Source organism: Diabrotica virgifera, chromosome 3, assembly GCF_917563875.1.
Source record: "Diabrotica virgifera virgifera chromosome 3, PGI_DIABVI_V3a".
Lineage (NCBI taxonomy): Eukaryota > Metazoa > Arthropoda > Insecta > Coleoptera > Chrysomelidae > Diabrotica > Diabrotica virgifera.
Window position 1 is genome coordinate 19,688,636 of NC_065445.1, and position 72,089 is coordinate 19,760,724.

The 72,089-nt window shown below is 32.9% G+C and overlaps 1 protein-coding gene across 1 annotated transcript; it reads right to left on the reverse strand.

The window, feature by feature from the left end:
- Positions 1 to 27,136: 27,136 nt before the first annotated feature.
- LOC114328468 (uncharacterized) lies at positions 27,137 to 48,938 on the reverse strand. The gene is made up of 4 exons (XM_028277328.2): positions 48,829 to 48,938; positions 38,325 to 39,972; positions 32,745 to 32,796; positions 27,137 to 27,427 (listed from the first exon to the last, which is right to left on the reverse strand). The coding sequence occupies exons 2-4, from the start codon at positions 39,970 to 39,972 to the stop codon at positions 27,301 to 27,303; spliced, it is 1,827 nt and encodes a 608-aa protein (XP_028133129.2). The 5' UTR covers positions 48,829 to 48,938; the 3' UTR covers positions 27,137 to 27,300.
- Positions 48,939 to 72,089: the final 23,151 nt, after the last annotated feature.

Sequence of the window (72,089 nt, forward strand, 5' to 3'; positions counted from 1 at the left end):
AAAAATTGCGAGGTGAAAAGCTTCGGTTCCTGGACTACTATTTTTTGTTTATTTAAAAATGTATTATCTTGCAGTCTCTTTTTCAAAACTTAATTAACTCAAATATCTTCCCGTTTCCCATTTTTGTATCACGACCTGGGAATGTTTTCATTTCCATTGATAAACTCGCACTCGTACACTCGGCCAGTAATAGAATTTTAAATTTAAGATATAGTTATACTAGATTCAAAAGGAAAATATTCATGAAAACTCCCTTCAATATTTAGGAGTTGCATCTGTGCAAACATATTTGATGCTCCAAATCGCATACTTATATTTTATTTATGTGACAAACTACATTTTTCGCTGAAGAATAGCACCAGAAATTTTACATCTCTATAGTTTATTTTTTAACCAGGAGGAGTAAACTAAAAAGATAGATTCACACCCAAAAAGTCACTAGAATAATAACCAAATACATCTTCTTTTTTGGTTGATCTAGTCGGCCCTCAACGGTAATCCATAAATATTATATTAAATTAATACGTCGCTAAAGAGTTCCAAAAACAACTGCTTTTTATATAAAAGCAGACTAACAATCTAAAAATTAAAGGAATAACACAGAAAATACAAAAATCGCCGATATAACTTAATTAACCTATGAAATGTCACTAGTGTCAAAATTTGATAAATGTCATTAGTGTCAAAATTTTATAACAGTAGAGTAAACTTGCCTGCGGTTGGACCAATTACAAACAAGCAATACAGCGCGGTAAATTTAAATCACTCCTCTTGGTTAAAAAACAAACCATAGTAATACGGGAGCCGTTTCAGCTACTTTTCACTCCCGACGATAAAAATGGGATTTAATTTATGTTCCATTTTCCAACAAAGAAATATATTGATGGAGTTATTTTTAACTTCGCATTTTATATGTAAAATTCAGGAATGAACGCAGTACATTCTTAGATTTCTTCTTCTTACAACCCATTACACTACCATTATTATGTTAAGTAGGCTTTTTTTGAAGTTATACTTCTTTACCGGCGATATGAGGGTGAATTTTTATATGTTAAAACCTATGATCCCGGCGCATGCGCATTATAACTTTGTTCTGATTGGATGTTCAAATGACATGTCAAAAATTGTTCAATATGGCGGCTGTGGTACAGTTGTAGTTTGATTATTTATGGTTGTTGCGTTTTAAAATTTGTGTGAAAAGAAACAACAAACAAAAGTTAGTTAATAGTTATACTACCTTTTTAAATAGTTATCATATACCTATATTTTTGGACTTTTGGACTATTTTGGACAAGGAAAACTCATTCTAATTTGGTAAGTAGTTTTTATTATAATCATATTGTAATTATACATTTGGATTAGGTTGAAATACAGTAGAGCGCTGATTATCCGAACTAATTGGGGGACATAGGTGTTCGGAAAACCGATTTGTTCGGATAATCGAACTACAATATATTGATACATATTTATAGTCATACATATTTATCCACAAGTGAATAAAAGTCATATTTATATACCTACATATTTATTTATATCTTGATAATGACAACTAGCAACTAAACAAAAAAGTACAGTCTTTGCAACAACATAATTATTTTTGGATACAATATTGAAGAAAATTGAAGATATTTTAAGCATCAATTACTAACGCTTGCTCGGTATTCGAGTGAGGGACGCGGGAGTCGATAGTTCGAATAAGCGGTCGTTCGGTTGATCGACTTTCGGATAATCGAGGCTCTACTGTACATTTATTTTCTCAAGAATGGGGATTTTAGAGAGAAATCCCAAATTAGGTCCGATTTTTATTTTTAAATATGATTTTTTGGCGTAGATTTATTTATCTAGTAGGTATGTAATGCTTTGATTTACATACTTAATTTGATTACCAACAAAAGTTATACCAATCTTCATCTAATATATTGTTTTCTTACTGTTTTGTTATATTTTAATATTTTCTTCCACAAAATTTAAACTACATAATTAAATTATATTCAAAAAACTGTCAAACAGTAAAACGTTCAGTTACCCTATTTTTCCACATGACAAATAATGTGGAATTGGACGAGTGAGTCTAGGCTTCGATTACGAATCAAAGCGCCCCGAAATTCACGGGTTCGATTCCCGATGCAAGTTTTTATTTTTTTATGCATTTTATGATTGTAAGTATATTTGTTATATAATTTTTTTTTCAGAAAATGCGTATTTAAAAGTTTTGCCAACAATTATTATCGTTCAGAAATCATTTTTTCTTTGTGGCATTTTTCAATGTGTTTGTGTGCGTTTTATTCTTTTATTTTTTAAATTTTTGGTATTGTCTTATAAATCACATAATATGTAGTAGAAGTATAACTTCTTACGTGCGTACAAAGTACACACACATTCTTTTTTTTTATAAATGAAGTAGTTTTGGTTACCCAATGGAACAATGCTGATATTGTTTTATTGCACAAGACAGGTGACATATCAGGTCTAAAAAACTACCGTCCTATCAGTCTGCTGTCACACATATATAAACTTTTCACAAAAATTATCAAAAAGAGACTGGAGGCTAAGTTAGACCTCTAGCAGCCTAGAGAACAAGCTGGGTTTAGATCCGGATATAGCACTAACGACCATTTACTGGTAATAAAAAACTTGATAGAGAAGTCGGCGGAATACAACAAACCATTGGCATTGATATTCGTGGACTACGAGAAAGCGTTCTATGGGCCATCGCTACACTAACATGATAAAACATATCTACCACAATGCAACGGCTAGCGTAAGACTCTCTGATCTGATCAACAAACTAATAAATTCTGTATGCAGCGAGGAGTACGGCAAGGAGACACCATCTCACCAAAGCTGTTCACAATCCTTTTAGAATACACTTTTAAGAAGACAGATCTGAATGAATATGGTATCAATATAAATGAAGAGAAGCTCAGTTATTTGAGATTCGCAGATGACATCGTCCTTATAGCCGATCGTATGGATGATGCAATAATAATGTTGAACAAGTTATATCAGGCAGAGGTCGGACTAAAGATTAATATCAACAAGACGCAAATAATGACTAATCTGGTGCTAAATCGTAATATTCAGCCCTATTCTGTAACTTTTAACAAATCGAATAGAAATGACCAAGTCGAATCGTAATTACCCAAAATCGGAATGTTTGATATCTATCGCGTCATTTTTGTGTTTGGATTGGTATTCTGTAACTCATATCGTAATCGAAACCTCTGACTTCTATTTCACGCGATTCTGAGGTGGTGGCAACCCCGCATTAACCAGAGAAATTATTGTTCTGTGACTGGATCTAAATTTAAAATTTGACACCGTTGCCATATCCTCAATGTTTTCATGCTTTCTTCATACTATCCTCAAGTTTTGAAAAGTAAATAAAGTATTAGTGTAAATACTGGATGCAAAAAGCTCAAAAGAGGATAAATGGTTTTAAATTAAAGTTAATTAAAATTGATATAAAAAAGATAAACTGATAAATAAAAAAGATAAGTGAAGATAAGAAGTATAAATGGTTTCAAATCAAAGATATTTAAATTGATGTTATTAATTCATTATTATCAATCTATAATTTAAAATCGATATTACTAATAATATGCAATCTTTAAGATTCGATTAGAGCTGAAATAACTGCTAAACAACTTTTCCCAAAAATGGCATCTTTTCTATAATTTGTTCAGACTATGAGCGTTGACTGATAAATATACAAGTATACTAGTCCAGGGTAATAAGGTTTTTCCCATGACACTCGAGCAGCCAGGGTACTGACTGAAGCGTTTTTTCGACAGGTAATACTTATAAGAGCAAATTGTAACTATTTCCTGCGTAGTATCTGGCGGCCATTTTTATTTATAAACAATTAAGTGTCAAAAAATGGCATTTTCCCTTTTTTTTCAAATCAATGGAAAACAGTGAAACATATGGTTTTTTTAGCACAAATATCTTTGAGATTATGAAAAAAGCTTTAAAATGACGTATTACAAAGTTTGATATACTCATTTGTTGTTAATATAATTGCGAAAAACGGTCGGAATTGCAAAAAAAATTAATTTCGCAATATCTATTGTAAAAATTAGTGTACAGCTTTGAAATTTTTGTCATATAAGGGTTCTTTGGTGCTTAATATGTGATAAAAATTTCAAAGCGATGCATTCCATTGTTTAAATTTTATTAAATTTGTTTATCCTAGAGAGCATTTCTTTTGCAATAACATAAGTCAGAAAAACATGACGTTAGAACCATTCCACATGTGTCAAATGAAAGAGCATGAGCTATATTTTCAACTTGATTTAAAAAAAGCGAATAAAAAATGCATTTATTAGTAATAAATAATTATGCAAAAGTATCGTAAATCTTTCCTTATAAACTATTTATTTTGTTATACAAGAAATTATATATATTTATTACAATTTTTTTATAAATTATGATATAAATAACATTACTTGGTAGTTGTGCACCTAAAACAGGGTAAAAAAGTTAATTTTTTTTGGAAAAAGTTATCCAAAAAGTTTATAAGGGAAGATTTACGATACTTTTGCATAATTATTTATTACTAGTAAATGCATTTTTATTCGCTTTTTTTAAACCAGGTTGAAAATATAGCTCATTCTCTTCCATTTGACACCTGTGGAATGGTTCTAACGTCATTTTTTTCTGACTTATGTTATTGCAAAAAAATGCTCTCTGAGATAAACAATTCGAATAAAATTTAAACAATTAAATGAATCGCTTTGAAATTTTTATCACATATTAAGCACCAAAGAACCCTCATTTGACAAAAATTTCAAACCTGTACACTAATTCTTACAATAGTTAATGCGAAAATATTTTTTTTGCAATTTCGACTTTTTTCGCAATTATATTAACAATAAATGAGTATATCAAACTTTGTAATATGTCATTTTAAAGCTTTTTCCATAATCTCAAAGACATTTGTACTAAAAAAATCACAAGTTTCACTGTTTTCCATTGATTTGAAAAAAAAGGGAAAAATGCCATTTTTTGACAGTTAATTGTTTATAAATAAAAATGGCCGCCAGATCCTACGCAGGAAATAGTTACAATTTGTTCCTATAGGTATTACTTGTCGAGAAAACGCTTCAGTAGCCTGGCTGCTGAAGTGTCACGAACAGGGTATATTTTTGTCTTACTACCCTGGCCTATACTGGCATTGTTTAAGAAAGGAGTCTAGTTATACAATGATACTGGTATAATATATTTATCCATCAACGCATCAGAAGTTTATCGTATGCTATTCTTGTACGTTATACCGTTGATTGAAATTGTACAAGAAATAACTAACAAAATTATGGCAACACTGCGAGGGGCAAACGTTCATTCATGTGCCAAAGCCAAATATTAAACAAATAAGGTTAGGTCCAAGGTCCAATTCATACTCGTACAACATGTCTAAATTAAATATATAATTACAAATAATACCACAGACTAAAAATTACGCAAGCTAAAAAAGGTACAAACACTTTAAATAATTATAAAATAAGTAGTAATCAATTATTTTTATATATAAAATATAAACGTCAAAACAAAACAAAATGCGCTTGCGTCCACCACAATTCCGATAATCGAAATCTCATTTCGACAGGGTAAATGCTGTTGAAGTGATTTCTATTCACTATTACGATTGTAGAGATTCCGAAGTAGTTATGGAATACGGATTTGGACTATTTCTATTCGACTTGGCCACTTCTATTCGATTTTACTGACTTCTATCATCGAAATGAGTTACAGAATAGGCGTGATTGTTGTTGATGAAATTGATATTGAGCAGACTGTATCTTATAAGTACTTGGGACATGAAATTCGGTTGGGAAGAGATAACCAGACGTGCGAGCTCCCACATCTCATAGGATTATCCTGGGCATCGTTTGGTAAACTGAGCTATGTATTTAAATCGGACTTACCCATATGCCTGAAAAGGAAAATCTTTGACCAGTTTGTATTGCCTGTACTCACTTATGGAGCGGAAACATTAACACTCTCAAAAAAGATAGTGAACAAGATTCGCATAACTCAGAGGGCTATGGAGCGCCAGATGTTGGGTGTCTCCCTGAGGGATCGAATCCCAAACGAATAAATACGTCGTAGAACAAAAACAACGGACGCTGTCGAAAGAATCGCGTCGCTCAAGTGGAATTGGGCAGGTCACGTCCCCAGATTGTCAGACAACCGATGGACAAAACGTATTTCCGAGTAGAGACCACGAGAAGAAGCACTACGGAGCAGAGGACGACCACCAACCAGATGGGCTGACGTTATGAAGCGTATTATCGGCAACTGGATGTAAGCCGCACAAAACAGAGAAAGATGGAAAGAGCTGAGGGAGACCTATGTCCAGCAGTGGACGAGTACAAATTGATAATAATGATGAGTTTTGGTTACAAATATATCGGGAACTAGCTGACGCGACAACTTCTCCCGAGCATCTGACCAAGCAGGGATGCTGAAATGACGTCATAACACTCTATCGATACCGATTCAAACGAGAGGTGTATGAACATCCTTGCGTTTATCTATGTCACTCCTCTTTTCTCCAATATCTTTCGGATTACTTTATTCCATGTCTTTCTTGGTCATCCTTTTTTTTTCAATATTTTTGCTTCCCACACTCTACAAATTGGTATGATATATTTCACCCGATGTAAATATCCCCACCAACTCGTCTCTCTCTATTCTATAAACTACAACGTCGATTGTATTTTTATTTCGTTTCTTATATCTGGATCTGTGTTCCTTATTCTGTATGTTGCGCCTTTGTTAGTACCCATGATTCGCTTTGAAAAGTTAGAACAAGTCTATAAACCTTTGAAAACTGCTTTGTTTTTGTACTCCATGATATTATTTCTTTTCTGCAGTTACATTGTCTGTTTATTGTATGATACAGTTGTAGCCATTTAGACAGGTCAATAAATTTAAGTACCTGGATTGATGGATAGACAGCAGCCTAAATTCTGATCTAAAAATAATATCGAGAATAGAACAGTGCAGAAAATATTGAATCTCGAAAAAATCAAAACACTGCTATGTGACTCTCGAAAAAAAAACTAAAAATTAGACTTTTATCAAAATTCTAAGTCTGATCGACTCTTCTTTATGCAGTTAAAACGCGGACCTTTAAAACATCAACAAATAAATTGGATGCCTTTGAAATTCAGATCTACCGGAAAATCCTCAAAAAATCATGGACATCGCATACCTTAAACAAAGAAGAAGTCCTGCATAGAATAGACAAGAAACGAAAACTTTTCAACCCAGTGAAAGTTATTTAAAAAACACGATACCTAGGTCACACACTGAGAGATAATAGGGAGTTTTTGTTGCTACGTAACGTACGCATCTCCGTATACGTAAAGCAACTAACGTGTCGTAGAGGATGAATGTTAAAATAGGTAGTTTTTGTAACTGCCTTAACGTAACGTAAAGCAAATCGTAAAGTCACTTTTAAATTCCGTTGACATTCAAAAAAATAAAACAATGTTCACACAATATACAATTAGTATACAAATGTAAAAAAAGATAAATGAATGATGAAATTGTATGGTTTTAATTGCTTCTATTTAAATATAAAAATATTATTTTTCCTTAGGTTAAAATTTTTTTATTTTTGTTCATACCTACTTTTTAGTTGTAAATTATTGTATATCTATATCAGAATTCCAGTAGGTATAGTGTAAATAGTGTGGTAATTTTTATTTGAAAATTTTACTGAAACTAGGTCATTTGTTTATCTAGTTATTAATTTTAGTGATCACTGTATTTCTTAAATTAATACAAAATATGTTTGTTTTGCTTTATTAATAGACAACTTAAAAACAATAAAATTTTAAATCTATTATGAAGTTCCAATTTCCAATTACAAACAGAATAATTTTACTCAAATAGACTAAACCAATAACCAATATAACCTTAAAATGTTTATAAACGGGTAGTACGCTGATGAAATGTTCATTTGGTAGGTAATCGGGCAAGATCCTCGTGTGCATTCGGTGACTTTCGGCTCGATAGGGATGCGTATGAACCTAACGTATCAGCCCGTAACCTTAGGTAATACGTATCGCGATACGGGAGTTCAACCATTAATAGGGAGTTTTTGTGCACACAAATACGTAAACGTAAAGCATCTTTTTGACATATACGCTTGCGCATTAATGGTTGAACTCCCGTATCGCGATACGTATTACCTAAGGTTACGGGCTGGTACGTTAGGTTCATACGCATCCCTATCGAGCCGAAAGTCACCGAATGCACACGAGGATCTTGCCGGATTACCTACCAAATGAACATTTCATCAGCGTACTACCCGTTTATAAACATTTTAAGGTTATATTGGTTATTGGTTTAGTCTATTTGAGTAAAATTATTCTGTTTGTAATTGGAAATTGGAACTTCATAATAGATTTAAAATTTTATTGTTTTTAAGTTGTCTATTAATAAAGCAAAACAAACAAATCTTGTATTAAAACTTTAAAAGGGTAAACCCTGTAGTTGGCTGTATACCTTTGTTAAGACAACGTAGAATGAAGTAAACACTTCTGTTGTATGTAGGTATATAATTTATTAAAAAATTCTTAAAATTTATCCACAAGGGAGTGGAAGTACAACAAAACGTTTTCGGTCAAACTGACCATCCTCAGTGTAAACGTCCAGTGTACAAGTAATTGAAACTAGCCACTTGAATAGGTGTAAAACATCAAAGTAACATTATTGCTACATTATGAGCTGTGTAGTAATCGACAATAAGTCGATGTCTTAAGATTAAAAATATATCACATGTGGATGTATGTCATCCTTGCTCGGAATTTACACAAGGTTGTGATCAGGTGAGAGGTTGGTTGTTAACTTAACACATTAATTGTGGTGATCACGGTTACAGTGTCATGGTTACAGAATGGGTAACAAAGAAATCCAAATATTATGTTATGCAGACGACGCCGCATTAATCGCCGAGACAGAAGACGATCTCTAAAGATTAACACCAAATTGTTGTGGTGCAGCCTATTTTCAACTTCCTTTTCAAAAGCGTCAAGGAGTGGGAAAAACGGTAGCTTTTAGGTGCTCTTTACCCATATAGCACACAACGTCCGATGTACGTCCATATAACGTACATTTAAAGTCCAAACGTCCATGGACCAAAACTGGACGTACTATGTACGTACATTACGGGACGTCCATTGGACGTTTGATTTCAACGTACATTGGACATCCATTTGTGGTCCATGGATATTTTACACAAAACGCGACTATTATATTAAGTCCCAATACAAACTAAATGAGAATCTTCTTGACAACGTTGTCGCTCTTCGGGCTATCGGTCGTGAAAGGTAGTATTAGGGTATTAGGCAGGTACTTTTAGGGGATTATCGCTGTTAATTGTTGTGGAATACTGAAGGATGGTTTATTTATGATAATTCACAGAATGGCAAACGCGCTTGTAATATACAACAACGGTACTGACTCTAAAAATAGTTTGGAACAGAAACAGAACAGAGATTAAACCTCTTTTAATGTGCATGCTTCCTAGGGCGTCATTATCTGAATCTCGTCTTTATGAAAATACATCCTGTGATATATTTGTGTTTTCTGTTTATCGTGCAAGTGCAGTCGTGCATTAATGAAGTTCCTAGTTCTTATAATAAAGTATATATTATAATGAAGTTATAGTAAAGAGTAATAAAAAAGGTCTTTTGTGTAATATTTTTAAGTATAAGTTTAGTATTATAAGGAACTATTTCCTATAAAGGCTTTTTGCTATGTATTCACAAAATTATGGATACTAGATTGCTTTCTGAAAAGTGCCCTACAAATGTCCATAAGACGTACATTGAATGTACATAAGGTGTACACTGAAAGCTCCAATACAACGTACAATGTACGTTTGTAGCGGACGTTCTATGGACGTCCAATTTTGTGAACTCTGGACATTCGTTGGACGTCCATCGGATGTCCATTGTACCTTAGCGGGACGTCCATTGGACGTTCCAATGTACACAGATGTACGTCCATTGGATGTCCATAAAACGTACTTGTGCTATCTGGGTAACCGTTTTAAAATGGAGCTTTAGAGCCTCCGCCAAGTTTAGCTGGGATTTTTCCTCTCCTTGGGAGCTCCGCTGGACGAAACCCACATTTTTCTGTAATTTTGTCAGAATTAGGAGGGTACAAAACTTTGGTGTGGCAGCTGCTACCCCTTGCCACTCCCGAATTACGCCTATGGCTAATGCTAATGATTTTAATGATGATAACATTCATGTTCTTCTCGTTTCTCTAATGTTGCCCACTACTAGTATTTCGTTCTTGGTAATCTTTTTGATATTCTCCATTGGTATAGCTTTATATTGTGTGAATTCTGAAGTTAGATCTTAGTTAAATTTTCGTTTGGGTCAGCGTCAGAGTCGTGAACTTGCCAGATCTTTTTCTCACTGAAATATTAAATAATACGAAGCTGTGATCACTTTTTTATGCCTAGTTCACTTATTTTGCAACAAATGCTTTTGATGAGTGTATTCTATTTTGTAACCAAATATAAGATATAAAAATCAATATTTATATTTATTCAACTTGATTTGATTTTACAAATAAAATTAAGTTTGGACATTATTTTATATCACATTCTTGTAAAAATAGTAAATACATGAAAATATTTGTTCAAAACGAGTAACTGAACTTTTTACTTTAGACTATTTTTGTAAAATGTCATTATCACACAAAAGATTGTTTTGTTAAAGATAAAGCAAATTCTATCATTGCCACTTCTGAAAGTAACTACGTAATATACATAGTTAATATTAAAGTATGTAGAGTAAAATCGTAAATCAAAGGGTCATTGTAAAATGCTTGTAAATTTTAAAGTTTTACAATATTAAATATCAGTATGATGACAAATTTTCTTGACAAAACTTAGTTCTAGTCTGTTAATATTATTATTTGTAAGATATATTGCAATTGCAATGTATATTGAAGTTTTTCTATGATATACAGGGTATAACACAACGGCAGGTCATACATTATATCACATATTCTGGCTGCAAAAATTGTTTGATTGAACCTAATTTACCCCTTAGTATAACTGTGCACATAAAAAAGTTACAGCCCTTTGAATTTACAAAATGAAAATCAATTGTTTCCAATATATCGGAAACCATTTTTTTATTAAAATGAACATATGGCAGGAACATCTTTAAAAAATTACAGTTAAATTTGTTCACCCCGTAAACATTTTATGGGGGTTTTGTTCCCTTTAACTTTTGTTACCTCCTAAACTTTTGTGTGTGTTTCAATAAAATTATTATTACGCCTAAACTATGCACAAACTTTTTGCCTCTTAATATTTTTTCGATAAGCCAGTTTTAATCGAGATGCGGCTTCTTAACAAATCCCCCATAAAATTTTTAGGGGATGTACAAATTTCCATGTATTTTTTTTATGTCCCTGTGTTCCTACCATAAGAATACCACGTGTCCATTTTTGATAAAATATCTCTAATAGTTTTCGATATTATATCTATTGGAAAAAATCGAGTTTCATTTTGTGACTTCAAAGGGCTGTAGCTTCTTTTATGTGCACATTTGTACTAAGGTAAGTTAGGTCCAATCAAACTATTTTTGGTGTCAGAATATGTGATTTAATTTATGACTTAAAAAGTATGCTATCATATGGATGTAAAACGTGGGGATTATCAGAAAAAACCAGAAGAAATATAGAAGCCACGAAAAAGAATAGGATAAGTCGAGCGCTAAGAATTTAAAGAAGGGAGAGAATAGGAAATAAAGAAATCAGGGAAGAGATGGGAATAGAAGGTACCATAATGGAAGATATACAACAAAAGCAGCTCATGCAATACTACAAAGGATGGAAAAGAAAATAATCCCAAAAGAATTACTGGCACGACACCTACATGAAAACAGAAGAGAGGTAGACCAAAGAAAACAGAAATGGATGAAGTAAGACAATCACTGACCCCATAGAACTTAAATTAGAAAAATACAACTGACTAAGATGCAAGGAACATGAAATTGACTTGAATGGAAGTAGGACATCGGACAAACCGGAAAAGTGGATGAAAGAAAACAAAAGCAAAAATTGGTTTTTCTACATTCGTAGTAATTAAATATAATATAAGGGGTATCAAAAAAGAAAAAGTATGTAATAAAACATTTTACAATATATTATGGTGTTACCAAATATTGTTGATTTACTTATTCATATATTATTATATCTTCATGTTGTTTTAAGTAGTCGTGGTATAATACGGTAGAAGCATTGTTTAACTAGACAATATCTAGTTAAACAATGTTAGAAGACTCATATTAAAAGTACAAAAAGCAGCTTAGTTTTTAGAATGAAATATAGGACCTTGACATGGATCACCAATAATTATGATTTCTTTTTAATGAGTTATTTTTTTATAAACTTAATGTATGGAAAGCATAGTGAAAGTTATTAAGCCGCTTATTGTTATTTATTCACCTATCGAGATAAGGATCGGTATATTCGTTAGCTCATACCACCATAAGCGAGATTCAAGATATTATCGGAAATTTAAAGATGAACAAGAGTCCAGGAAGTGATCACATAACAGAGGAAATGACTAAATATGGAGGGTACCAGCTAGCAGAGAAAATACAGAAACTACTTGAAAAGGTATGGAAAGAAGAAGTAATACCTGCTTAATGGACAGATGCAATATTATGCCCTATACACAAAAAAGGAAGTAAAGCAGAATGTCAGAACTATCGATCGAGTCAGAAGAAGAGAACTATGCACAGCATTGCAAGATATGGGTGTTTGTCCAAAGCTCGTTACGATGATAAAATTAACTCTACAAAGAACAGCGAATAAAGTTAAGATAGGCGATAGTTTAACAGAAAGCTTTAATGTCAAAGAAGGAGTACGGCAAGGTGATCCATTATCATCTTTAATGTTTAGCATAATATTGGAAACAGTTATACAGGAACCAAATATTAACAGAACATGTCTTAGATATTATAAGAAGCACCAGTGCTTAGCATTTGCCGACCTGGTAATATTGGCTAGAAGCAAAGCGGAACTGATGAAAACAGCCAAGAAGCTCGAGGAGCAAGCGGCGACCAAAGGATTACATATAAACGAAGAAAAAACAAAATACATGGAATGATCAAACAAACAATTTACTCAGGGTCAATACATAACGACGAAAACAACAAAACGAATCCAATATAAATTCGAAGAAGAGGGAAGGTTTGAATACTTAGAAAGTATTTTCACGAGGGACTCTAATATCCAAGACGAAATGCGTAGAAGAATTATGTCAGGTAACCATGCCGTATATGCTCTCAACAGGCTGTTGAGAAGCAAAAATATATCCCGATGCAACCTATGCATCTGAGACATGGACCATATCAAAAAAACAGTAACAAATGCTATTAGTCTGTAAGCGAAAACTGCTGGGCAAAATCTTTGGTGGGAAGGACGTAAGCGGTCAAAGGATGCGAAGAACAAACAAGGAGCTATTAGAGACTTATAAAGAACCCAATATACTAGCAGTAACAAGAGGTCAAAGAATTAGATGGTTGGATCACGTCCAGAGAATGAGTTCAGCAAAAGTCCCAAAAATGATAATATATAGTGCTTTGGCAGGAAGAAGGAGAAGACCGAAGACAAGATGGAGCCATGAGGTCAAAGAAAAACATGACAAGACTTAACATAACTAACTGGAAAAGGATAGGTAACGATAAGCGAAAATGTAAGAGAATAGTACACCAAGCCATGGGCCTGCTAGGTCTGTAGTACTCATATATTATTATTATTTTTTATTCGTAAGCTATTTCCCAAAGCAACTTTTTTACAAAAATATAGCATAATAATTTAGAAATACTTTCAAAACGAATTTTTATGTTGTTTAGGTTAATATTATAGGTATCTCTGTATTCTAATTTTTTTTATTTTACCGGCTATAATAATAGTTATTTATGATATAAGTGTTAAAAGTACAATTTTAAGGCAAGCATGTGAAAGTTTGCAGAATGAGCGAAGCGAATTCTGCAATTCACATGATTGCCTTACAAATGTACTTTTTAACACGTATGTCATACATATTGTTTTCTACAAACGTCTTATATATCAACAATTATAATTTATTCAGTCTCAATTACAAGACATTACCTACAAAAACTTTTACTTGAACTTGACTGACATTCCATTTTTATTAAACGCTTTTAGTTAGTTCAATAGTTTGCGTCAAATCTTTAGACGTTAATTTGAGTGCCTTTTCTCCAATGCAAATGAATGAAAATTTGCAGACATATGCATTCGCGGGAACAATACACAAATAATCAATAAAAAAATTGTTTATGTTTATTAATTGTTTAAATAAAAAAAAATTAATGAAAAATGCTTAAATTTTCTTGTTTTTTACAATGTAAAAACTTGAAACTTTTACGGATTGTAGCTAATTATATGAACTATACATAATTTCACTTTTTACTTTAATTGTTTACGTTATGCTTCATAAATAAACAATAAAGCTTCAAATTTTTTGCCGATTCCGACTACTTTTCATGTTAGTACATCATATGTTTTATACATATTTTAAGGAACATGACGATATATTTTAATGTTTGAAAAGTGTAAGACTAAAAAGTAAAAAATAAAAAAACATGAAAAAAAATTTAAGAAACGCTTTTCTTTATGTACGAGGAACTAAAATTAAAAAAATTATAAAAAAAATCAACTAAAAAGCAAAAAATAAAAAAAAAAAAAATCTAACACATTCGTTAAAAACAGCGTGGGGCAAAAACCGGTTATTCGATGAAGACGCGCGACGCTTTTCTTTGACGAATGTGTTAGATTTTTTCATTTTTTTTTATATTCTGCTTTTTAGTTGATCTTTTTATAATTTTTTAAATTTTAGTCACCCGTAACTAAAGAAAAGCGTTTCTTAAAAAAAATTTTTTCATATTTTTTTATTTATAGGTGCATATAATACAAACATAATATTTTTAAGCAAACCAATAAACATTCGGATTAGATTTGAGGTATTAGATAAAATCAATGGTTTCCAATTAACCTGAAGAAAGTTTTGAGTTAGCAGGTCAGGTAATAGAAAAGTTACGAATTGGCCGGTGTACATTTTGATTTGAAAATTTTTGTCATTAAAAGTTACGAGTTCGCGCGTGTCCGAATGTTCCTACCATAAGAACGACACATGTCCATTTTCAATAAAAAATATCTAATAGTTTTCCATATATTGAAAAAATCGATTTTTATTTTGTAACTTCAAAGGGCTGTAACTTTTTTTATGTGCACATTTGTACAAAGATAAGTTAGGTTCAATCGAACTACGTTTGGTCCCAGAATATGTGATTTAATTTAGGAACTGGCTTTTTGTTACACCCTATATATAGTTAAGTATTAATTATTAAGGGTATAGTGGCCATTTAATATTCTAAAATTAAGACGCATGAAAAGAATGTTTTCAAAAAATAAAAAATAAACTATTTACTTTTTGAGTATTAAGTAGGTACAGTAAAAGCTAAAATTAAAGAATTTCTTACATAATATAGTGATTGTTGGCTCTAAAAAGAGCCGATTATTTTTAAGAAGCTGTTTTGAATTAAAACCTAATTTTCAATGGTCTGCTGGTTCCTGGCGACGAACTGCTTTCTTGCCCCGAAATGCTCATCACAAATTCTTCAGGTAGTCCTTTTTTAGCATAATATACATCGATATTTCTTCCACATAGAATAACTTTATGGTCAATGGCACCTTCTACAATTCTTGTACACGGCATTACAAGACTGATAAGACTCATTAGGTTACCCATTTCGATGGTTTGTTAGAAACAACTGATAACGACTTTCACAAAATTCAATTAACTAATGATAAAGTGAGTCGCATAGTTATATATTTTTATGTATTTAACAGTAGATGGGAGAGCTATAATATTTAAAGTGGAGCAGTGGCGTAGCCAGCCCCACAGGGGCCCCCTTTCAAAGTTTGTCGCGGGGCCCTTTTCCACGACTGATGTGGGATAGTGCTAAAAAAATGTTCAACAAAAGCAGCAAAAACGCGTGTATAGAATAGAATAGAAATATGCTTTATTGTCGCTGAAAATTTTACAATTTCATGGACAAAGCGTAGGAACAAAGAGTAGGAAAAAAAAACAACAACGAATACAGTTTACTGAAATTACACAAGTCGTCAATATTATTACAAAATAAAAGATAATGAAATAAAACAAAACAATACAGAGAATTTCATTAATAATTGGAAATATTTTAACTGTAGATTTCTGGGCTCAAAATATTACGGTTTAACCTAAATCACCTACTCCGAAAAGGCTTCCTAAGAGGGAGCTGGAGCTCTTTGAAGATGTGCCTTTTAATTACTTTTTTTTAATACTTCTAGAACACATCTATTTAGAAAAACTAAAACTGGTAAGGCTATTTATCTTCTAGAGATAAATCTATTTCATAAATTGCGAGTTTCTAGTACCGGTCATATGCATCCTCTTTGGGTAGGGCAACGGTTATTTTATCGCATAACTTTTTTGTCTTTAACTTTTAAGCATTTTTGACACTGGATTATTAAATTGTATGGTATTCTAGTACTAAAAGTTACTCTTACTTTAAGTCGGTAGGATACACCGTTTTCTAAAAAAATCGATTTGAAATTTTTTCGTTTTTTGAATTTGATCAAAATTAAAAAAAAATTCAAAAATACGGTGTATTTTACCGACCTAAAGCAAGAGTAACTTTTAGTACTAGAATACCTCATAATTTAATAATCACGTGTCAAAAATGTTTCAAAATTAAAGACACAAAAAATAATGCGATAAAATAACCGTTGACCTCAAAACTTACGCATATGACCGGTACTAGAAATTCGCAATTGATGAGATCGATTCATCTCTGGAATAAACGTACCAGTTTTCGTTTATTGTTTTCATAGTATTTTTTTGAAAATTTTTTTCGAATTAAAAAAACACAAAATTTTCAAATCGAAATTTTTAGGAAACGGTGTATCCTACCGAAGAGTACATTTTATTACTAGAATGTAATTAGGTTCCCAAGTGGTCACCCATCCTAAGAAATACCACTGCTGACACTGCTTGACTTCGATGATCGGGCGAACCAATGTGCTATGTCCGTTTATAGGTAACGATGGAATATAATTGATACCAAAATGAATTGTTTTTATTCAAGACACAAAAATTATAAAATTAAAAATCTCTGTAATAGCCATATTTAAATAGTACCAAAAATTAGAATATACTACTAGTATGTAAGTTCTCAAGGGGTCACCCATCCACAGAGTAGCCACTGCTTGACTTCGGTGTTCGGGCAAATCAGTGTGCTGTGTCCGTTTATATGTAGGTAACAATGGAATAAAATTTATACCAAAATGAATTATTTTTACTTAAGACACAAAAATTATAAATTTAAAAATCTCTGTAATACCTAACTATACAGGGTGTAACAAAAATACAGGTCATAAATTAAAGTACATATTTTGGGCCAAAAAATAGTTCGAATGAACCTAACTTACCTTAGTCCAAATATGCACATAAAAAAAGTTACAGCACTTTGAAGTTACAAAATGAAAATCGATTTTCTCGAATATATCGAAAACTATTTTTTAGTGAATGTTAGCTTCTAAGAAATTTAGAGCTTAGAACAAGCTCTAAAATTATTTATTTGTGTCCCGAGTGACACTTTGGTGCATTAAAATAATCAGATAATTTACCTTTCAAGTGTAATGCCTTTTAAAAACTACTCTCGTTCATTTTCATATTGTGGCGAAGGAGCCCGACTCAGAAGGAGAAGTGTATGGCCTAAAAACTATCGCTGTAATCAAGCTATAATTGTCGAGCAGACAAATGGGTGAGTGTAATTTTCATACATACATGCATACATAATCGATTATCCTCTTATACCGTAAGGTGTCGAGGTGTCTTCTTTACTCGTTATTCTCTGCGAACTTACGCCACTTTTTTCGGTCCCTAGATAATTCTTTGGCTTCCTGGCACGATTTTCCTCTATCCTGCAATATTTCCATCACACTGGTATTCCACGTTTTCCTAGGTCGGCCTCTCCTGTTTTTCCCTATCGGCCTCGCTTTCCATGTCATTTTAACCTGTCTGCCATCGTTCATTCTGAATAAGTGCCCAGTCCATTTTAATTTCTTTTCATGAATTTTTTCCTTTAATGATTTTACTTTTAATTCTCTACTAATATTTTCGCTACGTCTTTTATCGGTTCTCCTAGCTTCCGCCACTTTTCTTAAATATCTCATTTCCGCGGCTTGCAATCTCTTTCCTTGTTTGTCGTTCAATACCCAATTCTCTGCTCCATATGTAGTGATAGGTATGTAAATTATTTTAAATATTATTATTTTGGTTTTCCTTGTTATTTCTTTTTTATTTAGGAAGTTTTTATACAGCGAATGATATGTTCTTGTGGCTGCTTTTATCCTATTTCCAATTTCGTCTTCTTGTGTCCCCTTCTTATTTAAAATTATTCCAAGGTATTTAGTGGAATTGTTTTTTTTAAGGAAATTCAAAAAAATTAAATTTATATCAACGGCCATGAAATGATAGTTTTTCATCACCCTGTATATGGCCAAATTTGTTTAGAATTTAATTTTACTAGTAAACAAGTGTTTCGGAAAAATTAAAACGATTAGTGATAATTATTATTCGACGGAATGGACGGGGCATTAACAAAACATTTCGGTGATTAGAAAGTGGAGAGAGCGTTGACGGGACAATAACGTTTTTCAGATCCTTCCGGAAATGTATTTTAATGTGGTATACAAACTGTATTATTTTTAGTTGTAAAAGTAGAGAGTAGAAAATAACTAATTATGATTTTCCTTGAAATTTCACAAATTGGAAAAAGCTATGTGGAAGAATATTGGGTTTCTTAAGAAATAAATGGTTTGAGAGATGTTGTTGTTTAGTGGACGAAAAATATCGGGAGAAGGGATGAGAGATGAGTGAGAGTAGGGATTTGAGAGAAAAATAAAGTCAGTGTGTAATGAACATCGAGAGAAGGCAGCCGAGTTTTTTAAAAGTGCAGAATCAAGTTGAAACCAAATCGTCGACTGGTTGAAGAGCTAATTTTCCTGGTCCGAGGGAGATTCCTTTGTTTTGTCTAGAACGAGTAGCTGATTATTATCACACAAGATATTCGAGCAAGTCTTGTGTGTTTTTCTTGGAAGCAGTTTTGACGAGGGGGACTTTTTCGCAACAACCAGAGAGTACGTGTTGAGAGAATCAAGGACAGCGCAATCCAGAAAACGAGGGAATGAAGAATAAAAGGTTAGTCAAATCATTTGTCTGAATGGAGAAAAGTTATTTATATCAAGACCATATTTGTTTATTAAACAATTTTTTTGTAACGCAGTTAGTCATTTCAAATTTGAGAAATCAATTCAAAAGAAGAAAAGTATACCTACCTACTTCTATTATTATGATTAACGAAAAAAGGATATTTCACTCAGTTAGTTGAATTTTTAGTTAAATATTAAACTGATATGAATACTTAAACACCACTGGTTCTCTAAAAAAATTGTATTAAATCGTAATTGCAACAAATTGAGTCCCTACACTTTTTGTCGAAAAGTTGAAAATGGTGGAGATATTGAGCAAAAACCATTGCTATAAAATCACTCAGGTCTTACGCTCGCGCCTTTACCGCATACGTACTACCTTAAATATTGCTTTATCAAAAAAATGAGATCAAAATTGTACAAAATTTAGTTCTCTTCATTTTTGTATAGATTCAAATTTGTTGTAGAGCTAATAATAAACGAGATAATTTAATAATTATGCTCTAATTGTCACTATTTATTCCCCATAACTCGGAAAATAACGACCGCACGAAAAAAAAAATGAAAGAGATCAAAATTGTACAAAATTTAGTTCTCTTCATTTTTGTATAGATTCAAATTTGTTGTAGAACTAATAATAAACGAGATAATTCAATAAATCAATAATTATGCTCTAATTGTCACTACGTGTACCCCATAACTCGGAAAATAACGACCGCACGAAAAAAATTATTGAAAATCGCATTTTCAACAATTTCAGTTATTACACTTTTTGTCGCAAATGGCGGATATATTGAACAAAAACGGTTCTCGTTTAAAATCAAGATGGCGGCTAACGCAACGGACAAATTCAGTCAACTAAATTTATACTGCTATTGACCCCCCTAACGATTATAAAAATAAAATTTGGGGCAGCTCGTAATGCAAGGTCAAATGCTATCCCGACTGAGCTATAGTTAAACTCGATTGTTCACTGGAAACTCATGTAAAAAAATTAGAATTCTTACATTACAGCAATGTTTTGTTGGCGCTAAAAAGTGCCGTTTTTTTTTAATCGAATTTAATTTTATTGAAGTATTTGTTTTCCCTTGCCACGCAAAGTATATTTTGGTAGACTGTTTGTTAAGTTTTCTTCAGCTGCTGACTTGGAAAGCATTTCCGACGGGTAATCATCCTTTTCAATCGAAATCGAGTTGTAAAGCTCTAGTAAACGTTTGCGATTTTGTTCAACTCTTGCTTTCTTTTTTGCCCTACTAGCTGCGATGCCCATTCTTATAGTGTAGGTGATTCTAGAGAAGCCAGTGAAGAACTGAGATTCCTGGCTTTGAAATCGCCCCTTTTTATATACTCGTTTGTAGCGTTATTTAGGGAATCCCAAGATATTGGCCCATAGGCGCGTAACTAGGGGGGTTACCACTATACGCTTATCACCATTACTATTCCATACTCTCGAGAGACCATCAAGTAGTTGTAACCACCTCCCCCCTTAGGATCCTGCCCACCCTTGTCTCCTCTGACGCAAGTAAAGCCTCCACCCACCGAAGCCCTGGGATTCCCAGTTTTCCGTGCACGTCACAGCCGATAATTCTATAAAAGCTGGTGGTTCCAAGCCTCGGCATCTCAGTCCGCAGTTGTCCTCCTGCCTGAACGGGCTTGTCCCGTCAGCCGGGGGCGCTGCACCTACCTTGCCCTGATTCTGTGGTCTGCGGTGGTTTTTACGAGCAAGCAGTTGTTGTATTTCATAGTTAGTTTTAGTGTTCTTTTTTAGGTTCTGCAATTTAAAATGTAAGAAATACGAGGCTTCACTTGGTTCTTTTCAGAACCAGTCAAAGTCTTTAGAAGCCGTAAGCAGCTAGTTCTAAGTAAGATCTTTTAGGTTATTATTAATGTAGGAAAGCGTAGCTTATCAGAACTCAGACGTAGTAGAGGACCTGCAACGCCATCCGTAGATGGCAAACGGACGAGGATCCAATAGACCGGGGGTGAACTGAGTAGCCCCTTGTATGTTATAAGTTGGAGTCTCTTCTAGGGGGTCCCATCTATAAGGACCCCTTTTTCCTTCGATTGTGGACAATGAGTTGTATGTATATATCTGGATGGACGGTTGAAAAGTATCGCAACAACAATTAAATAAAAAAACGGCCCTTTTCAAGGCCAACAATTTCTAAAAATGTAATACTGCAATAAAAATAAGCTTTAATGCATAAATTCGAAGGAAGTGATGTGAAAAAAAATTAATAATAATAATTTTGTTTTAAAATATAAAGGAAAAGATTCCTCTCATTGGCTGTATACCATAATAAAAACTTACTAATGAAGTAAAAACCTCACATGTAGGTAGGTGGTATATAATTTATTAAAAAAATTTTTCTAAAAATGATCCAAGATGGATAAAATCACAAACGTTTTCGGACCAATCAGTCCATCATCAGGTGGTAGAAACCTAAAATAAGCAAACCACTGTATTAAAAAAAAAAGCCAAGATGAAATTTGACTGTCTAAAAGTTAGGAAAATTACAACATGTGGTTACTTACTTCAGATTCAAAGTAGTTGGAACTAGCTACATATTTAGGTCAAAAGACCTTAATGTAATAATAATTATGCCATTTAGGCTACAAAATTGTCGACAATAAGTCGATGTCACAAGAAATTAAATTGCAACGGTATTACAAAGTGGTCTTCATCTTGGCCTCAAACTGACAGACTAAAATATGACATTGAACGGATATTGACAAGACCTTCTAGGGAATTTTATGTGTATGTAGTTATATTGTATTTTAGAAATGCAAAAAATATAAAAAAAAATATTTTTACTTAACTGAATGAATTTAATTAGATATTAAATAAATGAGTAAGAATAAACAATTTAAATTAATAGTCACATGAAATTATTTATGAAAATTTCATGGCGGTGAAAGCGAAAATTTTGCCAACAGGTAATGACGTCACTTGGTAAAAAGAGGAACAAAAAGAAAAATAAACTGAAGAAAAATAAAAAGAAAATTATTAGATAATAATTATAAGGTAAAAGAATTAGTGAATAAATCTGGAATTTGGCTATAATGAAATGTAATATAGTTGATATATATATAGTCATAATATAACAGTATAACAGGTTGTCTAATTTCAAGTAGATGTAATAGGGTGAATAAAACACAACTAAGTAAAATACTATGGTTTAACGGAATTGAGATTAAAGTACTAAATGGATGTATTATTTAAGAGAAAGTACTGTGAACTGTAAATAAGAAAACGATAAGTGAAAGTTAATATGGTGTGAAGTAAATAATGATATGATGCCAAATTATTGTGTGAAAATAAAATTAAAAATAAAAATATAGAGGGAATAAAACGAGGGTGAAAATAAGGTAGAAATGATGCATTATAAAATAAAACAAAAATTGTAGGCCTTGAATTAATGGTTGTCTAACTTGAAGAGAGATTGAAAATAAAATTAGGTAAAGAAATTAAATTAAAGTTAAAAAGAAAATGAACATTTTATGTGGTTACTGGACCAACAGAGACATGAAAGCCTAAGCCTACCTCCACAAAGGATAGGAGACACGCAAAGGCACACACATATCCGTCAGCTCAATGATCACATAATAATCATGACAAATTGGCAAAATAGTTCTCAGATTAACATTGTAGGTAATGGTGTGATAAATGTATAGTGAAAAGTAGAGGAAGGTCTTGCTTGTTGAATATAACAAAGCTAATAGAAAGCAAAATGAAAATGTTTGTGGTCAACAAACTGACAAGAGACAAACATGCCTAAACCTACCTCCACAAAGGATAAGAGACATGTAAAGGCACACACATATCTGCCAGTCCAATGATCACAAACACTAATATCAATAATTTAACTTAGATGAACTGAAGGATTGTATATTAGAGGGGTCCAATAACCACCAGCAACCGAACCACAACCAAAAAACCTGTGTATAAGAATAAAAGGTAAATAGTTCAGAAAAATATATTGTAAATGGATGGAGGGTTTGTGAAATGTATATTAAGTAACATGTAGTTAGGTAAAGATATGGATTCGGAGTTATCAAGCTGAAAAATAAGAATGTCTTAAAATAAAAATGAAGAGAAATATCATGTGAAGCATGGACCCTGTGGAAAAAAAATAGATGTATTTAGAAAAATATGAATTAAGTGTAAAAGGTTAATTCTAAACTATGGAAATAATTGACGGTGTATAGGAGTAAAGTCACGGTTTAATGAAGTTTGACGATTAACACAATTGGGGCTAGTACGTATGTCCTTGATAATCTCCAAATCCTCATACAAATCTAACCTGAGTGTATTTTTATCTTGAATGTTGTGGATCAAAGAAACCCTTTCTGGAACCTTGAGATGATGTTTATTGACTTTAAGATGATGGGAAAAAGCAGAAGTATTGTCACGTTTGGAGTGTTCAGAAGTTCGAACTGTAAGAGACCTAAAAGTTCTGCCCACGTATGTAGCATCACAGTCAGAACATGACAATTTATAAACACCACTGCGATTCATATAGTGGATGGAGTCTTTGGTGTTGGATAGGATTTTACCAAGAGTGTTATGTACTTTAAATGAAATATTAATATTGTCAGAGCTATTAAGTATATGTTTAATCTTTTCAGAAATTGATGAGTTATGGAATGGTAATGATCTATATAAAGGAGGGATGGTTGGGTTAGAATTGTAAGCCGATTGCCGGAGGAGATTGGACTCTCTCTTACGGATAAGTTTATCAATGATGTCAGGACTGTAGTCATTGTTTTTTTTTTTAATACAGTGGTTTGCTTATTTTAGGTTTCTACCACCTGATGATGGACTGATTGGTCCGAAAACGTTTGTAATTTTATCCATCTTGGATCATTTTTAGAAAAAATTTTTTAATAAATTATATACCACCTACCTACATGTGAGGTTTTTACTTCATTAGTAAATTTTGTTTTATTTTATAATGCAACATTTTTACCTTCCATTTCAACCTCATTTTTTTTCTTCTATATTTTTAATTTTATTTTAACATGAAATAATACAACCATTTGGTACCTGATTCTCATTTATTTCACACCATATCAACTTACTCTTATTGTTGTTTTTATTTCCACTTCAATTTACATAAAATTCAGTTATACATCATTATTCTAATTATTTCTTTAATTCTTCAAACTAACCGAAATTCCATTTTATTTGATTCCATAACATTATCATTTTTATTTTCACATAAAATATACAACCATTTAGTACTGTAATCTTAAACCTTACCTTAAACTATAGTAATTTACTCCTAATTTGTTTTCGTTCCCCGCTTAATTCACATGAATTCAGGGAACCAGTTATACTCTTAATTCTATTTAGTACAGAAAGCCACTGCGCATCCGCTAGGAAAAATATTCTAATTCGGATTTTTTGCACAATCTTACTCAAAAAGGACTCCTTTTAACAAATTTGCATGTTGCCAGGACCAAAAGGTGGTCAAAAATTTTTTAAACGTTTTTTTTTTGTTTTTTTCCTAAAATTATTTTTTTTGCATGAAACAAAGTTTTTTTGGTTTTTTGGATCATTCCAAACAGGAAAGGTCTTTAGTGACTTTTTTCTAAAAATGATAGTTTTTGACATATAAGCGATTAAAAATTGAATAATTGCGAAATCAGCCATTTTAACCCTCAAAAACTATGTGAAAAACTGAAAATTTGAATGTTGTCAAGGTAGGTAGATATTCTTCAAACATCGGTTGATGAAATCCCGAAGAGTTTTTTTCAATATATTATTCAAAACTCCTTTGTTTTTAATTTCTAATCACGCGTGCGCGACACTATTTTCCACCGTTGCATGTGTATACAGTATGGTGCAAATGAAAGGAATAAATTCGTTATTTCGTAAACCGGCTACTTTAAGAAAAAAACCCGAAACAGGTCGATTTCTATTTTTAAGTTATGATATTGTGGCATGTATGGTATACTAGTGACGTTATCCGTCTGGGCGTGATGACGTAATCGATTATTTTTTTAAACGAGAATAGGGGTCGTGTGGTAGCTCATTTGAAAGGTTCTTCAATTCTCTATTCAGTAATGTAAACATTTACATAATTATTTATAAAGGGTGTCCAAAAAATTTTTATTAAATTAAATTATTTGACAAAAAAACAAGTAGAAGGACACTCTGTATAAATAATTATATACATTTTTACATTACTGCATAGAGAATTGAAGAAGCTTTCAAATGAGCTAGCAAACGACCCCTATTCTCATTTAAAAAAATCATTGATTACGTCATCACGCCCAGATAGATGACGTCACTAGTATACCATATATGCCATAATATCTTAACTTAAAAATAAAAATCGACCTGTTTCGGGATTTTTCCCAAAAGTAGCCGGTTTACGAATTAACGAATTTATTCCTTTCCTACTGTCATGTCGCGTTGGTGGAAAATAGTGTCGCGCACGCTTGATTATCAATTAAAAAACAAAGGAGTTTTGAACATTGTATTGCAAAAAACTCTTCGGGATTTCATGAATCGACGTTTAAAGAATATCTACCCACCTTGGCATCATGCAAATTTTAAGTTTTTCACGTAGTTTTTGAGGGTTAAAAATGGCCGATTTCGCAATTTTTCAATTTTTAATCGCTTATATGTCAAAAACTATCATTTTTAGAGAAAAGTCACTAAATACCTTTTCTGTTTGGAATGATCCAAGAAACCTAAAAAAACATTTTTCCATGCAAAGAAATAATTTTAGGAAAAAAAAACAAAAAAAAACCGTTTAAAAAATGTTTGACCATCTTTTGGTCCTGGCAACATGCAAATTTGTTAAAAGGAGTCCTTTTTGAGTAAGATTGTGCAAAAAATCCGAATTAGAATATTTTTCCTAGCGGATGCGCAGTGGCTTTCTGGACTAATTGTCATTTTAATTAACTTAAATTGCGTATCATAACAGTCAAACTCCATATTTATTCTGTTACCTTATATGTATCATTTAATAAATTTCCTTTTATTTTTCTTTATTCTTTTCGAATAAGTGACGTCGTTACCTTGTAAAGATTTTCGCTTTCAATCTTCATGGAATTATCATAAATAATTTTATGTTATTATTAATTTAAATTTGTTTTATTCTCACTCATTTATTTAGTAGCTAATTAAATTCATTTATTTAAGTAAATTTTTTTTTGGAATTTTCACAATATAAAATAACTGTATACACATAAAATTCCCTACCTATAAGGTCTTTCTTTCAATGTCTGTCAGTTTGAAGCCAAGATGAAGACTACTTTATAGTCGCTTTATAAACATTTTTATATTCTTGTAACATCGACTTATTGTCGACATTGTTGTAGCCGAAATGGCCTAATTCATGTTTTACTAAGGTCTTTCGACCTAATTATGTAGCTAGTTCCAACTACTTTGAATCTAAAGTAAGTAGCCACATGTTTTAAACTTTCCTAATTTTCTAACAGTCAAAATTTCAACTTGGCTTTTTATACAGTGGTTTGCTTATTTTAGGTTTTCAACCTGATGATAGACTGATTGGTCCGAAAACGTTTGTTTCTTGTACTAGTGATGTACCCATTTCAATCCAATTTGGATCTTTTTAGATAAAAGTTTTTAATATAATTTTTATACCGTCTACCTACAAGTGAAGTTTTACTTCCTTAGTAAGTTTTTTATTATGGTATACAGCCAATTAGAGGAATCTTTTCCTTTTTACATTATATATGTAAAACTACAATTCAAGAGAAGATTAATATATATTGTGACGATTTGCATTTGTACTTAGCTCTCAGTTGCAAACAAATAAAATATAACTTAATAACAAAATATTTTATTAACTTTAAAATTTTTTATATGCAATAAAAAAATTCGTTGTTTACAAAGTACCTACTTTTTAGTAAAAAACCTATTATCTTCGTTATCGCTATCTTCTAAAGTAGGATCTTCCTACTGTCTCCGACGGTCTTGGATAATCTAAGTTAAACTCTATAACAGTGAATTTGAGGGTCACCATGATATCCTGTAGGACACGTGCAGACGGGACGATGTCCTCGGACATAACAATCAGCGTTCACACCACACTTGTTGGGACAAACATTTTGACACCTAAATTATAAAAATATCTTTTTAGTTGGTTGAGAAATAATTATACTAGTAATATCGTATGCCATTTTTTTGTCGGTGAGACCCTTTCGGACAGATTCCGGCGCCACTGCCACTGAAGTAGCTAGTGCCCTCCAAAGCACGGTGAACGGCTCGTATCATTTTTAGAAACGAAAATGTTGTTGGTGCCGAGATTCGAACTCGTGCACTCTGGCTTATGAAGCCAGTACTTTGTCGCTGAGCTACGGCCGTCACAATAGTTGAAAAATGTAATCCCAATATTAAACAGATATAAGTATGTTTGTGCTTGCAATAAATAAAGGACAACATATGAAAGTAAAATAAATTCATATCTTCTTTTTCGTGTAGTGATTATCCGTTTCGGACGTTGGCAATCATCATGGCAATCTTTACTCTGCACACCAAGTATTTGTGACGGCGGGTGTATTTTCCTCACCAAAATAATTTTTTACCTGCGTTTGGAAGGGTATGTTATAATCCCTTAGGTATTTTCCTCACCAAAACCGAAATGGTTTTTTCAGGTAGATTTTACTAAAAGACATTCAGGAAATTATTTATCTACTATAAAATTACAGTAGGTACCTATAATAATAATTAGTTAATTGATTATAGTATTTTATTTTTAGTCACAATTGGAATTTTGACAAAAATGGCATGTTTTAGAAAGTAATTGCGGTAAAGCTTTATTGGTATTTGAAAATTTAATTTTTTATAAAATGAAAGTTTTAAGAAGTGAAGAAGTGTTCTGGAGGTGTAATAAAACAACTTGTAGTGCGAAATTGTTTACTATTGGTGCAAATTTTACAATATCTCGAAGTAGCCTACAACCTAATCATGAACCAGATCGTCAGAAGATATATCTAAAAATTGTTTCTAACTCTTGTAAACGTAAATCCGAAGAGAATCTAACTGAAAAACCAGCAAAAATTATACGCCAAGAGCTTGCAGGTAATTTGACTCAAACAATTACTACGATTGATGTCAGTTACATAAGAAAATATATTTATATATTTATCGACGAAAAATGATGCCTGGTAAACCTCCTTCCAATATTGATGAGGTTCAAGAATTTGTGAAGAGCTGTGCTCAAAAAACAACCAAGGGGGAAAATTTTCTCTTTATAAACTGTGTCAAAAGTAAGATAATTGTATTTAGTTGTGAAACAAATATAAGACTTTTAGCCATATTGAATTTTATACAGAGAGGGTAAAAATTATGGAATAAATTAATTTTCTCTAAAATAGACGATTTTGGAAAAAAATTCCCAAACAGGTCGGTTTTTATTTTTAAATTAAAATTTTGTGGCATATATTTCATACTACTCACGTTTGGTAGCTCATTTGAAAGGTAAACTAATTCTCTATTCAATAATATAATCATTATTTATACAGGGTGACCAAAAAAATAATTTTTGAATTGAATTAATTATTGACGCAGAAAGAAGAATGTAGGTATGTACTTTATTTAACTAAAAATGCATTGTACTGCTGTCAGAGTAGCAAGTAGAAAAAAATGTTTATTTTACAAATAAACATTTCTTTTCACTTAAGTTAAATCTCAAACAACCTCTCACCTGCCTCTAGGCAATTCGAACATTTAATTTAAGCGAAAAGCATTGTTTATTTGTCAAATAAACATTTTTTTCTATTCTCTGGCAGCAATATAATGTATTTTGAGTCAAATAAATTAAATACATTCTTTTTTTTTTGTCAATTAATTTAATACAAGAATTTTTTTTTGGCCACTCTGTACAAATAAATATGTTAATGTTTATATTACTGAATAGAGAATTAAACACCCTTTCAAGTGAGCTACCACACGACCCCTATTCCCATTTAAAAAAATTATCGACTACGTGATCACGTTCAGATGGATGACGTCACTAGTATGAAATATAGGCCAAAAAATTATAATTTAAAAATAAAAATCGACCTGTTTCGACATTTTTCTCCAAAATCGTCCATTTTAGAGAAAATGAATTTATTTCGTAATGTTGCCCCTCTCGTATGTATGGTACATTACTTACTGTACCACATATTATTTGCAATTATTCACTAGTCTTGGCTTAAGTAATGGGCATTATGTATATGGGCATTATATCTTTATTAGATATACTGTTTACTGCCCAACAAAAAACAGAAACTTACAGCAATTTTTTTATTTATTAAAATCAGAAATTTTTAAAGCTCTCAAAATTGAGTTTGGGGGCATTCAAGTATTACGTAACGCAATTTTTGAAGATTTTTGACCCCGCCCTCCCCCCATGTAACGCACCGTAATGGGGCGTTCACGTATTACGTAACGCAATTTTTGAAGATTTTTGATCACCCCTCCCACCAATCAATCCTAGTAAAATTTTTGTAGATTGTGAAAAGGCTATACATAATGCAATCATTCAAATGTGTCCGAACACTGAAATACATGGTTGTAGATTTCACCTACACCAAGCTTGGTATAGAAAAATTCAGTCTCTTGATTTAACATCAGAATATACAAAATGATTCTGAAGCAGGTAAGTGGCTCTAACAGACTTTTGGCCTAACATATTATTGTATATAAAACCAGAAGACGCATCAGATTGTTTTGTGTTTGATTTAATGTCATGCAAACCAGAAAATGAAATTTTAGATAATATGTTGATTATTTAGTTGAAACTTATGTAGACGAAAATACCATATTCTCCCTATATTTGTGAGCAAAGGTAAATTCTTCTGTTATTCGTACTACGAATGCTTGCGAATCTTTTCAGTCGCATTTTAGTTCATCGTGTTATAATACGCATCCATCCATATATATCTTCTTAGAATAAATTAAAGAATTTCAGATATATATATATATATATATATATATATATATGTTAAAATTTAAAGTTTGCATATTGCTAAACCTATCAAAGATAAAGAAGTTAAACTGAAATTGAAAAATAAATGTAGAAAATTTATTAATATCAGTCTAATCAAATGAAATGGATTTTGTAAAGTGTGTCTCTTAGTATAATAGTAAATATTAAATAATAATTTATACATTTTGCTTATTATCTATATTATAAACTATTATTATAATGTAAGGAATTTAATGTCTTTTATTCGCATTTTGGATGCTTTCATAATAATCATTCTTAAATTACATCTATATTTTTATTTTATTACCTGAGTTAGTTGGTGAGGAAAATACCTACCGGATTAATAGGAACTCTTAAATTTGGTGAGGAAAATACCTGTCGGATTGTTGATACCTGTAAGATTAGTTGAAGCAGTCCATATCTTTCGCTGTTCCACATGATGTGACTGAGGTATTCGATTTTTGCTGTTTTTATTGTGGTTAACAGCCCCTTTTTTTTTGGATTCTCAACAAAACACCCTGGTTAGTAACGTGATTCGTATAACGATACTTTTTTTTTGTTTTCAGCCGACAGCTCATTACAAATGCAAATCTTCACTAAACAGCAAGTAAGTATATTAAATTGAATTCACTCAAAATAATATATTATCCTCTCCTGTCGAAATGTAGATTTGGATATTATTTTTTAAAAAGTCCACCGCGTTCAGACATAAATAACAATAAAAACCCATGGATTATATGAGGCGCTCAGAGCAACAGTGGCCTAACCCACAATCCACAATTTTACAAAAACGCTTTTATTACATTAAAGTTATCCCTTATTTAAATATTTTCAGATGCAGAGTGTAGTGAGCAACTAATTCTTGAGCCACTCTGTATATGAAGATACTCAAATAAGGTATAACTTTAATGTAATTAATCTGGTACTAACGTCAATTATTGGGACCATTCCCTAGAAATTAAACGTAGGATAGAGAAATCAATATCTGCATTTAAAAAAAAATGGCTAAGCTATTCAAACGTGATGATTTTAAATTTCCAAAAAATCAGGTTATATTACAATTACTAAAATGTTATATCTTACGTTCACTGTTGTATAAAGTGGAGCCATGGACTCTTACAGACGCTAACTTTAAGAACATTGAGGCTATCTAAATGTGGCCTTATAGCTACGAATCCTAAATATATCTTATACTAACCACCTTACTATTCAGGACGTCCTGTTAAGAATACAAAAATAAAAATAACTGTTACCCACAAAAAAAAAAGAAAGTGTGTGTACTTTGTACGCACGTAAGAAGTTATACTTCTATTATATAATTATATGATTAAAAACGAAATTAATATACTTTTTATTTATATTTTATTTAAATATTAAACTAATTTATACTTACTACTTCTCAAACATTTTTATTAAAACAGTTCCAAAAATTAAAATAATAGAAGAATAAAACACACACAAATACATTAAAAATGCCACAAATGATTTCTGAACATTAATTGTCGGAAATTTTTAACTAAATACGTATTTTCTGAAAATAAAATTATATAATAAATCTACTTACAATCATAAAATGTATAAAAAAATAAAAGTTTCTATTGGGATTCGAACCAACTTATCAGTGCGGTTGGTATTGGCCATGTATTGGGGTTCATTCGCATTAAACGCTTCGCCACGGAGACAATGTGTCATTATGTGCGAAGATCGACTAACTAAACGGATTATACTTTTGACATTTTTGAATTAAATCAATTTATTTCGATTTTGAATTGAAATGATTTAGAATTGAAAAAATACAACAAAACATAGAGTAAGAAAACAATATATTAGATGAATATTGATAGAAATTTTGATGGTAATTAAATTTTGTAAATAAAAGTATTACATACTATGTATTTTGGTAGGTTCAAATAGGTAGGTACCTATGATACATTTACAATTATTATGTACCTGTTGCTTTAAAAACTATTTAAAAGTCACTGCAATTATAATTTTTTTTGTTTCTGTCCTCACAACAATAAAACTAATATATTATACATTTGTTTACCTTCATATTGAACAATTATTTATTATTGACAGATCATTTCAACACCCAATCAGAGCCCGTATAACGACTAATACCATACTGTCGGTGTGCGCATGCGCGCAGATTAATATAAATTCACCCTCAATCTCAATCACGCCTAAAGAAGTATAACTTCAAAAACAACTTAAATCGAATATCTCGGTAACACCATGTGGAGCAGTGTAATATATGGATTGCTGCAACTAATTTCACAGAAAAAAGTAGAAGTAAAACAAGGACAGAGAAGTCGCAGGATTTTCTGACTGAAAAATCTACGTGGTTCAACACAACCAAATCTTGTATGTCACCTTGCTATGTCAGTTTGAAGCTAATTATAAATATAATAAATAAATAAATAAAATAATAAATAAATAAAATATTGCAGTACTTACTTGTTCTCAATACAAGCTTGACTATCAGGACATTGAGTATCCTCACACTGTCCTAAAAATGAAAACCGATTAATAATTTATACGAGTATTCGAGTACAAAATAAATGCAGACAAGTAAAATTATTGGCAAAATCTCGCAAAATGAATGTAAACACATAAGATTGTATTATACATAAAAATGTACTATATATTTTCCAAGTTAACATGATCCTTGTGTAATTGTACCGCTGGTGTAGGCAAGTTAGAAAATGAGCATATTAACTTGGAGGCTGTCCATTAATCACGTAGAGCTCGAAAGGGGGGGAGGGACCCATAAAAAATCACGAAACATCACAGGGGAGGGGGTCTAGTAATAATATCACGTGTATTTATTTTTTAAGGAAAATGCCCGAAACTCAACTGAAAATTGGCTTTACATGTATTTATTTTTTCTTCAAATGCACACAAAAATAGAAAGTGGCATTGGTGTGACTGATAAAAAAATCATTTCTGATTCTATTATATAAACCAACAACACATTAATTTTCTTTGGTTTCACCCAAATTTCCGTAGCGATACGGGATACTTTACATGGTAATTATTTTAAGTGCCTAAGATAAGAAAGGACTCATACGAATTCTTTTGTTTTTAATGCACCACCAGATGTTTCCACTTAGGAATACTGGTCAGGACTCTGCCGTCTTCGATATGGGCTTTTCGTCTTAACATATTGTACCTATTATACCTACTATCTGATAAATTGGTAAAGTGGTGGGAATTATTCTGTTGTTTTGGCACTGAATATCTACGAATCTATGTAAGAATCGGAGACACATTTCTTCTTGGATCTTAACAATAGAGAATTTGACATATTCAAACATATGTTTATTGTTACAAAATTATGTACAGGGTGATCAAAATATTATACTATTCTATTAACAAATTCAATATTTTAGCTCATGTATCAATACTTCAAAAGTATTGCCTATGCCCTACACCAGTTTGTGAAGCATGATCTAGCTAGAGCAATATTTATCTTTACAAATGCACCTGGTATAAGCGCGTTCAATCGCGTTGAGAGAAGAATGGCGCCTTTCAGCCGGGAATTATCTGGACTTACACTTTAGCATGATTCTTATGGAACCCACTTGGATGAACAAGGGAGAACAAAAGATCATGACCTTGAAAAAAGAACTTTCAGAAGGCTGGTGAAGTTCTCTTAGAAGTATGGAGTAATATGGTTATTGACGGCCATGGCGTCGTAGCAGAGTATGTCAAGCCAGATAACATTGTTGAAAGTTTTATTCCAGATCTGTCTTCCTAGCAGTGGTATAGCGAGCATGTGTGAGGTGAGAAAGTCAATATTTGCTTTAGGTATATATATGCGGAGTTCTATACGATTCATTCTTTCGGAACGCTTCGTTATACCTCCTTACCCGATTTTGCAGTCGTCCGGTGGCCTATATTTATAATCCAGAGCCTCAGGAGCATGATCACAAGATCCATCAGCTCCATTTCTTCTGCGACAGTCTCTCGAAATTACTCCAACGTATGAAGGCTTCGGCAAAATTGATTTATGACCTGTATTGCCCTAGCCTGCAGAAGGATCATCAGATACTTTTGAAAGGACATGTCAGCGGTGTGCACTGGACTTCTGTACAAAGAAAAAGCTAAAGCGCATGTGAATACTTGTCACAAGCAACTGAATCTGAGCAATAACACTCTATAGATGCACAACGATGTTCGTCCTTCCTGCATCCTCGCGCGACTATCGAACGGTAGATCGAGAGAAATTCTCTGCGTAGTGCGCGAAAATAATGACGCCGAGTGGCTTGATGAATCTGATGTTGATCTTCAACAAAGCACTGTGCCAACAACTGAGTTGCTAGATGCTTATCCAGTTATTGGTGTTGAAGAAAGTCTTGCTCATTAGTGATCCGAGGATACCGTACATTAAATAATGTTTATGTATAATAAAATGTTTCTCGCATTTTTTTCCTTATTTTTGTCAGTCAAAAACAACCTGCAACCTTTCTGTCTACCTCTAAACGTTATTATTGTAGTCTTTAATTTTTTATAAAAAAATTAGATGATACTAATATACCTACTATACCTCCGTGTATTTTATAGATATTAAAAAAAAAATAGATTTTTTGTAGATCCTAAAAGATACACGTGATATAGGGGAAGGGGGGTAAGTCTTAAACCTCACCATGTATCACCAATGGGGAGAGGGGTTAAAAAATGCCAAAAAAAACATCACGTGATTAATGGACGGCCCCTTGAAAAAGGATCAGTACAGGACCAATGCGAACAGTTTGTGATAATAATGTTAGAAGACCCCAAGAACTCAGAGCACAACTAACACATCCAGATGAGGAAGCTACAGCTACCTGAGAAGAGAAATTACAAACGTCTAAGACGTTTCAAACAAATATTATGAAAGAGATACGCGAGTGAATAATACAGGAAAAAATAATGGCATGGCTCGCAATAAGGGAAAAAATAAAAAAAAACAAAACCGTTACGAAGTTAAGAGATCGAAAACTGAGTATATTTATGTCATTGGGTGAAACAGAAATGGTTGGGGACAGAATTGCTTGGAGAAAAACTAGGATGATTAGGAGAATTTAAATTCCTTAGTTCCTACATAACAGAAAATGGGACACTATGGGTTGGTATGGAATGGTTTGTTGACGTTATACGAAGAAATGGAAACTATATGGACAACAAAGGGACAAAGAATAGAAAGCTGTTAGAAGTTGTGGAAGTACCATTATCAACTGAAAGACATATGGACACATCCAAACCAAAACATAAATAAATAAAGAGGAGAATAAAGAAACGCGCAAGTCGTTTCATCAAAACACGTTTTGACAAAAGGAAAAAAAATTGTTTTTCTGAAACCTAGTTATTGGAAGTAGACGAAAACATAGGCCAAATCTTAGATGAAAGGATCGTGTAGAGGATGATGAAATAGACCTGGAAAAGTCGAATTTATACTGTGGAGCAGCAATGACAGAACAGTTGACAAAATTACAAAACACAATAAAATATCGGAAGAATGAAGAACTAGCGACCTATTTCTCCTATTTAAAAAAGAAGATAAAAACAACCAGAAAACTAGAGCGGTATAAACTTGTTAAATACCATCCTAAAACTTACCTACTTACAACTAAAATTTTACAAGGACTAATGAATCAGAAGATAAGTTTGGCGGAGAAATAAAAGGGTTTTCTTACTGAAGGTTGGTGTACAGATACAATATTAGTCAAAAAGCAAATTACTGAGACATTACTAGAGTTTAACAGACCAGCATTTCTGTGTCTGATTAACTTGAAGAAAGCATCTGTCGCAGTAAGACTAAAAGATATAATCCTTCTTATAATAGAGAAGTATTCATAAAATCATACCATCCAGAAGTATTGTGGTATAATTTTTATGGGAAAAATTTAGAAAATAAATTTATATCAGAGACCACGAAATTATAGATTTTCATCGCCCTGTATATGACCAAAGTGACGAAGACTAGTGACGTTCCAGAGAGGCGAAAAAGTGCTTGTAAGGGCCTTAAGAGTGTCAAATCTCACTAGCGATATTTGTGCGAAGTTAATACCTGTTTTCGAGGGTCCTTACATAGTGGATAACGAAAATGGGGTAAATAGCTATGTTTCAGGCATGTTGATTCGGAAAAGATCAGAGGAATTTATACTATTCACGATGTGTACAAGTATCATGAGTAAAGGAAGGACACATAATAAATAGTTAAGGTAGGGAATAGGAAATAAATTAGGAAAAAGAAATGGGTATACCGGAAAATTGTTTTGCCTCGAGAAAATCAGTTGCAGATGCAAAGAATTTTATCGAATTCACATGCGGGGATTTATTGTATAATTTTTTGTGAAAATTTTAGAAAATTAATTTATATCAGAGACAGATCTTCATCGACCTGTACATGACCAAAAATTGTGATAGGATAATTTAGTTAGTTATCAGTGTTTTCGCAGAAAGTGAAATCGTTAAGAAGGTGGTGTTCTTAATGGGTTTTTGAACGGACTTAAAACAATGGTGCGGTCAGATTAGACAATACAGTTTTTTTTCGCTTTGCAATGGGCAATAAGATATTTTATAAAAAATTCGAAGAAGGTTAAGCGGTAAACAAATTTATTGAGTTTAAAATGCAAGGCTTTTTGTTTAGGATTTTGAAACAACGAAAGTAATTTGATGTTTCCCGGAATTTAACGAATTGGAAAGTTGTATACAAATTAAATTGGTTCTTAAGAAATGATAATATGGGTGTAGTGGGTAGAAAGGATGTTTTGTGATTGGTGGAATATTATGGATGGAAGGGATGGGAGCTTTGAGTCTGATTTTGACGAGAGAAAAAATAGGCACTGTGTAATGAATATCTGGAGACTGCAGTCCAGTTTTTGAAAAGTGAGAAGTCAGTGTAAAGTGGTGAAATTGGCCATTGCGAGCAGAATTAAGTTGAAACGAAATCGTTGACCGGTTTGAGAAGATAATTTTCCTGTGTCCGAGGAAGATTCCTGTTTTTGTCTAGAACGAGTAGCCGATTGGTATCTATTTGCACAAGATATCGAGCAGAGAGAAAACTGAGTCGAGAATTTGAGCGAGTCCTGTTTGTTTGTTTGTGAAGCAGTTTGGACGAGAGGGACCTTTCTCAACATCTTAAGAGTACGTGTGGGAGAATCGAGGACGACGCAATCCGGGAAAAGAAGTAGAAAAGAAACAAAAAGGTTAGTCAAATCATTTGTAAAACGGAGAGAGTTGGTTATATCCACACCATATTTGCTTAATTTTTGTATTGAACAGTTCTGTAACATAATTAGTCATTCCTAATTTTAAATAAGAAATAAGTAAAAAAATCAAAAATGAATAACCATTTTCAGAACCAGAGAAGGTTCCCATTGTTTTCATTCTGGTGGGATATGTTATATGCCATTAGAGTGAAAACTTAGTCCTTAGTCTTAAGAAATAAGTAATCAATTCAGTAAATCAAGTAAATCAATCAAGTAAATCAAACGTATAATAGAGATTAATGGCATCATTATTGAACAACTAATGGAAATAAAATAGCTTGGAACTACACTGTCCAGCTATTGTGACCTGGAGAAAGCAGTGAAAAATCAAGTACCAAAATTAAATAGCTTTAGTAACACTATACGGCGAAACCGACATATTAACATCAGAAACAACCAGACCCGACACAGCAACCATAAAAAGTCTACTGGAAGCGGTATAGATGAGAGAACTGAGAAGAATTACAGGAAATACGCTGAGAGATCCAAACAGAAGTGAGGGCATTAGAAGAAAATGTAAAGTACAGCACATAAAACGAATGGACACTATATAGAAAATAGATATATAATGGAATAACCATAAGAATGGGGGAGACCCATGTGGTCAAAATAACAAGAGATTAATCACCAATTGACAAAAGAAGTATCGGACGACTGCTCAAAAGATGAAGCGATAACCTTTCACAGAGGTGTCAATCTGCCAGTGAACAAGAAGAATTGCTTATAAAGAGAAAGAAGAAAAAGAAGACCTTCACCAACAACATTAGTGATGATTTCAAACCTTTATAACTGTCTCCAGATCGTAGTGTCGTTACTGCATTAGTGGCAGAGCTGTATGGATGGTCAGCGTAAGAGTTTCCGTAGTAGGTCTGGTACCAATCACCTCTATAGCTGTCTGCAGATTGTAATGAATTTCTTCCAGATGATTCTGTAGCTCTTCCATATTGGTCGGTTACATAAACGCCATTGTTACTGGCCGATCTGTAGGAATGGACAGCGTGAGGGTTTCTGTAGTCAGTTTGGTACCAAGAGCCTGTATTACTGTCTCCAGATTGTACTGAATTTCTTCCAGATGATTGTATGGCTCTTCCATATTGGTCGGTTACATAAACGCCATTGTTACTGGCCGATCTGTAGGAATTGTCAGCGTGAGGGTTTCTGTAATAAGTTTGGTAAGAATAGCCTCTATTACTGTCTCCAGTTTGTACTGATGTGCTTCCAGATGATTGTATAGTTCTTCCATATTGGTCGGTTACATAAACGCCATTGTTACTTGCAGGTCTGTAGGCATGGTCAGCATAAGGGTTTCTGTAGTCGGATTGGTGCGAATAAACTCTATTACTGTCTCCAGATTGTACTGATGTGCTTCCAGATTGTAGTGTAGTTCTTCCATATTGGTCGGTTACATAAACGCCATTGTTACTTGCAGATCTGTAGGCATGGTCAGCATAAGGGTTTCTGTAGTCGGATTGGTACGAATAAACTCTATTGCTGTCTCCAGATTGTACTGCAGTTCTTTCAGGTTGTAGTGTAGTTCTTCCATATTGGTCGGTTACATAAACGCCATTGTTACTGGCCGATCTGTAGAGATGGTCAGCATAAGGGTTTCTATAGTAGGATTGCTTCGAATAACCTCTATTACTGTCTGCAGATTGTACTGCAGTTCTTTCAGATTGTAGTGTAGTTCTTCCATATTGGTCGGTTACATAAACGCCATTGTTACTGGCAGATCTGTAGACATGGTCAGCATAAGGGTTTCTGTAGTAGGATTGCTCGGAATAACCTCTATTACTATTTTCAGATTGTACTGCAGTTCTTCCAGATTGTAGTGTAGTTCTTCCATATTGGTCGGTTATATAAACGTCATTATTACTGGCAGATCGGTAGGCATGGTCAGCGTAACGGTTTCCGTAGTAGGATTGATACGAATAACCAGGTCTTCCAGATGATAGTGTAGTTCTGCCATATTGATCGGTTACATAAACGTCATTATTACTGGCAGATCTGTAGGACTGGCCAACGGAAGGGTTTGTGTAGTAGGATTGATATCTATAGCCTCTATTGCTGTCTCCAGATTGAACTGCACTTCTTCCAGATTGTAGTGTAGTCCTTCCATATTGGTCGGTTACATAAACATCATTAGTACTGGCAGATCTGTGCGACTGACCAGCGGATGGGTTTGCTTTGTAGGTTTGGTACGAATAACCTCTAGCATATCCAGATCGTAGTACGGAAGTTAGTCCATACACGTCAGTTGTATAAATGTTACCATTAGTTGCATATCTGTAGGGATAGTCAGTATAAGGGTTTCCATAGTTGGTTTGGTAACCTTCTGGCACCAATTCATTGTTATAGGAAGGCTCAACTAGTATGACTAAATAACAATGTAGAACGAGAAGAACGCGGAAGAAATTCTGGATATTTCTCATCTGAAACATAAAAATACAATAATAAGTCCTATGAGCAAATATATAATTCTTTATATTATATCTAATGTATAACACAGATCATGGATGGAAAAACTTTTGTACTTAAAACACCCTATTTTTCATCTATGTGGCCAGCCATTCGCTTGCTGGCATCAGTCTATCTGGCTTGAGGTCTGCCTCTACTTATATTCTCAATAATTTGCTTCATCCAACAGTTGTCGACAATTCTTCCTATGTGTCCTACCCAGTTCCATTTTAACATCGCAATCTTTTGGATCACATCTGTTACTTTTTACCGTCTTCTTATTTCCACCTTGTCTTTGGAAACAGAATCCATTCCGAATTAAAATGCATCTTTATTCCCGTGGTAGTTATTATTCCCATGCGATTCTCATATTGGTTGGTCTATAAATAGAATACATACACCTTGACATTTGGTAATATTCAATGGATTTTGTGAAACTACTGAAACATATCGATTTTTATTCCAAATATGTCATCATTTATAATAGTTCAATACTTTTATAAGAGTTTCAGGAGAAATTAGTGTTATCTCTTCTGTCTTTTAGTTATTGGATAGTCTGTGACTTTTGCTTTTTAAACAACCGCATAAAAATATTCTAGAGATGTCAAATCCGGGGATCTTGCTGGCTATCCAATAACTCCTATTCTTGCCAATCCAACGATTTGGAAATGTTTTGTCGAGAAACGAATGCCTCGAATATAATGACGAGTTGCTTCATCTTTCTGAACCCGTCTTTTAAGTATACTCCTCCTGGTTTACAAACAGGTTATAGTATTGTTTGGAAGCTGATTGCTTGTGGCATTTTAACATTTTTTAATATCTTTATTACTTATACATTTAATATTTTTATTTTGACAATAAATAAAATCAACTGGTAGTATTAACATTTTTACATAATACTTTTATAATATATATTTGCATTTAATTAGTTTGGCACAGATTAACATCTTATAAAGGTCGTGAAATAAAATATGATTCACTCTTTAAATCAATAAATAAAAGAAGACAGATAGGGAAAAGATAATCTTTGCTTTAATGAAATATTTAATGTTGCTGTTTTTGATAAAATTTGCATATCACACATCCCGTTCTAAACCATAACAAATTAAAATATGGAAAATTTAAAGGAGAGCGAAAACCAAATGTTTGATTTAATTATTTCCAATTAAATATTTTTAGTAGGTAGTATATACAGAGTGGGCCAAATAAAAGGAGCCACCCCGATATTTGGCAGTATTTATTGGATTTTAAGAAAATAAAAAAACAGGTAAATTTTTGATCTAAGGGGGACACATTTTTACGGTACAAACATCTGTCATTTGTCAACTCCCTCCCTTCCACTTCCCCCACCCCTTATTTTTAAATAGGGAATAGGGGTCGTGTGCTAGCTCATTTGAAAGGTTATTGAATTCTCTATTCAGTAATATCAACATTGACATAAAAATCTGTACAGGGTGTCCAAGAAAAATTATTTTAAATTAAATTAATTGACACAAAAAGAAGAATGTATGTAATTTATTTAACTCAGAATACATTCTACTGTTGTTAAAGTTAGAAAAAAATGTTTATTTGATAAATAAACACTGTTTGTTGCTTAAATTCAATATTCAACCTACCAAGAGGCAGATGGGTGGAAGCTTGAACATTAAAATTAAGCAAAAAGCAGTGTCTATTTATCAAAAAACATTTTTTTCTGTTTTCTGTCAGCAGTAGAATGTGTTCTGAGTTAAATAAATTACATACATTCTTCTTTTTGTGTCAATTAATTTAATTCAAAATAATTTTTCTTGGACACCCTGTATACATATTTAAGTCAATGTTGATATTACTGAATAGAGAATTGAATAACCTTTCAAATGAGCTAGCACACGACCCCTATTCCCTATTTAAAAATAAGGGGTGGGGGAAGGGGAAGGGAGGAAGTTGACAAATGACAGATGTTTGTATCGTAAAAATGTGTCCCCCTTAGATCAACAATTGACCTGTTTTTTTATTTTCTTAAAATCTAATAAATAATGCCAAATATAGGGGTGGCTCCTTTTATTTGGCCCACTCTGTATACCTGACTTTTGTATCCATATGTTACCTGTTACAATTTGGCTAGAGTACCTGTATTTGGACGACACCCGATTTGGGCGTCGAAACGTTAATAAAATTATTTTTTCAATTTAATTTTGGCTTATTTCCCATCTAAATAGTTCATTATGTTCCTAGTAATCCATGGAATAATATACATCGTTAATTGATTTATTAATGAAACGTGTTTTTTACACGTTTCTTCTATGTGTGGAATTTTATTAAGCGAGGTCATCCTTAAAACAAATTTGTTTTAATGTCAAAGATACGCCACAGACAAAGTTATTGCCACTGCAACTATTTATTTAAAACTAAGTTTACATCCAAGTTTGCTTATTTTTGGAAATATATATAATCTATTCAGAAATTAATAATATTCGCAACTCATAAATATTGGCAATATCATTAATACTTTAAAACGTATAATATATGTCTTACTTGCCAATAAGAATGATCGATAAAATTAGTAAACTAGGTATTAGAAGAATTTTTTACCAAGCAACACAAACAAAATTGGTTTAATTTATTAATGTTTTGTATTTTGAGAACGATTTCCGAAGTGGAGATCGAAACGTCAAATGAACTTAATTTTAAAGAAAATTGCAGTTTATTCCCGACAAGAATGTTAAATTGTATTATCATACCACAAGAAAATAGCTTCAGAACAATATTCAGAAATTGTTCCCCTACTACCAGAATGTTTTGATTCGGTCAGAGGTAAAATTTCTTTTATGTATCCAAATATAGATTCTACATTATGGATAATATGTCTTTAATATTCAAAAAGTCAAAAATCGGATTTTAAATGGCACCAATGACGTCGACAAATTACATGTTTTGTGACTAGGTAATTTTTTTTAATACAAGGTTGGCTCCACAATAGATGTCTGACATATTATGTTATAGTTCAGGATGTAACCGTATTGAATATATTTTCATCAGGGAGTGACAATAGATTAATTAAAGCAAAAACCACTTTTAACATTGGATCCGAAAGAACAAAAATGATCCTCAAAGAGTATAGTGGAAGATGAATGTTCCCAGAAGATTTTACATTTTATGAAGAAAACGTTAAGACTAGTTTGGCTACACATTACTTAGATAATATCAGCATCAATGATATGAACAATAATATTCTTCTAACATGAAAGAAGCCGAAGAGAAATAGTGTTCTGGTGCTGAAAACAAAAACAAAAAATTAAGCCACAGCAGTACAACAAAATATCTTCTAGACTAGAGAAAGGACTAGTCTGGCTATTGTACACATTACTTACAGAATATCAGCATCAATGAAATGAAAAATAATATTATTCAAACATTAAAATAACTTGAGCAGAAATACTATCCTCGTACTGAAAACAAAAAAAAAATTAAGCCATAGCACAAAACATCTTCTGGAGGAAAGAAGAACACTAAGAGAAAATAAAGATCATAACAAAAGTAAATTAAAAATCTTGAATAAGAAAATGAAAAATGAGGTTAGAAAGGATATGAGACGATAAAATACGGCCGAAATAACTAGAACAATAGGCGGAAACAAAAGCTTTAAAGTACTCAGACAGAACATGTTAATTTGAAGAAAAAATGATCTAGAAATGATGAGGATTAAGATCAAATTGTAAACACTATACAGGGTGATTGATTAGTAGGTTAAAGCTCACTAGCTCCGCTATAGTAATAGATAGCAATAAAAGTTAATAACAAAAATTTTAGCCACCTTTGAGCTTCATATTACAAAATTAGTTAGAATGTTACAGGGTGTTCGATAACACAGTGGCAGACCTAATTTATGTTTTTTTAAATGGAACACCCTATATTTTATTTTATATTTAAAATCCTGTTAACTTATCCATCACAAAAATATAAAGGTTTGTAATGTTATACAGGGTATTTACAAGGTTATAACCAATTTTGTATGAAAATCGTAACAAATTCAACTCCCTGTATAAATAAAAATAAGCACAACAGCAATGGTTTATTAATGCCATATTTTTTTATTTATTGTCAAAATTTTTAAGAATTATTGATATTGCTAATTTTCTTTATATCAAATACAGGGTGAGCGGGTGAGTCAAAACGCAAGTAAATTATTTTCTCAGTAATGTTAAATGGAACACCCTGTATTTTATATCATTATTAAAAAGTAACATTAACGTACTTTAATTTTTATATAACATTCCCTATGCCCAAATTTATTAGTTTTCGAGATATTTTCATTTTTCAGAGCAAATTATTTTAGAAGTTTAAATTTATCTAAATTTTAAGTAAGTCATGACTGAATTGACAATAATTGAAGGTTACCGATTATCAATCCGGTAATCAATGTAACACTGTAGTAAATAAAGAAATAAAAATAATTTATTAGTAATACATTTTACAAACAAGACACAACTACTACATGCAACATTTTTGAAACAATTAAAAACTATATTTTTATGTAAATGCAACGAACAAACAAAGAAAATTAGTAATAAATTTTACAAAAAAACACACAAACACAAAATGCAATATTTTGTGAAGACAGTTAAACACTACTTTTGTAGGTAAATATAACAATGTAACAAATAAAGAACGAAACATAATTTATCAGTTATACATTTTGCAAAAAAACATGTTTGAAAAAATTAAAAGCTACTTTTAATAAAATATTTTTAATATTTAATTACATAAGGTGTTCAAAATTATCTCCTAACACATTTATGTACGCCTAAAAACGATCATTGAGTGAGCTACTTACCCTACGGAGAATTTGTAAATTAACACATTGTATTCACTTTGTATTCACACACTTTGTATTCTATTTTTCATCTCATCTCTTGTTGTTGGAGGTATTTTATAAACTTCATTATTAACGTAACCCCAAAAAAGTCAGTCCAGTTTTTCCAATTCTGATGATTTGGGTGCCCACGCTACTGGTCCATTGAAAAATAAAAATATCTCGAAAACTAATAAATTTAGACATAGGGAATGTTATCTAAAAATTAAAGTACGGTAATGGTACTTTTCAATATTGATATAAAATACAGGGTGTTCTATTTAAAATTACTGAGAAAATAATGTACTTGCGTTTTGACTCACCCTGTATTTGATATGAAGAAAATTAGCAATATCGACCATTCTTTAAAATTTTGACAAAACGTAAAAAATATGACATTAATAAACCATTGTTGTTTTGCTTATTTTTATTTATACAGGGAGTTGAATTTGTTACAATTTTCATATAAAATTGGTTAAAACTTTGTAAATATCCTGTACAACATAACAAACTTTTATATTTTTGTGATGGAGAAGTTAACAGGATTTCAAATTTAAAATAAAATATAGGGTGTTCCATTTAAAAAAACATAAGTTTGGTCTGCCACTGTGTTATCGAACACCCTGTAACATTCTAACTAATTTTGTAATGTGAAGCTTAAAGGTGGCTAAAATTTTTGATATTAACTTTTATTGCTATCTATTACTGTAGCGGAGCTATTGAGCTTTACCCTACTAATCAATCACCCTGTATAGAGTTTTTGTACGAACTATACAAAGTACAGGCAATATATCGGCAGTAGATCATTACCTAAGATAATTAATTAGGGATCTAAAATTTTACAGGACATAACACCCAATTAATTCGAAGGTCAGTGCAAGGAATGAAAAACAATAAGTCCCCCGGATGCGATGAAATAGTGTCAGATACCTTGAAAGTGGCTTGAAGATTATGGCAGATCCTTGAAAACCTATTCACTAAATATCTTTCACTCAGAAATTATCCTACTACATAAAAAGGCAATGCTACCTACCTAAAAAATTAAAGGTCCAAAAGTCTACTTTCCCATATTTATAAACTATTTACAAAAATAATTACGAAACGATTAGAAAATAACTTGGAATTTTATCAGCCCAGAGAACAGGCTGGTTTTAGAGGAACAAACGATCACTTGTTGATAATAAAAAATATTATAGAAAAATGTACTGAATATAATAAACCACTAGCTTTCATCTTTCTGGATTACGAAAAGGCATTTGACAGCATAAATAAACAAAAAATATTGGAAGCCTTGACAGAATGCCGAATTGATTACCGGTATATCAATATTAGTACATTATTTCACGGTTTTTGCTGTAAATTTTAAAGAACCGCTTGAATTGACATGAAATTTGGCATATGCATAGTTAACATCTCAAAGAAAAAAAGTGATATGATGCCGATGTGTCCTTTTGTCCTGGGGGTGAGTTTCAACCCATCTCGGAGTGAAAAAATATATGTCCAAGATAAGTCCCGAAATGGATAAACTGACTAATTTTAAGCAACTTTGGTTCCATAGAGTTTTTTCACCAAATCAATACCTTTCGAGTTATTTGCAAGTGAATATATTCATTTTTTAACAAAATAACTACGTTTTTAGGCGGTTTTTCGCAAATAACTCAAAACGTAAGCATTTTGTCGAAAAAAATATTCTTAGCAAAACTATAGCCTATCAAAAAGTGAAAAAAAAAACGGTGTGTATATTAGGTCTCTATACTTAGTAAAAGCAGAGTTAAAGCTAATGAAAAATAGGTTCATATTCGGAAAATTCCAAATAGAATAATTAAATGTGAAATATCCAAATAATGAAGCATTCTTGGGGAAAACACATTACAACTTTTTTAAAGTAATTAAAATAGCTTTATTTCCGTTTTTATAAAAAAAATTTCTAGCATCAAATGTAAGCAAGTTACGCTCAAAATAAAGTTGGTCCTTTTTTTTGGCAAAAAAAATCAGGAAGATCATTGCCCAATTAGCAACTTAAATGAAATTAATCGTTACCGCTTCACACGTTACTTTACTTATGTTGTGTTTATATGATCTGTAAGTTTCATCAATTTAAACTGTTTATTTTTGAGAAAATTTGGTTTTAAATTAAAATTATTAAAAAATTTAATTTTGAAAAAATTTTTTTTTTCAAAATAACTTAAAAATTGTTAGAGATAGCAAAAATTTTAAACCATAAACAAAGTCGCTTTACTTTTCTGAATATTTTGTATTTTTTTTTGTTTTTCTGTAAGACAAAAATTGGTTAAGATTCGGTGTTTTTAAATTTGCATACACTGCATACACTCGTGATAAGTGACTCGTTTAAGCCCTTTTAACTGCAGGTCTTTCAAAAATAAGGACTTTAAACCGATGAAATTTACAGATCATATTATCAATACGTACGCGAGTAAAAAACTTTCAAAGTGGTAACAATTAAGTTCATTTGAAATGCTAATTAGGGGGTGATTTTCCCGAGTTCTTACCAAAAAAAGGGACCAACTTTATTTTGAGCGTAACTTGTTTACTCTTGATGCTGCAACATTAAAAAAAAACAAAAATAGACATTTTTTTAAACACTTTAAAAAAGTTGAAATGAATTTTCCCCAAAAAAGTGCTTCGTTTTTTGGTTATGGCACGTTAAAATATTGTATTTGGAATTTGACGAATATGAACCTCTTTTTCATTATCTATAACTCTGCTCCTACTAGGTATAGTGACCTAATATATACACCATGTTTTTCACCTTTTTATGTGCTATATTTTTGATAAGAATTTTTTTCTCGACCAAATACTTATTTTTTGAGTTATTTGCGAAAAACCGTCTGAAAACGTGCTTATTTTGTAGAAAAATTAACATATTCACTCGCAAATAACTCAAAAAGTATTATTTTGGTGAAAAACTTTATTAAACAAAAGTTGCTTAGAATTAGTCATTTTATCCGTTTCCGGACTTATTTCGAACATATATTTTTCACCCCCAAAAGAAGGTGAAACACACCCCTAGGGCAAAAGCACACATCGGCACAATATCACCTTTTTTCTTTGACTTGTTTGCTATGTATGCCAATTTTCATGTCAATCCAAGCGGTTCTTTAAAATTTAGAGGTTTTGCAATATTTTACCGTTAAAGAACGTACTATATGTAGGTATAATTTCTGGTTTTCTGACTTTAAGTTTAACGTTAAAGTCAGAAATTCCCGATACCGCATACCGCACCGAAAATCGATAGAACACCGAAGCTCACCTCGATATTTGGCAGTTATTTATTAGATTTTAAGGAAATGAGGAAAGAGGTCGATTTTTTTTCTAAGGGGGACACATTTTTACGATACATACAATTGTCATTTGTCAACCCCCCCACGTCCACTTCCCCAACCTCTTATTTTTAAAGAGAAAATAAACCATGTGCGGCACATCATTAAAAAGGCTATTACACGGAGTATTTAGCCGTAAGGATTGTCCACGATTTTTTTTCAATATTTGCACCGTCTTTGCAAAAGAAGTCTTAATTCATTTGAGGTACAACACCTCTTAAAAATGAAATGTAACGCCTATGGTTTGCTAATAGTATGTCATTTTTTCTGTCATTGACACCATTTTGAACATCTAGTTAATTAATTCGATATTCATTTAAATAAATTGTTTAATGTATAGTAAATAACTTCTAATTTATTTAATTTTAATTCCATTACAAAATTAATTGTGACAGAAAAAATGACATAATATGTCATGATAACATAATTAGCATATTTTGGATAATATTATAACAACACATATATTTATCTGTATTATATTTATATTTATCACAACGGGAAAATGTCCTTAAATTCAACAGCAAAAAGGATAAATCTTATAAAAATATTAAAGTCTTAGATATCATGACAAGTCAACTCTATTGCAAAATTCAAGGTTTCGGTCAAGTTTGCGACTGATAATCAAGTGGCCATTATGATAATTATTACCAATTAATTACCTTAAATTTATAGGCAGTTGACTTTATCACAGGAAAACTAAACACTAACTGATTCTCTTGATTTGTTTATTCAATATTATTCAATATTACGATATATTCCCCACCTAGCGCGCGCTTGTTTTTATTTTAAACTCAATAGTTTTTTTGAAAAAAGGTGTGGGTGGGATTAGTGACGCAAAACACTTAACTCCAGTCTATTTGGGAAAAAATTATCGTTTTCACATACATATCTTATATAGGTTTTTAAAGGTTCGAAAATGTGGTATAACCTGAATTCCATGAATATGAACAGCTAATTTTGTTTTGTTTTTTTTTTAATCATCATAAAGAGTGAAAAATTCAATTTTTGAGTGTATGAGGAAGTGCCCAGCTAAATTATGATATCCATGCTGGATGGATGCCCATCGCCTTTCCGTTCTTTCATCTTCAACCAAAGCTAGTATAGATGTCGCTAGCAATTCCATGTTTGTAAATTTCACTTTTTAAGCTCACTCAAATTTAAGAAAACCCAAAAATGTTGTTTTCGTAGTGTTTAATAAGCTTCCTGTTCGTCCCATTCTCTCGTTTATTTCCATGTTTGCCGTTTGATTCAATTATTACTCCTAGGTATTTAAAATATTCCACTTGCTCTAGTCGTTTCCCGTCTAATTCTATTGCGTATGTCTTCATAGTATTTGAAATTATCACTGTTTTTGTTTTCTCCGTATTAATTTTTATATTTATGTTTGATAGTTCTTCTTCTAGGATTTCAAAATGTTCTGTAAGTATTTATTCTGTTTTCTGCTATCAATATAGTTGAGTCTGCTTCATTTGCCATCATCCTAGTGTTAGTTTTCTCATTTTTCTTTGGCTTTCTTTATTGCTTCATTCAGTACCACTGAGAATAGCAGTGGACTCAACACGCATCCCTGTTTGACGACTTGGCTTTTAGTAAATTCTTTGAGTTACTCGTTATTGGTTCTTACTGTATTTGTATTATTTTTGTACATATCCTTAATTACTTCTATTATGTGCCTGTCGACTCCTCTTTCTTTTATTGTCTTTCCTACGCCCTTTCTTCGGATTCTGCGAAACGCTTTTTCAAGCTGTAAGCGACCCGTCCTAGCATAAATCCCAACCCCGTACGAAGCCCGGTTGTTTCACGGCCCGTGTCGTTCACGTCCAATCCTAACATAAATCAGCCTTTAACCAGGTATTGCAATTTTACTCAGAATGTGGGAATCAGTTTATTCATTGATCTTGAGAAAGCATATATGATAGAGTTCCTCGAGAGATTCTGTGGTGGGCACTCAATAAGAAAGGAGTCCCTGGTGAATATGTAAAGATTGTGAGGGATATGTATGAGGGAGTAACGACTGGTGTTTGGACAGGTGTGGGAGAGACTGATAAATTTCATGTGAAAGTAGGATTGCACCAAGGCTCTGTGCTTAGTCTGTATTTATTCTCATTAGTTTTGGACCAGATAACAGCGAAACCACAGGGTAACATTCCATGGAGCTTAATGTATGCTGATGATGTCGTGTTAGTAGGAAATAGTGAAAGAGACTTGGAACAAAAACTGGAACAGTGGAGACAAGCTCTGGAGGAAAAAGGTTTAAAATTTAGTAGGACAAAAACAGAGTATTTGGAATGTTCATTTAAAGATGGAGCTACTACAAATAAAATGGTATCTTTGGATGGTGAAATGATTGTGAAAAGCGATAGTTTTAAGTACCTAGGATCGGTATTACAAAGTAATGGAGAAATAGATGGAGATGCATGCAGTAGAATTAGGGCTGGATGGATGAAGTGGAACGAAGCGAGTGGTGTGTTGTGTGACAGAAAAATTCCAATGAAGCTGAAGGGAAAATTCTATAAAACAGCCATAAGGCCGGCTATGATGCACGGAACTGAATGTTGGGCAGTGAAAAAGAAAAAGGAACAACGAATGCATGTGGCGGAAATGAGAATGCTTAGATGGATGAGTGGAGTGACAAAGAAGGATAAAATTAGAAATGAGTATATTGGGGGAAGTCTAGGTGTGGCACCAATTGATGCCAAAATGAGAGAGCATAGGTTAGGATGGTTTGGTCATGTTCAACGTCGAGACGTTAATCACCCAATACGAAGAAGTGCAGATTCCTGGAAGGAGTAGGAGAGGAAGACCAAAGAAGACCTGGGGGGAGACGATAAGGCAGGACATGTTGGTAAAGGGGATTAACATTGATATGACCCAAGATAGAATTGTGAGGAGAAATGCAATTAGGGAAGCTGACCCCGCATAGGGATAAAGCAAAGAGAATGATGTGGGAATCAGTTTATTCTTAATAACTGCCCACCCCCACTCCAGCTAAAGCTACTTCTACAATCCTTATTTTTCTTCTTCTCCTTCTTCTTCTTCTTCTTTATGGCATGATCGGTCATGCTAGTAGACTACTGCCTGTTCATTGCCATCAAGTCTTCTCCGGACGATGAGGTCCAGTATTCTCGCCATCGTTTTGGTGGTCTACACTGTTGTCTTTTACCTACTGGGTTATTCGTTTTTACGCTTTTAACGAGTCTGCTGTCCTGCATTTTCTTTATATATAGGGTGTTCCAGACTAATTTAGCCACGCTATATCTCTTAAACGAATAAAGATTTTCGAATGGATCAAAAAGTGATATATTCTACTTGTAATACAGTTTAATATGGCGTAAAAAAATCATCCCCCAAGTATTCGTCCCTTAGTTACGACCCCTAACTTTAATTTTTTTAATAGCACCCTGTATATTTTCTTATAATTTTCGATGTGGTCTTTTATCGTCTATTCAACACATTTTTTTAAAATAAAATCGGTTCGTAAATAACCAAGAAACTATCAGTTTATTTTTGTTAATTGTGTTCCCAGACTAATTTATCCAGGCTATATTTCTTAAACGAATATAAATTTTCGAATGGGACAAAAACTGATCTATTACATTTGTAATACACTTTCATTTGGCGTAGAAAAAATTCATCCCCTAAATATTCATCCCTAACTTACAGGGTGCTATTAAAAAAAATAAAGTTATGGGTTGTAACTAAGGGATGAATATTTAGGGGATAATTTTTTTCTACGCCATATTAAAGTGTATTACAAATGTAATAGATTAATTTTTGGTCCCATTCGAAAATATCTATTCGTTTAAGAAATATAGCCTGGATAAATTAGTCTGGGACACATATTTAACAAAACTAAACTGATATTTTCTTGGTTATTTACAAACCGATTTTATTTTTAAAAAATGTGTTGAATAGAAGATAGAAGACCACATCCAAAACTATAAAAAAATATAAATGGTGCTATTAAAAAAATTAAAGTTAGGAGTTGTAACTAAGGGATGAATATTTAGGGGATGATTTTTTTCTACGTCATATTAAAGTGTATTACAAGTAGAATAGACCACTTTTGTCCCATTCGAAAATATCTATTCGTTTAAGAGATATAGCTTGGCTAAATTAGTCTGGGACACCCTGTAGTTGTTCAAATATATTTGTCTCTGTGTGGCCCACCTTTCTATGTCCTGTATTCCTCAGTTTTGTCTGATGGCTTCACACTTTTTTTCTGTCATGTAGAGTTTTGCTTTGTATATTTCTTAGGGTTCTCATTTCAACTGTTTTCAATATTTGTGACGTTCTGTTTGTATCTGGTCTGGTTTCTGCCGCATTGTTTTAATATTTTGACTTTGCTTTTAGTATTTAGAAATTTGTTCTTGCATACGATTTATTTCAGGCTGCTTTCACTGTTTGTTCTCTGGCCTCCTTAGATAAATTTCCATAGCTTGTTATTTCCATTCCAAGGTATTTAAAGTGATTCACCTATTCCACAGTTTTGGAGTCAATTTCGAATTTGCATCTTACCGGTTCCTTAGAAATTACTAGGCACTTAGTCTTCTCTGTGTTGATGAGCATATTTAGTTCTTTAGGTTTAGTATTAAATGCATGCAGTAGCATTGGGAGATTGTCCTCAGAATCGGCAATAAGAACAGCATCGTCAGCGTAGCTCTCTCTCTCTCCTGTCGTTTCCCCATTACTGAGGATCGTGATTTCTTCCAATATTCCTAACAATGTATCTCCATTGGTCTCTATCTTCAGCTGCTCTAAGAGCTTCGCAGAATGAGTTTCCAGCTGAATGCTTTATTTGGTCAGACCATCTAGTTGGTGATCGTCCTCTTGATCTTCTCCCAGGAACGTTTCCAGAAACAATTAATCTCTCCAAACTGTCGTCACCTCTGCGAACCACGTGGCCAAAGAATTGCAGAATTCGTTGCAGACATATTGTGCACAGCCTTTTTTTAATATAAAGTTGGTTAAGAATGGAAACGTTTGTCCTATGAGCTGTCCAAGGCATTCTTCTCCAGCACTACATCTCAAAGGCATCAATTTTTTGGCGCTCGCATACCCGAAGAGTCCAAGTCATTGCTCTGTATAGAAATATTGAGAATACAAGGGCATTCACCAGTCTCATCTTGATATTTTGAGAGATAGATCTGTTTTTCCAAACTTTAGTTAGGCAACTCATCGCATTTTTTGCCAAACCAATACATCTCCGAACTTCTGCTTCACAGTTACCATCGTTAGTTATACTAGACCCGAGAAAGACAAAGGTGTATACTATCTGGTATTCCTGTAATATGTTAGTCAGTTGAATAGTGTCAAATCTGTCGACCACCATTATTTTTGTCGTAGCTTTATTGATTTTCAGACCAACTCTATTGATTTCGTACTCAACTCTTCGCAGAAGATGCCACGTCAGCGTAGCAAAGACTCTAAATAATGTGTTACCCATTATAAATCCAGCTGTTCTGGGAAGGTTTTCTATTATTTTGTCCATTAATAAATTCCATATGAAAGGGCTCAGTGAATCGCCTTGATGGATTCCTGTGTTTATAACTATGTCTTCTGTTGTCAAATATTCTATTTTTATTTTTGTTGTACATTGTTTGTTAATATCTTGTACTAGGTTTTTAGGCTGTGGTTTAGCCTTTCCTCCCATTATTTCTAACACGTCCTTTAATCGCACTCTGTCAAAAGCCTTGGTCATATCGACGAAACACATGCAGGTTTATTAAATTCTATGGATTTTTCCGCTATCTGTCTGATAATAAATATTGCATTAATGTTAGGTCTATTTTTCCGAAAACCTTGTTGCTCTTCCCATGTGTTTATATTTTTGGCGATTTCTTCCATTATAGTTTTTGTAAATGCTTTGAGAGTGCTGTTAAGCAGTGTTATACAGAGAAGTCTCTGAATTTTTACCCGTGCGTCATCATTTAAAGCATACGAAATAAGTAGATGATAGGTCGGAAATTGAAATTTACTAAACGCAACAGCAAGTGACAGCAGGTGACTTGCTGTTGCGTTTAGTAAATTTCAATTTCCGACTTATTTCGTATGCTTTAAATGATGACGCACGGGTAATGATTCAGGGACTCAACTGTATCTACAATCCACACCACATTATTTGGAAATCAGTATTGATTTAAATTTAAACAGCCATTTATTACTTTAAATTCCTGCTAATTCCAAAATAATAGATACTTACCTGCCGTTCGAAATGGAAAACAGAATTCGGAGATCCGACCAACGATTGAGTGATATTGAAATAATTATGAGACAAGGAGGATTAAATAGAAATGACTTGGGAATATTTCTTGAGCAGAGGCGACGATTTGAAGAACTTGTCCGCAGAAGGTGCGAGGAAGGTAACATGCCTGGAGGAACATCCAACAAACCCCAACCTGTGGCTGTCAGTTTTCGAGTGGAGCGAGAAAAGTGAACTGAATTTAGCAGTATTATTTGAAATCTCTCTGGTAATTTAATAGAGAAGTGTATAAGACGATTTTATGTGACGATGTTACTTTATGTTTTTATATTAAGGCCATCAGTATATAATTGACAAATATTTTACAGCAATCCCTACTTTTTTGTCTTTACTTGGCAAATTACGTGCCGTAAAATTCTCACTGGTATGGATATGTAAACATTACTACTTGACAATGTCATCATTAACTTTAAAGAGATGGCTTTTAAATATTCTTGGGTAACTGTTACTTGAATAATTGCAAATTATTAATTCAGTTAATAAATATGATAATTTTTTCACTAACTATATATTCAGTGATTGTAATAATTTATATACTGTGCAACAAAGCTAATACTCAATCTAGAAAAGAGGAAAAGTGTTAGAGTGATTTTTTAATAATATAATTGTTACTATGGAACGCTTACAATTTTGAACATATTTAACAACAAAATACTTGGATCACAGAATATATCCTGGTTAATTCTCTGCTTGGATCGTCCATAAATAACAAACAATTAACTTCTTATTAAGTTCACATCTTAAATCAACTATTCATCAAGTACACTATCAATATTATTTAATCAACAACTCAAAATATTCCCGATGCCATGTCAAATATTTAAAATTGTCACTGTCTTGTTATATTGTTCTATTTGACTCAGTGCGTTGTATGACAAAGATAGCGAATGCTCGATTTGGAAAATATCACTACGGACATGGTGCCCATTTTTTTCAATTCCCGAAAAAACTAATAAATATTTAAAAAAAATTTAAACGCAGAATGAAAGATCAATTTTTATCGAGGGCCGAAAGTCCCTTAGAATAAATAAAAAGTTTCTTTGGAATAAAATACGAGTATTTGAAATTAAAAATCACACTACATTTTCTTTTAGTTTTTCTCTCCTGTAACTTATTAAAATAAATATTACAGAAGTTTTCAGGGACTTTCAGCCCTCGGCCTCGGTAAGAATGTAATGTTTCATTGTGCGTTTAAAATTTTCAAAAATATTTATTAGTTTTCTCTGGATTTGAAAAAAATGAATCCTATTTAAAAAGCATTAGAGCCGAAACTAGGTACCCATCCCCTTAACGAATTGGTGCATTCCCTACATAATTATTAATTATGGGGTTCGTATTACTAATTTGTCTGGATACATTTTTGACCTACAGATTAAAACGTAATAAAAATTTTTCCTGCGTTATTAAATACCACAGGACCAAGAGGGGCTTGTAGAGGGAGAAGGTACACGTGAGCAAATCTCGTGCCTGAGATAATTCATTAAAATCAGTCAAAAAGTCCGATAAATTCCAACGCATATGATAATTTTCTTCGGTAACTACCAGAAGGTATTCGGGTATTCGATTATGAAAACTGGATAAATGTTGGTTCATTTTAATTTAATATCACCTGATAAAAATCTGTACCAGTTCAGCAGGGTAACAATATGACTAGATCAGAAATTCTCAAGCCCATTCAGAGCAGAGGGAGAGGCAAAAAGCTACAATTTATTATTTGCTGATGACAGGATACTTACAGCAGAAAATAAACAAGAAATTCAAGATCTATTGCAAAGATTTGTGTGGAATATCGATAAACATGGTTTTAAAATTAATATAGCAATACTAAAATATTAATTGTAGGCAGATTCAACGCAAGACTTTAACACTTGTAGGCATACAAGATAGCAGACAGCTTTAACAATCTAGGATCTATCATAACTAACGATCGTAGCTGAATAGCAAAAGTTCATAGACTAATTCATCATAATCATGTAGCTACAACCCTGGGTGGGTCCTGTCTGACTGTACAACTTTCTTCCAATTTGTTCGGTCTTCAATGAACCTAGGGTCAAATGGGATGTTCATTTTTCGGACATCTGCTTGAATGTTATCTCTCCATCGCATTCTGGGACGTCCGAGTGGTCTTTTGCCTGTAGGAATCTCCTCCCATACCAGTCTTACAAGTCTCTCCTTATGAACTATGTACACGTGGCCTGCCCATCTTAGTCGCTGTGATTTAATTTCTTGGACAATATCGGTGTCATTGTAGAGTTCTTTTAATTCGAAGTTGGTTCTGATCCTATACTGGTTTGTGTTAATGTCGTGGTGAGGTCCGAAAATTTTTCTAAGTATTTTTCGTTCAAAACGTCTGAGAATTTCTTCGTTTGATTTGGTCATGGTCCACGTTTCGCAACCATATTATGTTAGTACAGGTCTGACGATGGATTTATAGATTTTGATCTTGGAACTTCTTGTAAGATTTTTTGATTTTATAAGCGTATCCAGTGCGAATAGACAGCGATTTGCTGATTGGATTCTGTCTTTTATTTCTTCAGTAACAATGTTGTCAGCTGTGATTACGACCCCCAGATACTTAAAACGTTGTACTCTTTCGAAATTGAAGGTGCTGACCGTCACATTTTGTTCTATCCTGTCTCTTCGTGTCATTCTATTTATACACATACATTTCGTCTTCTCTTCATTTAGCGTTGTTCTGAAGCTATTTTCTTGTGGCATTTTTATAATCAAGTATATTCAAATGGGAAATAAGCCACAATTTTACCTAAAAATGATTTTATTAACGTTTCGACGCCCAAGTCGGGTGTCGTTGTCAAAATACAATAATACTAAATAAACAAAAATGTTGTTGCTTAGTAAAAAATTCTTCTAATAATTTATTTAATCTGACTCATTTATATCGGCAATTCAGACACGTATTATACATTTTAAAGAAGACGACTTTAAAATGATATTGTCAATATTGATGAGTTGCGTTCCTGGGACGACTTTACTAAAAGATAGTTCATTCGATTACATGAAATCAATCCCAACTCAAGAATATCCGCCACAAAAAATCATAGCATGTGATCTGTCTTTAAAAAGACAATCAAATGCAACGGTGGCACTGAAATTCTCGCGTTAGAGATTCCCTAGTAAATCACGAGGGAAAAATATAAAATATATAATATATAAAATATATTCCATAGCAAAATGAGAAAAATCAAAGAAGCGGCTCTAATTATGCTAAATGAAAGCAATTGTGTCGCAAATTCCTCGGTAGAATGCAGTAGGATGTGGTTACCCATATTAAAAAAGGAAGTCAATAGAAAGAAAATACCACAATTAGTAAATCAGTAACATATCGAGTTAGTACATATTTAGTATTTTAGTATTATTTAAAATTTAAACTATCAAGTCAGGATTTGGTATTAGTTTTGAGAGTAAACTAAATATAAACCCAAATACTTACGATGTCGGGATAGTATCACGAGGTTTTTCCTGGTTTTCCCTCGTGATTTACTATGGAATCTCTAACGCGAGAATTTCAGTGCCACCGTTGCATTTGATTGTCTTTTTAAAGACAGATCACATGCTATGATTTTTTGTGGCGGATATTCTTGAGTTGGGATTGATTTCATGTAATCGAATGAACTATCTTTTAGTAAAGTCGTCCCAGGAACGCAACTCATCAATATTGGCAATATCATTTTAAAGTCGTCTACTTCAAAATGTATAATACGTGTCTGAATTGCCGATATAAATGAGTCAGATTAAATAAATTATTAGAAGAATTTTTACTAAGCAACAACATTTTTGTTTATTTAGTATTATTTTGTATTTTGACAACGACACCCGACTTGGGCGTCGAAACGTTAATAAAATCATTTTTAGGTAAAATTGTGGCTTATTTCCCATTTGAATATACTTGATTACTTCATTTATCATCAGCCCTACTTCGCTTGTTGCTCCTTCCACCGTGTTGAAAATGGCTTTTGTATGCTAGTAGTAACTTGGGACCTTGAACCGATAGCAGTTCTGTTTTTATTTCGGCCGACCTCATGGCTTTCTCTAATACAAGGTTAAGACGTAGTGGAGATAACGCATCACCTTGTTTGAGTCCACTATTGATTTCCAAGCTGTCAGACAGTTTATTATTTACACATACTTTTGATATTTTACCCTCCATACAGACTTTAGTCATCCGAATGAGTTTCTTTGGTATTGAAAACTCCGCCATGGCATTCCATACTTGGCTTTTTTCTACGCTGTCACATGCCTGCCGAAAATCTATGAAGAGATTATGTATGGGTCTGTTATACTCCCATCCCTTTTCTATAAGCTGTCTCGGCGTGAATTGAGATTAATTGGTATAGCAAAAAAGATGAGTGGCCTAGCTAAAGTTTGGAAAGACTAATTTATCTTTATAAAATCAACATCAGACTGGTGAATGCACTTGCAGTTTCAATATTTCTATACGGAGCAGAAACTTGGACCCTTCGGGCACAAGAACGTCAAAAAATTGATGCCTTTGAAATGTGGTGTTGGAGAAGGATGCTGTGCATAACTTGGACAGCTCATCGGATAAACGTTTTCATTCCTAACCAACTTAACATTAAAAAAATTGTTTACATCATGTCCTGTAGCGAATTCTACAGTCCTTCTGTCGAGTGGTGGTTCATAACGATAATTATATAGAAAGATTAATTGTTTCTGGAAGGAAGACTAGAGGACATTCGCCAACCAGATGTTCCAACCAAATTTAGAATTCAGCAGGCCACTCATTCTGCGAGCACTTTTAGAGCAGCTAAAGATAGAGACCAACGAGAAAATTTCATGGAAATATTGAAGGAAATCAAGATACTCAGTAACGGAAAAGCGGCAAGAAAAAAGGGGGAATCGCGTGCGTCCTCTTCCATTAACTATACAGGGTGTTTGGTAAAGAATGGGCCATAGATTAACCCTAGATCCCTTAGGTTAAAATATACCGATTTAAGCTAACTTACATTAGTAGAAAAGTTGATAATAACCGAAATACACGGTGTCAAAGTTAAACTTTTATTGTATTTATTTTTGAATATTTCCTGACAGGCATGGGAAAACAACACTAAATTTGGTAAATCGTGCTGTTGTTTTACTATCTACTAAATTATGTTATTCTAGCTACTACCAGAGGCGTATGACGGGGGAACGTGAATGGTTGACCCTTCCCAAATTTTACGCTACTGGCGGAATTGCTATTTTAGTGCAATTTTTTAATTAAACAACACTTTCTATGTAAAAAACATACTCTTCATTCGTAACGATAAATTCATTAGCTTTCGAGATATTTGAAGCTAAAACCGAATGAGCATAATATTTTAATCAAAATATAAGTGTGCCTTTTCACATTTAACTTCAAATATCTCGAAAACTAATGACTATCGTTACGAATAAAGAGTATATTATTTGCGTATTTGAGTATATTATTAAAGAGAATAAAGAGTAAAGAAAGTATTGGAGAATCTAAAAATTATACTAAATTAGAAGCTTCATCAGTGGCGTAGAATTTGGGAAGGGTCAACAATTCACTTTCCTCTGTCGTACGCCTCTGGTAGTAGTCAGAAACGATTATTTAACACAATTTAGTAGAGTGTACAGTGCCTACACTTTCTGCCAAGTATCACATGGATATGTCAAATTATTTTAAAGTATTCCCTTTTTAAAGTAAATTATTCTTTATTTAAAACTTTAAGAAATATGTGTTCCCGGTATTATAAAACTATTTGACATATCGTCGGTATACTGCGAAAACCAGGTAACTGACAAATTTTAAAATACTGAGTTAAGTATACCAAAATTCTCAGCTTTTTACGCTCTACATACAGGTAAAACCCAGTAAATGATACGACTTACCATTCAGCAGATAATTTGTGTGATAAACAAATAAGTTACACATAACCAACTTTTCATTGTCAAGTAAAACAATATATCGCTACTTATTTCCACAAAATTAAAGTTCTGTTGCATGTAAAACCAAGTAAGCGCACATTAAATTATTTTGCCGGACAAAAATATATTTCTACTGCTTTATACCATATTCAGTAAAAACGTGATAAATGTCTTTAATACATTTTACATGTATATTTTATTAAAATTTCTCATTTTAAATGTGTCCAAGAATATGTAAGCAAGTGAAATAAGTGTATTTTCTTATGCCTGCGAAGGACAGTATCGTAACATAAATTTTTAGAGTCGGGACATTCTTGTATGGAAGTTGACTCTATATACATAGCAGCATCTAAACCGCTAGAAATCAGGTCTCTCTATGGTATGCCATATTACTTGTCTGTTTTTTCAAAATGCAAGGGAAACTAAAAAATGTCAAGGTCAGTGATAAAAAAGTATGTATAGAACCTTACAAGTGTAAAGATTTTAAATAGGTACTACGACTTTTATGATTTAAAAAAATTGTTACACACTCTAATTAAAAACCGAACAAAAGACCAAAACGGCGAAAAAATAATGTGATTATTGATAAAAAGATGAGATTCGTGAACGAAGAGACAAACAGAATCCATTTCAATTATGACGCGTCACCAAGCTTCATTTTCTTATTGATACTGCACGGCAGTCAATAAGAAAAAAGCAAGCTGGGTTATTAACTAACATAAGCATGCTTATGTTAGTCGATAAAAACTTAAGCAACTTTATGATAGAACTTCGCCAACTAGCATAGCAAAAATCAGAAATTTATTACAGCTATTTGATAAGGGAGTGATACCGGAGGAATATAACAGGTGGTATCGTATTTTACGATGCCAATGGCACCTTGTCAGATCCTGCTTTCAGTGACTAATCTGACGAGTAATACGCATAGTAATATTATTTTCTTGTGTCTATAACACGTTCAAAATAAATTTGTTTTTTCAATAAAACTGCCTATCATTTATGTAAATAATATCCATATAACTACAAACAGCTCTGAATAAAATCTTCAGGGAAAACCAGTTAAATGTTATAATTATCGACTAATCCCTTAAAAACGTTGCTATTAACTAGTTAAAGCCTCATATTCCGATCACAAAACTACAAAATATTATATTTGGTTTATTATATTTGTTATAAATGTGTTATTTTAAGGGTAACTGATTAATGTAGATTTACAGGTAAAACCAGGTAAGTGACTGCATCTCCATTTTAAATTTAGGTTTAATCAGCTAGGTGTCTTAACTTTTTCAAACTAATGATAGAAGATCATTTCTGATATATGCATCTTTCACTAGAATACCAAATATCAAACACAAGTTGTCCTCTTAATTCAAAATAAAACACTAAACTTTAAAAACGTTTTTTCTCGGTTTCGGTATTTCGGCATTTACCTGGTTTTCGCAGTATACCGACGATATCCTTATGGTACTTGGCAGAAAGTGTAGGTACTCTACACCCTACTAAATTATGTTAAATAATAATTGTTTGTGGTTAATACCAGAGGCGTTCGACAGGGGGAAGTGAATGGTTGACCCTTCCCAAATTCTACGTCACTGACGAAACTGCTATTGTTGCATAATTTTTAGATTCTTCAATACTTTCTATGCAAATAATATACGCTTCATTCGTAACGATAAAGTCATTAGTTTTCGAGATATTTGAAGTTAAAAATGAAAAGGCAAACTTATTTTGATTAATGTATTATGCTCCTTCGTTTTAGCTTCAAATATCTCGAAAACTAATGGCTTTATCGTTACGAATGAAGAGTACATTATTTACATAAAAAGTATTGCAGAATCAAAAAATTGCGCTTAAATAGAAATTACGCCAGTGGCGTAGAATTTGGGAAGGATCAACCATTCACGTTCCCCCGTCGTACACCTCTGGTAGTAGCCAGAAACGTTTGTTTAACATAATTTAGTAGATTGTGCAATACCAGTACCACTTACCAAATTTCGTGTTGTTGTCCCATGCCTGTCAGGAAATATTCAAAAATAAATAAAATAAAAGTTTAACTTTGACACCCTGTATTTCGGTTATTATCAACTTTTGTACTGAGGTAAGTTAGCTTAAATCGACCTATTTTAACTTCAGGAATCTAAGGTTAAGCTATGGCCCATTCTTTACCAAACACCCTGTGTAACCCACGTTCATTATATTTATGCCATGCACTGCCTAGACATCCCAGCATAGACCTTTATGATTTTATCATTTGGATAAGCTTTTTACCATTTCCTTCATTTTAGAATGATACAGTCATTGCATTGGTCATTCTTAAAAACACTTAGGTTTAGTCAAAAAAGAACCTGTCAGCTAAATTTCACGATTCTATGACTTTGTTTTAAAGTTTTTGTCTGTCTTTCTCTCTGCCAGTTTTTCTATCGTACAGAAAAGCTGAGAGTCAGACATTTCAATAGACAGTTACTCAAGTTCAAGAAGAAATTCGTGTGTAATTAAAGGCAGGAATGGGAGGTGGATCCCAAGATTTTTGGGCAGAACATATGACTAAAAAATTTAGCAATAAGTTTTTGTTATTTTTTATATTCTTAAATATATTATTGTTCTAAAGCTATACAAATATTTACATTAAATTAATTATTATGTCAAAAATTTGTTCTGGTTTCTTTTGGTTGGATCACGGAGAGCAGCATATGTGCCTCCTGATGAGAGACTAATAGGTTTCGAAACCGGTAGAGGTGCTTACTGCACTCTCTGATTGGACTAGAATATGGTGCGGCTGTATTTTCGTTGTGCCACGAAATTGAAAATGATTATTCATATTTGATTTACATGTTTACTCTGATTGGAGTACGAAGGGAACCATTCTCGTTGGAACTTTACCGCGCTGAGCAGATGGGACGTGAATTATAAATTGTGAAATTCCCTCATCTTCTTTAGTCTCAGCATCCGTTATGGCTTGTAAATTGTAGAAGCCTCGGAGGTGTAACCAGAGAAGGTTCCCATTGTTTTCAGTCTGGTGGGATGTAGAGTAACATTATGGTCACAAAGAGAAAGTTTTCCTGTATTTTTCTGTATTCCATGTATTATATCTTGGTGGTGTAAATTATATCTTGGTGGTTAGCATGTAAACTTCACGTAAGCACTGATGATGACTGGTAAACTGATGTGATTGTGATGTAGCCCTTTTTAGGTATTTTAAATATATACCTTTTATAAAGGATTTTACTGTTTTTTTTAATATTATGTTGTTTTATATGCCATTAGATTGAAATCTTAGTCTTTTAATTATTATGTATTTGTTATTATTTATTCTTAAATTATTTAAATATATTTTTGAAGACATAACTGCCATGACCTTTCGGTTTGGGTTCATATTATACAAATGAATATGTGCATCAAACTATTTTATTTACATAATAGGCAAAACTACCTGAAATTTGATTTTTTTCCTAGGTCACTTCCATTATTTAAAAATAGTCATATAAATTTTATTTTACTTAACGTCAGACCAATTTTTTATAATTTTTGTCCGCGTAACTTTATTAAATCGTAACTTTATTTATTAATCAATGATTTTAAATAATTTTTTCTTTGCCAATATATTCCATTAATTATTCTTGATAATTACCTTTGCTTGAAATTCAAATACAATTTTGTGCCAATATTTTCATTCCAATATTTTCATATACGTACCTATACAGTAATAGGTTAACTGTATATTCAAAACGGGGAGAATGTACATATGTATATACATATTATATTTGGTTTGAAGTTTTGAAGAAGAAAAAGAGGCAATTATATAACCCTAATCACATGATTTATGTACTTGAAGTGTTAATTTTGTTTACGATAAGTCCATCGAAACCTTTCTCTCATTAATTTTCTAATATTAAAACATTAAAATATTAACAGTTTCAGTAGCATCAATTCAATTATATTAGTTCTGCAAATCAACAAACATTTCAAATTAAATTAAACAAAACTATCTATGTATGGGTCAAATAAACAACTATTTCGATTTTGTTGACTGGTATTATAGGATTGAATTATCTATACAACTGTAAATAATTATTTACATTCAAGGCATTATGCTGGGCCTGTTTGTATTGAATCGCAAATTACACGTAGTCTATTTTGCAAACAAAGGAATGGCAAGTTTCAGACGTGTTATATTTGATTGAAAATAATATGTGAATATATATAAACTTAAAATCAATGTTTCGGCAGGTAACCCATGTCTTTGTCAAGATTCTAAAAATATGCATACAAATGAAGACAAAATAATATTGTAGAATATTACCCGCACGTAAAACGTACTTTTTTTCAGTTCTTTGATAAACTGTAATTATCTAAAGTTTAAAAATCAAACATTTTAAAAATCACCATTTTCTACTTCTTCTTCTTCTTCTTCTTTAGATGCAAATCAACTAATGAATGTTAGCGATCATATTTTCTATTAGTTTCTTGCAATATGTATCTGAGATTGTATGTCGTTAATCCCTGTCCATTGCCTTATGTTTCGGAGCCAGCACATTTTTATGCGTCCAATTCCTCTCTCGCCTTCAATTTTACCATTGGTTATAAGTTGAAGAAACTGGTATTTTTCGGTTCGCATGATGTGACCCAGATATGCCGTTTCCCTTTTCTTGATGGTTTCGAAAAGTTGGCGTTCTTGGTTGATTCTTTTAAGGACATCTACATTTTTGTGACTTTCGCCGTCCATGGTATTTTTAGGATACGGCAATAAATACTGAGAATCACTGATGTCCCATTTACATTTTCTGTAAAATCTTTGATGTAGTATTTTTAAGAATATCTTTAAAGTTCCTCTTTTTGTGCATCTCACATCTTTTTGCATTGGCTTTCTTGGGTAAGGGAATAAATGTAAAAACGTAACCACTGTTGAGGATAGCAACCAGTTTCATAAAAAAAATTAAATAATTTACGTAGTGCTGAAATTCCCCTTTCATCCAGTAGTTTAAGTATTTCTAAAGGGATTTTATCTGGTCCAGGTGCATTATTGTTTTTTGAATTTAATATTGCCTTTTCTATCTCCTCTTTAGTGATTGAAGAGCCATTCAGCGGGTCGTCTGTATAAACTTCACTTATGGGTCTTTCATCACGGAAGAACTCCTGGATATATTTTTCCCATATATCAATTTCCTCCCTTTCACCCAGCACTATTTTCTACTTACATTGTTAATAAATCTAAGTAAAATAATTGTTAGATACCAATTATTTTAGTGAGTATACTAAAACAGTGTACCTACATTAGCTCATTCTCTTGGGCTATTTTCATAATTTTGTTTAAATGTTATTTATTTTTATACAAAAATTTCTATTTTAGGAATTCTCTTGCTAATATAAGGAAGGATATATTATAAATGTACCATACACATAGTAAGGGTAATCAAAAATGATTTACTTCTCTGACATCTGGGCTCTACTTAAGGAATAAGAATATTGTAAGACTAGAAGTAGCAAAAGCAAACAGAGTCGGCTCATGTAAAGCAGACGAGCCAATATATTTTCATGCCGAGCATTTTTATGTTGCCATAAAGTCTGTTTACACACAAGACTGCGCTATGAAATTTTTCCACGTTTGGATAACAGCTTTTTTCTTTGCGTGTTCCTTATTCAATTTATTATGGCGGGTACACTTACGGTTGCACAATGTAGTTATTACCAAAATGGAGATAATAGACCAGGGCATTTAGAACAAAATAAATAATTTTTTAAATACAGCACTTACTTGCAGTTTTTTGCATTATGTTCAGGATGACATCAGGAAAAAAGTCTACTATTCAAATATGGGTGGAAATGCATACCTTCACTGTAGAGTGCATAAAATGCATCCAAAATTGCATAAATATAAAAATAAAGTGAAAATCAGTATACTAAGGAACAACATTTATTATTAGGGGGGTTTTTGGGGTCACTGAATACGATTACGCCATCAGAACTGACCTCCGGATCACCTGGTGCCCAAGGTCACGGCAAGAGACGCCATCATCTGGAGTTTCGATGGTTTTCGGCATTAAATCAATGCAAACGGATTATTCGCGAGTTTTAGGGGTCCCTAAATACGAATATAAATCAGAATTAACCTCCGCAGTACCTGGTTCCCAGGGTCGTTACTAAGGTGCATCATCTTTTGGAGTTTCGAGGGAATTCGGCACTAAATTGATGCAACTGGACTATTCGGGGGGTTTTTGAGGTGGTTAAACACGAATACAAATATGCCATCAGAAGAGACTTCTGGATCACCTGGTGCCCAAGGTCACTGCAAGAGACGTCATCCTTTGGAGTTTTGAGGGACTTCGGTATCAGATTGATGCAAACGGATTACTTACGGGTTTTTGAGGTCGCTAAACACGAATATGCCATCAGAATTGGCCTTTGGGGTACCTGGTGCCCAGGATCGCTAATAAGTCACGTCATATTCTGGGGTTTCGAGGGTTTTCGGCATTTAATTGATGCAAATGGATTACTCACGGGTTTTTGGTGTCGCCAAACACGAATAAATATGTCATCAGAATTGACCTTCGTAGTACCTGGTGCCCAGGGTCGCTACAAAGGCACGTCATATTTTAGAGTTTCGAGGGCTTTCGGTATCAAATTGATGCAAACGGATTACTTACGGGATTTTGAGGTCACTAAACACAAATATGCTATCGAAACCGACACCCTGTGCACCTGGAGCCTAAGCTCACAGCAAGGGGCGTCCTGTTCTGGAGTTGGAGAAATTTCGGCATTAAATTGATAAAAGTGGATTACTCGTGGGGTTTTTAAGTTGTTAAACACAAATATGCCATCAGAATAGACCACGGGGTCACCTGGTGCCCAAGGTCACTGCAATGGACGTCATCTTCTGGAGTTTTTAGGGCTTTCGGTATTAAATTGATGCAAACGGATTACGGTGCAAAGGTCTGTCATGATGGCCTCTTCGTGTTTAACCACCTCAAAAACCCCACGAGTAGTCCAGTTACACCAATTTAGTGGCGAAATCCCTCGAAACTCCAGAAAATGACGTGCCTTTGTAGCGACTCTGGGCACCAGGTACTACGAAGGTCAATTCTGATGACATATTCGTGTTTAGCGACACCAAAAACCCGTGAATAATCCATTTGCATCAATTAAATGCCGAAAACCCTCGAAACCCCAGAAGATGACGTGACTTATTAGCGACCCTGGGCACCAGGTACCCCGGAGACCAATTCTGATGGCATATTCGTGTTTAGCGACCTCAAAAACCCGTAAGTAATCCGTTTGCATCAATTTGATACCGAAATCCCTCGAAACCCCAGAAGATGACGTCTCTTGCAGTGACCTTGGGCACCAGGTTATCCAGAGGTCTGTTCTGATGGCACATTCGTGTTTAACCACCTCAAAAACCCCCCCAGAATAGTCCAGTTGCATCAATTTAGTGCCGAAATCCCTCGAAACTGCAGAAGATGATGTGCCTTAGTAACGACCCTGGGCACCAGGTACTGAGGAGGTCAATTCTGATGGCATATTTGTATTTAGGGACCCCTTAAACCCGCCAGTAATCCATTTGCATCGATTTAATGCCGAAAACCATCGAAACTCCAGAAGATGACGTCTCTTGCCGTGACCTTGGACACCAGGTTATCCGGAGGTCAGTTCTGATGGCGTAATCGTATTCAGTGACCCCAAAAACCCCCAAACAATAAATTTTGTTCCTAAGTATACTGATTTGGACTTTATTTTTATATTTATGCAATTTTGGATGCATCTTATGCACGTTACAGTGCAACTATGCATTTCCACCCATTTTTGAATAGTAGACTTTTTTCCTGGCGCCATCCTGAACATAATGCAAAAAACTGCAAGTCTCTAGGTGCTGTATTTAAAAAATTATTTATTCGGGTGTTTTTAGTGCTAAATGCCCTGGTCTATAACCATCCATCCATCCAATGGCACTACAGCCCAAATCGAGCCTTGACCTCCTTCAATAAGCTTCTCCAATCATTTCGATTTACCGCTGTTCTTTTCCATGAACGCGGTCCCAGAAAGTTCCTGGCATCCTCATCGACTTCGTCTTCCCATCTCTTTTTAGGTCTTCCAACAGGTCTTCTTCCCTGCATTCTTGCATTCAGCAATTTTCTGGGGATTCTACTCTCATGCATGCGGACCACGTGCCCTGCCCACCGTAATCTCTGCAGTTTAGTGTGTTGTGCTAGAGTTGGTTCGCTATATTGCTCGTATATTTCTCTATTATACCTAATTCTCCAGTTGTTATTTTCACTTATTGGGCCCAGTATCCTACGTAATACTTTTCTTTCAAACACATCTAATGCCTGGTCTATAACCGCTTCTCTTAATTGTGGATTCGATATTAGTTATAGTACGTAAGTTCTTGTAGATTTAAGATCTTGATAAATATAAATTTAATGTTTATGAAAATTAAAAACAAATAGGGACAAGTGAATTCCGCTAAACTAATATTAATTTCATTATCATAATATGATCAACAAAACTCCATCGGGTTCTAAAGTTGATGAAAACCATACCCTGCCTCAAAACTTGTCAGCTGATAAACAATCTACTAATAGATTGTTCCGGGTATACAGGGTGTCCAGAAACTCTACCGACAAACGAAGACAGGAGATTCCTCAGATAATTTTAAGACAATTTAACCCAATTCACCTAGTCCGAAAATGCTTCCTAAGGGAGCCAGAGCTCTTTGAAGATGGCGTCATGTAATTAGTTTTTCTTAAATACCTCCAGAACGCTTCTATTTAGAAAAACAAAAATTGGTATGCATATTTACTTTCCAGAAATGAATCGACTCCATTCATTATGGATTTCTAGTATCGGTCATAGGCGTCGGTTTTGGGTAGGGCAACGGTTATTTTATCGCATAACTTTTTTGTCTTTAACTTTTAAGCATTCTTGATACAGGATTATTAAATTGTGAGGTATTCTAGTACTAAAAGGTACTCTTGCTTTAAGTCGGTAGGATACACCGTTTTCTAGAAAAATCGATTTGAAAGTTTTTCGTTTGTGGAATTTGAAAAAAAATTGAAAAATTTTTTCAAAAAAAAACGATGTATTTTACTAACTTAAAGCAAGAGTAACTTTTAGTACTCGAATACATCATAATTTAATAATCTAGTCTCAAAAATGCTTAAAAATTAAAGACAAAAAGCTATGCTATAAAATAACTGTTGACCTACCCAAAACGAACGCCTATGACCGGTACTAGAAATTCGCAATTAATGAAATCGATTCATCTCTGGAATATAAATAAATGTACCAGTTTTCGTCTTTCTAAATAGTTTTTTTTGAAATTGTTTTTTTAAATTTAAAGAACGAAAAATTTTCAAATCGATTTTTATAGAAAACGGTGTATCCTATCGACTTAAAACAAGAGTACCTTTTAGTACTAGAATACCTCACAATTTAATAATTCAGAGTCAAAAATGCTTAAAAATTAAAGACAAAAAAGTTATGCGGTAAAATAACCGTTACCCTACCCAAAACGGACGCCTATGATCGGTACTAAAAATTAGTAATGGATGGAATAGATTTATCTCTGGAAGATTAATACGCGTACAAATTTTTGTTTTTCTAAACAGAAGCATTCTGGAGGTATTTAAGAAAAACTCATTACAAGACGCCATCTTCAAAGAGCTGTAGCGCCCTTAGGAAGCATTTTCGGATTAAGTGAATTGGGTTAAATTGTCTTAAAATTATCTGAAGAATCTTCTGTCTTCGTTTGTCGGTAGAGTTTCTGGACACCCTGTATATGAATGATGCACGGAGTAATGTTAGAAACATTAAGTAACTACTTTAAGAACTGGCGCTTACGCCCTAATACAAGCAGAACTGAATCCTGTCTCTGTCACCTGTCGAATCAACTTGAGGGCGATACTCTATATGTTTCTCTAAATAATACAGCTATCAAACATATCAACAACTTCAAATATCTAGGCGTCATACTTGATAGAACACTCACCTTCAAAAGTCATCACAAAAACAACTTGAGGTGCTTCTGCAGATACACTTCGGAACTCTGCTCTAGCTTTGATTTTTTCAGTGGCAGAATATTGTGCACCAGTACAGCTAAATAGTGCATATACAAACAAAATCGATGTCCAACAGTCAAACCATAAGAATAATCACTGGAATAATGAAATCAACCCCAGTGAGATAGCTGCCTACTTTGAGCAATAATGCTCCACCAGATCTACAGGAGATCCACAGGAGCATTAGTGAGAGAATACCAGAAAATTGCAGCCAACGTACAACTACCAATCTATTAAGACCAATCTATAAATCCTCCAATCAGATCTCCCCGAAAAATTGGTGTTTTTTATTATACAGGGTATTTCATTGGGCAACGGAAATACTTTAATGATGAATAGAGGTCACCAAGACGGTTCTAGGTATACTAAATTTTTTGCCCTATCGACTTTTATATCCGAGTTACAGGGTGTTTTATCGATTTTGCTCATTTCTTTCCTAAGCCATAACTTTAGAACCACCCTGTATATTTTTTTATTATTTGGTACACATATCTCCCATATAAAACCCAAACGATCGACATACTAACCACAAGAAAAATCCAGGTCCGTATTAACAAAAAATTATAAAATTTTTGTGACCTTAAAACAACACCCTGTATATTGAAATTTTGAAAATATGTTTGCATATTTGAAAAGAGCACAAAAAATAAGTCTAATAGTTCGCTTCGATGTTTCGGCCAGACAATTTTTTGGTTTTAATTTTGAAATTATATTGAATTTTTTTAAGAACTCAACATTTAAAAGCAGATATTATTAACTTTTAATTATAAATTATTAAATTTATTGAATAAATACTCATTTTAAAATGAATCAATATTTATTTACCACATTAGAAGGACCCCATTATTAATCACAAGAAAAATCCAGGTCCGGATTAACAAAAAAACTTAAAGTAATTTTGACCTTGAAACAACACCCTGTATATTGACATTTTCAAAAATTGTTTGCATATTTGAAAGGACCACAAAAATCCGAGTTTATAGATTCACTTTGATTTTTTGTGCAAAAATTTATTAACGTTAATTTTGCAATTAAATATATTCAAATTTTCAAGAACCCTGAAATTAATAAGCAGGTTTTTAAAGCACTTTTATTAATAAATCATTCAAGTTAATGAATAAATACTAATTTTAAAAATAATCAGTTATTATTTATAGCATTAGAAGGACTTAGTTACTAATCACAAGAAAAATCCAGGTCCGTATTAACAACAAAATACAAAGTAATTCTGACCTTGAAAAAACACCCTGTATATTGAAATTTTTAAAATACGTTTGCACACCTGAAGAGAGCACGAAAAACTAAGTTTAATGTCCCGCTTTAATTTTTTGTGCAGACAATTTAATGACATTACTTTTCAAATTACGTATATCGAAATTTTTATAATGAGTTCCCAGAGTTCTTAAAAATTTCGACATAATTTCAAAATTAAATTCATTAAATTGTCTGGCCAAAAAGTTGAAGCTAACGATTAAACTTAGTTTTTTGTGCTCTTTTCATACCTATGTGCAAACGGATTTTGAAAATTTCAATATACAGGGTGTTGTTTCAAGGTTACAATTACTTTATATTATTTTGTTAATCCGGACCTGGATTTTTGTTGTGATTTGTAAGTGGGTCATTCGAATGTCGTAAATACTTATTGATTATTTTTAAAATGGGTATTTATTTAATAACTTTAATAATTTATTGTTAA

Bases quoted from the DNA above. Each gene is read 5' to 3' on its own strand.
- LOC114328468 (XM_028277328.2), bottom strand. From the start codon at position 39,972: ATGAGAAATATCCAGAATTTCTTCCGCGTTCTTCTCGTTCTACATTGT. The intron at 32,797-38,324 runs GTTTGAAATCAT...TTTCATTTTTAG, and splicing joins ATCTGGAGACAGTTATAAAG to GACAGTGTGAGGATACTCAA. The intron at 27,428-32,744 runs GTAAGTACTGCA...TTTATAATTTAG, and splicing joins CAAGCTTGTATTGAGAACAA to GTGTCAAAATGTTTGTCCCA.